Source organism: Lagopus muta, chromosome 12 (genome assembly GCF_023343835.1).
Source record: "Lagopus muta isolate bLagMut1 chromosome 12, bLagMut1 primary, whole genome shotgun sequence".
Classification (NCBI taxonomy): Eukaryota; Metazoa; Chordata; class Aves; order Galliformes; family Phasianidae; genus Lagopus; species Lagopus muta.
Window position 1 is genome coordinate 15968519 of NC_064444.1, and position 62558 is coordinate 16031076.

Below are 62558 nucleotides of genomic sequence, written 5' to 3' on the forward strand. Positions count from 1 at the left end.
AGCTTCTGCTTCAGTGAAATAATAGTGCAGGTCTGATAATAATGGCAAGAAGTACATCAGGTTCATAGGTATCTTATTAATGAGAAACATTAAGCTGAATAAGTGATACACTTTGGCTTTTATCGAACCAACATCCACAAATAAATATACTTGTTCCCACAAAAACGGATTAATTCTTCAGTTGAATGAGTCTATAATTTAATCCATTGTTACATCCTAACCAGAGCCAATATTTAACATCTTTTCTAATCGAGCTATAATTTAATACTTTTTAATTTCCTTTAAATTAGTTGAAATCATTTCATTTTTTCTTTTATGAAGGAAAGTTCTCCTTTTTGCCTATGATTGAGTTTGATCTGGCTTTGTTAGAGCTCTTTTAAGATATACAGTACATATTTTTGTTCTTCTTATCTAAGTTCCCAGGACTTGATCAATAGTGGAGCATATTTTTCTATCCAAGAACTAACCAAATTTATTCAACAGATTATACATTAATTTTACCATTAGAACATAATATGAACAGATAATCCACAAAAATGCTCCAGATTTTTTGAAAGTGAATTTAATTATAACTAGTAATGTGCATTTGAGAATTATAATTATGAAAAGTCATGTTCTATAAATCTGAAATGACAGATTATATTTCAAAGCCTTATTGCAGAGGAATTAGAGTACTGATTTATTAGTTGTAAATGTCTGATTATTGCAGCTTTGCTAAAAAAACATGATCACAGCATATTCTAGCTGGATTTAACATGTTTAATCCTTCCGACAAGAATCATATTTTGAACAGAAAGCAGCACTGTGTTAATTTGTTTATGAGACAGATTTAGACAACTAATCTTTGTCTTATGATCCCCAAACAGTAATAATTTAAAAACATTTTACATACTTGTGTTCTTCCAGCTGCAGACTACAGCTGATTACGAAATTTACATTGCTCTATAAGCACCTCGATCGTCATTTGCCATTAGGAGCGGTGCTTCATGTGATTTGCAGGTTCTCTCTTGCAGAAGGTACACATACAACCTAACTGCCTCTGCTAGGAATGGTCCAGGCAGGTGGAAAAAGCTGTGGAGAGCAGCCACAGTTTAGGATGCATCTCTCCTGCCCCATGGGTGCACACTACAACTTCCCAGCAAATCCAGAAGTGACAACAAACTCTGTGGGCTGGCATGGACCAACAAAAGGCCCGATGTCCAATTAACTAAGCAAAATGGGGTATGGTATAGGACACATTTCCCTCAAATCCACTACTGTTACAGCTTCTAATGAGGTTCCCACAAGGGAAAGTGGTCTGTTTTATGAAGAAAACTGTCAGTTCTGCATCTATCAACTAGGAAGACTTTTAATGAGGAGAGCTACTGATCCAGAATGACTTGCTACTGAAATACATGAAAACCTTCCTACAGGACTTAAGGTTGATATCACACATTGTGGTTAAAATTGGATTTGTTTCACTGCATGTCTGGGGTGGGGGAGCCAACCATTTCTTGAGATGCCCAGTATCTGCATTTTTGTTAGCAATTGTAGTTCACATCAAGAGATCCTTTTTATATATTTTGGGAACACCTCTCTGGCTATTTCCTGGCAGTGTTGACCTCACTTTGGGTATAACCTCCATCCGTGTTGTGAGGAACTCCCTGCCCTAAGGCGACCTTTGACCACTGCACACAGCTGTCCAGGGCCAAAACTTGTGATTTGGTGGCACAGATCTCCTGCAGGCTCCCTGGCTTGGAAAGATTCCCACCTCCACGTAGGTCTCTGTGGCCCAAGTGGATGCAAAACAGGGAACAGAACCATGCTAATGTGGGTTTACAGATTTTCTGCCTTCTCCAGGCTGATTTCAAATCCCCACTCACAATGAATGGTCATAGAAGCACTGTTAAGTCTAGTTATATTCCAAATTCTGCTCCGTTCTGAAATCACAAAGCACATTACTACTGGAACAATTAAATTATCAAAATGTACTGGTGAAATCAGAATTAAAAACAAAATAACAGATAAACAAAACAGAACCACCAGACGTTATTCAGTGGCTATGACACACAGTTGCCTATCAATCTGCTCCACGTGCACACACTCATTTACTCTTACATGGCGTCTACAAATAGATCAGTAAATAAAAAATCTGATCAGACGACAGCCTGAACTTCAAACAAAATCTCACTGTAAGTAAAATCTGGCAGCACTCGGTAATCATTAGTTCTGTGTAGTAAACTGATAGGAGGCCACCAGCAATCCAGCAAGGCTTTTTAGAAAAACCAACATTACAGTATTTCATCAGTTAGCCATTTGCAGTGAAAAGTCAGGAGCAACAGATCATTTGTCCAGAGAGAAAAACCTGCATCCACCTCTCTAACCAGTGTAAACCACTCTTCCCACTCAGAGAAACGTTTTCAGGTTCTCCAGAACAGGATGAATATGAGAGCCAGACCCTTTTTTCCTCTTAATATAAAATTTACTCTACATCCTTTGGCAAAGACAAAGGCTGTACCTCCACACCTCAGCTGGCATAAAACAGCAAAACCAAGCTGAGAAACCAGGCACCCCTGATTTACCACTGAGCCAGTCGAGTCTGTATGAACTACAGCCCTGCACAGCTGTGCAGCCATACCCAGAGGAGCACCCTGTGCTGCCTGGGGTTGCCAGTCCAATTCCTGCTAACAAAATCATGGGTTTCAATAGAAAAAATGTAACAGAAGTTGAGAAAGCGTTATAGGCCCACTTTTTTTGCCAGCTTTAAGGGAAGTGCTCAGCTGCCTTCATTCAGAATCCTACCTATTCTCATGCTGAAAAGTTTTTCAATACTTGGTACACTGTGAAGCTAGTAAAAATGCAGTAAGTTGATGTTAACAAGGATTGTGTATGATTCATATGTTATATTCAGTATCTCAGGGTAGAAAATAGGATGGGAAAGCTGTTACAGTTTTTCTCAATACATGCAATTGGGTTACTCTGCTTCTCTTCAAAGTCCAAATGCATGCATGGTAGGCCAAACTGCTCCCTGGGGTTGTTTTATTTGCTTCAAGGGACAAACTTGGCCAGGAATATCTTAGGACAGTCTCCAAGTATTCTAATTCTGCTTGCATTATGCTCCGTTTGCTTATTTCTGCATTTTCAGTATTCATTTCATCCTTCTCCAGCTTCTTTTTCCGGCTCAGCAGTTCTTACACTGAGCTGCTCAGCGTTTTGCTGTGGTACAAATATCCATCCCTGCCCATCTCTTTCCGCAAGTCAAGAACTGAAAGAAGCAATGATGCTACAGCTTCATCCCCTCCGCAGGGCAATTCAAACAACTAAAGCCAGTTTTGTGTGGGGAAAAGATGGAGCCTAAGGGGGAAGAGATCTTACGAGCGCCTCTTCCAGCCTTTGCGTTTTGCCAAATAAGTGCCAATACGGTGCTAATGCTGGATGCTGCGCTGCCTTTTGTTATTCTGCTCTTACCAGGCACTCACTTCTCCCCGGCAGCAGGCTGCTGAAATATTTTTTTGCAGCACTCTTACAATGGTACTGTCCTCAGCTAGTGAGCAAAATAAATGGGAATATACTTTTGTATTAGCGTTTCATTAAGATGAGGAACTGTCCAAAAGGACCATTCTCTCGGTCCTTTTAGGCAGCTATTCCACTTATGCAAGCCATCACAGTTTGACTACAACTAGAGGCATCATGATATTTTATTCCTAGTGAGGGTCAGGTTAGTTGGTAACCATTTCATGAAAAATGGCATGCAGTTTTCATACAGGGCTTAGATTAGATGATGGTAGACTTTTTATAAATTGTTTTTAATGAATCCAAAGAACAAACTGCAATTCAAATACACCTGAAGGTACACATGAGTCTCAAACGGGTTGGTGCTAGGATATGAGTAAGACCTACTCTACTCTGGGAGCTGGCATGCACGCAGCTTTATTGTAGACTTGGTTTTCAAGATTTCAAAGGAAACCAGCTACCTCCATTGGACTCACTGCAACTAACAAAGGTCTCTGGGTATTTGGGACTGGAGGATCTGATATAAAGAGTAGGAAACAGTCCTTTCTAGAAATTACTTAGGAATAAATAAATATGCTGCAGTATTGGCAATCTATCATGTGTGCCAGGGAATGCCTTCCCTTCCCTCCCCAACACTTCTGAGCAGAAGAAGGCCTGTCAGCATGGCTAAATCCAGTACTGCCTTTCGACACGTTGAGCATCCTGGTTCAAGAGCGGTTTTGATTACTTGATGCATAATAAATTATCCAAAAGCAACCTTTGAAGACATACAACCCCTAACACTTTAAAATTAAGACTAAATTCAATTTAGAAAAATTGTAAAACAGTTTCCCTGAAATTAATCTTAAATGAAGTTTCTTGCTTGGCCTCTCGCTTACTGCAGATAATCAATCTCGACGTGGCTGCATGAGAAACCCAGGCTACTGAAAGGGAGGTGAAATTAAAGAGCTAGGCCAGCAACATGAAAAGAGATATCTAATTATCAGCATTTTATTAGAAACAATTAACTAATATTCAATTAGATGCTGTTCCCGGAGCAAAGCGACAGTTAGGAAAACAAAGAATGAACCTTGACAAGGTGTTCATTTGCTAATAAATGGGAGATGAGGGGAATCACTTACTGGTGGCTTACCCCTGGTTGAGCCTTGGGGCAACTCACCCAGCGAGCAGCAATGGGACTGGCTGTTTGCCAGCATTAACTGTACTTATTACATTCATCCCATGCAGAACACATCCATCTCCTGCTCTGTCTTGACATCCCATTTATTCTGAGATTCATTTGTCATGTCCCCAATCACCAAAATGAATAGAAACTTTCCAGCATGATGGATTGTGGTTCTAATTAGGACTAAAGAAAAGATCCACACTCAAGTACAGCCCTTTTTCTTTTTCTTATTTTCCTAATAAAATAGCACTCCTAGCCAACTTTGTGACTAATGTCCTTTTGTGGTGGTTGTCCACTGTAGGTCACCCAGACAAAAAGAAACAGTAGTCCTTCCAAGAGGGATTTTTTTCTCCCCTAACGACTACACAAATTATTATAGAAAGAAATCAAGATACACTAAGGACCATGCACACAAAGCTCGTTGATGTGCAGCAGATGTTCAGAATACCAAAGTTCAGACAACATTTGTCTCCTGTAGGTCTCTGAGTTCCCTCTAACAAAATGCAGATGAACAGATATCAGGAATAACCATTTTACTCAGGATGAGGAAAAAGCTTTATGTCTGAAAAACATGACTTTGATAAAGAAATCTAATTTTTGTTAAGAGGTAAATTTAATGGCAATGTTTGAAAGTAAAGGCACAAAGTGCCATTATTTCAAACTCTAATCTAAGCGTAACACATACCGTGCTGCATTGCCTCTCACTTGTTATCAACATCTGAGAAGTTATCAATCTGATTGTTATCAATATCTGTTATCATATCTGAGAAGAACACAACCTCATAACAGATTTTTATATACTTATATATATATTTTTTCACAACAGAAAGCAGACTGCAACTTACAAAAGCATTCAGGAATTCACAAACATAAAGAATACCCCAAACTGTTTAAATCACCTCAGAACTACTTAAAATCACCATGAAGGATGGAAAAGAATTCCACGTGCTTGTGTAGAGACACTACAAGATGGACTGTAAGTATTAGGTACCAACAACCTGCCACAAAATTTCTCATATTTTAGAAGTTAATTATTCTGCCCTTTTTAAATTATTATCATTATTATCAGTACTTCTTCATGTAGCAGAACATAGCACTTCCATTTGAAACAACTGAAACACTTCATAAATGATCTATTTTAATATATAGTATTTATATCATATTCGGATAGGGAAAGTAGCAATTTCCTAACTCTCCCAAAGTAAAACATTTCCACTTATCCTGAAATATAATTTAGCATTCTCTGTAAAGCTGAAATAAGCTAGATGCTGAAAGAAATTTCAGTGCAAAAAAGCCTCTTTTGAATTTGAAGAAGACTTGATGGCAAAGACTGAATTTTATTTTGGCAGATTTCATCACAGAAGCATTACAGCCTGTAATATGTCTAATTTCTCATGGTCTTGCCTAGAAGTGCTATTATTCCATGCAAACACACCTGGTCAAATTTACTTGGAGCAATGCAGCAAGCCAAATCATCACTGCAAGAAGAGCTATGCTGCTGTTATTTGTAAAAGAGGTAGCCCTTAGCTCGATGCAAGCAAGATTAACATAATGTGCTGGACACAGTCTGATTTTTCAGCCATAAAAAGCCTACCTGTAGGAATGCACAGTTATCTTCCTCTTCTAAAGCTAGAGGATACACATCAGCAGTGTGCATATGCAAGTCACAGCGACAGAGTTTACTATGGAAAGCAATCACCTGGTCACAAGGAAAATAGGTGATCACACGACTTTTAATTCTGTTTTATAGGAAAGCTACCTATGAACTTGGCTGGGTGTTTAAAAATGTCTGCTTTAAAAGCACACACACACTATTATAAATGCATAGGAAATGACAAGGTTATTGGGCTTTGCTAAAACTTCAGTAATTTAAATGATGCTTCCAGGAACATGTGGATCCTTTCTCCATAGTTGCTTGAACTCGCAATGCACTGAACTGTTTCCCACTGAAGAACCTTCCTGAATTGGGATTTTATTCTTTCAATTTCTTTTCAATTATTCTATGTAATTTTGTGAAAATGCCATAAATTTATGGCAATGACCTGGTATGCTGCTAGTTGCTGTATCGTGCCATGCAACACCAAGATTTTTCCAGAGGCAATAAAGCAGTCTGACTTTACGTGCTTTTCAAATACAAAAATATTAAAGAATTTCATGCTAATAGCATGGAAAATTACCTCTACAGGCCATTGATCTGATGTGTACTATGCTGCAGCTTCAGTAGACCCACAGACACATGGCATACCCTGCTTCAGACCAAGATTAAACAAAGTAAGCCCATATGCAGGCTGTCTGTACCCCTCAAAAGTTTAGGTAGTGAAAAGTGTCTCAGTTGGTAAAGGTGTTGAGGCGTAGAGTATCCTTCACACGTACCAAAATATGTGCCCTTCATATACTGAGCACATAATTCACCCAAAATTTAAATGAGCGCCATAAATTGTCATGAGAATCTGAGATAAGGTTGGTAGAAGATCCAGCAAGAGCCTTCAGCACTCAAATTAACGCAATAGGCAAGAGACAAAAACAGGCCCTTGCCTTTCTTTTTGACTAAAAATCTTCCAGAGAGAAACTCGGAGCTTTTTTGATTTCTGACCTTTCCTTTCAATGAGGAACAAGCAATCTGCAATCTCTTGCTGTAATTGATTGTGGTTAAAATGAACAAATTGTAGATTAATATAATATACTTGGGCTAGAAAAGCAGGATCTCGAAGAGCACTCTTCGAAGCAGATCCCTCGCTTCCACAAAGATGGATAATTTAATCTTTGTCATTGGCCTGTCTCTGTCAAAGAGAACAATGGATGGTCTACTTGCAATTGATGACTATATAGAAATTAATATTAGTAAAAGGTGTCCATTTAGTGTCTCACCTTCTGCGCTAAAGGTGACATCCATGATGGATGCATCCTAAGACAATGGATTTATCTTTAAAATGGAGTAATTACACAGTGGATGCATGGGTGACATAATGACACCGTGGTTTTATATTAATAAAAGAAAGAAATATTCCTTCTAAAGAATGAAAAAAAAATATGACTAACAGGGTCATTTGTGAGATTTTGGCAGCTACTCTGTAACTGCAAGAAGCACTTTGGTTTGGTTACAAATTAAAGTCCTACATGGTTTAAATAACCCAGGATTAACTTTCACACAACAAACTCCAGTTTACAAAATTGGAGGTACTGATGGTCCTGAATGTTCCACCTTTGTCTTCAGGCCTTAAAAAAGAGTGGTCCCAAGATACAGAAGTGAGAGGTGAGAGAGACAAGATTGGAGGCAGGAGAAAAGGGACACAACTTCACTCCCAGCACTATCACCAGCCACCAGCCTCTCAGAGCCACCACTTTTCTCATTAGGCAGCAGACAACCCAGTGCCCCCTCCGCTATCCTGCAGAACCCAGCCTTGTCTCAAAGAAGTGTTTACAGAACAACGGATCGTTGCAGAAACCCTCAGGAGATGAATGTGGGGTGGTCACTCTGGAGCAGGCCTCAGGTGATCAATCCAGCATCCCAACAGCTTTGAGCAGCACCCGCTGGCAGTGCTGGTTGTTCCAGCACCGTGCTAACCCATGGGGTGGCACCTGTTTGAGGGCTGCAAACTAGTGACTCAATGATAATAATGAGTCAAACTAGTCATTTTTTATGCTGCCACCATAAAATATATAGTTTGACCTAAAGAAATCTTGCTCATTTCCCCACCTTTGTCTTCAAGAATAACCAACAAGTTGAAACAAAATGAAAGAAAAAATTACTTATACAGATGAAAGTATCTGTGCATCCCCCAGTAATTTCTGAGATTTCAAGCAGTTCCAAATGTCATTTTGGCAGATGCTTTCACCATTAGAATAATTACGATTTAGGGTTTGCTGGGCAAGTTCTGTTTTACAGTTATTTAAATAAAAAATCCATTTTATTGTTTTAAAATCTTAAATAACCAAAGGCAAACAAAAATGAGCACTCCTGTTAACACTGGTTAAATTTTGTTGTAATTCAGCATTTATTTAAAAGCTAGTAAAATGTCACGTTATATTAGCCAAGAAGCCAAAACTCCCTCTCTGTAACTTCACTAGTTTTCAGTGAGAATTTAGAGCAAAGTTTAGATGCCAAAATCATGCTATTCTGAAGAATGAGAAACAATATAAAGTTTCTTTTCAATAGCAGAGCATGTTTCTAGGGTTAGTTTTCATTTATACACCAAAATGTAATAATAGATACAGACTGGATAGCAGCACGCAAAGAAAGAAATTAATTTTTCACTGTATGGTACCATATGGGAAGAAATATCACATATCTCATGAAAATCTCACATTTTGTGCACGTCAGTCAAACTGACTGATGCTGATTAATCAAGCCATTGCTCAGTTAGGAAGGTTTATTTAAGAAGTCAGTCTTCATGCCGAACTTCTGAAATTGTTTTCTCTGGGGAACTCCCATTTCCAGCTCCTACGTTCTATCAAAAAGGCAGCTACAAACACTAAACACGTTCCAAGTTTCACTTTTCTATTAATCCACAGCTACAGGGATTTTAAGTTACACAGTGAGATGGGAGGGGACCATGAAAGACTGCTTTACAGTGTAGTCCACAGCTTGAAGGTATTTGAAGTCTCAATTTAAGAAAAGAACAAATACCTGCTTTGAGTTTAAAGCAAAGATTCAACGCCGTTTCTCCTTTTAATTTGAATTAATTTGCTGATCCATGCCTCATATACTTTCCTTTCAAGGCCAACTGTTAATTTAGGAAAGGACACGCCTCCATCTGCTCTGATAGGAAACTTTTCCAACACTGGTTAGACATTCAGCCACCTCTTCCCAGGCCACTGGGCTGGAAGTGAATGACTACACCCATCAACTGACTCCGGCCTTATGGCTGGATGAGCTGTAGAATTTTCCTGCAGCACAGCTCAGGAAGCAATACGTAACACAAGGATCAGCAAGAGTGAGGTGCTGCTTTTCCAAACAAGCTTCCATTTTCTTCATGCAAGCAAATTTAAGTAAGATTCTGAAATATTGTTCGTAGACATCTCTTTTACTTTTAATCCATGAATAATCCTATTAATGCCAGTTATTTGAATTCCAAGAAGCAGTTTGAGTCGTTAAAGGAGACATTCAGTGACAGCAACTAGGAAGCAATTTGCAAAGACAATTCTGTTAATATTATGAAGATTATAAACTACAAAATACACCCAAATGAGATGGATTGTACAGCTGTAAGTAATAACTAACAAGACCATAACAAAGGTATACAAGAGGCACTGTGTTATCCGACAGAATACATGAACAGCTCATGAATTCTGGTTCAAATTATGCTGCTGTTACAATGAAAGCGGTGTCTAATGATTCAGCACAAGAAAAACTATGCCATTAAGCAAGAAGAGAGGGACAAAGCTTTACAGTAGGGAGAAATCAACTTATCTGCTGGATCAGCCAACGTCAAACTAATACAACTGCAAGAAAACTAAGAGATGAAATCCAGGGCTGGATTATTAACAGCTTCAGGTATTTCTCCTCCCCAAGTTTCTCCCTCTCCAGAAAATCACAAATTCCACTCCCACACCCTCAAACCACATGTTTTCAGAAGCAAACAGTTCTTTAAGAGGTACCACAGCTTGGAGAAGTACCAGCAGTGCCACCCAGCTGTTTTTTCTATGTGAAGCTTTATATGTTCAGAGTCAGAGGCAAGGTTTTAGCCATTAGAAAGTGGAACCCAGGTCAAGGACAAGATTTGGAGACCTAAGGGACTGAGCTTTGCATTTCTTTGAATCAAATTAAATTTAATGGCAACTGAATAACCTCAAAACCTCTACTGATAGTTAAGACTTTTACCTGAACACTACTTTATCCCATTTTTAAGCACTCTGACCAGAAAACACCACTTCATGCGTCAGTATTTCAGATATTCCTTATTTTTGCACAAAACATTTATGCAAAGATCTAATGCTGCTGCCTCCAATCATGCTTCTGCGCTTAACGTGGTTACTGTTTGTTCCCCCCATTTAAAGTCACTTCAGGAGAATATGGAAACCTCTAGGGGAAAAGATTTAACTGCAATATTCTGGAATTCAGTGTATTAGCTTGCTTATTTACACGTCTTGTTGAAATGATGTGTTTCTGCAGATGTTTCTGGCACAGCTTGCAGGATACAGAAGGCCTAGGAGACTTTGCCCTTTGCATACAGTTGGACTATAAAATGCTACGACTTTTCCACAATCTGAAACAGCTTTGTTTTATTTGCAAAATAAATCTTTCAAAATAGACTGGAATTTAGCTCATCTTTTTACTGGACTATATTCTTGGCCTTTTTTTCCACTGTGGTACTGCAGCACTCATAAAGCTTGGGCTGAAGACTACAGTGTTGAGTCTCCCCTCCGAGTCTTTGGAGCCGGGCAGGATGCAAAAGCCCAGGGAGAGGGCAGCAACTTCATCTCAGCCATCACTCTCCATGGCCACTCACTGCACTCCAAGTGGACCAAAAAGGGCCTACTATTTGAGGAACCTTCCTAGCGCTGACCGTGCACAGATTATGCTCCTGCTGCTGCTGCTGCTTCTTTGGCAAACACCTCGTATGTGGTCAATACGCTCCCATTAAGGATGAAGGCAACAGACTGCAGAAGTCTCCTACACTAAGTTCGCTATTTTAGAGCTTACGCCTGGTACACAGAGAGCCTGGTTGCCCATTCCCCATAATGTAAGGGTCTTGGGCAACTGTGACTGGAAAAGCAGCAACTTGAGTCACACAGCTGGCTTCAGCTGCCTCAGAATGCTCAGAGCGTGTGCACCCACACGGGTTTTATATCACACTCAGATCCCTGTAACAGTACAAAGCACTAAACCAAAACGGTAACATTTACACTCACTTTATCCTAGTGTAATCAATGAAATGAGGTTTAACACTGTGAAAAACCAGTGCCTGACTCTTTTTAAATTCCATTTTCAGCCAAAAAGACAACCACTGGGAAAAACTCAATCACTGATGAAGTTCTGCAGAATCATTTTACTCACTCCCTTCAAAAGTTTTAATAAAGTTGTAGTTATCACAAACATTTGCCCCACAGAGACTTTTCTCCTTTGAAAAAAAGCAGAGTGCTCCCAAGCTGACTCTTATCCTGATATTTCATATAAACATACAAAGTGCAATCTGTGACACAGCACCAAGGGTCATTTAGAGGTCTTGTGCCATGTTGAACTAATTATAAGAAAAACTGGCAAGAAAGTAACGCATGACAGGCTTGTATATTTCAGATACCTTCTGCAGAACACTGAGAAAAAGTCCAAAAAACAAAAACAAAAAAAAAACAAACACCATAAGTCTGTAATAAAAATCTCACTTTTTTCTCAAGTTTTCATAGCAACTGTTTTTCACGGTTAGGAACACAACATACTTCTGGGTACCTTCTGATTTAAGCAGGGTGAGTTTACTGTCATTACCAGAAAGCAGTATCCACTCCACCACCAATTCCAGGCACATTGGGTGTAATTGGAAACAATTTGCACAACTTCACAGAATCACAGAATTGTAGGGGTTGGAAGGGACCTCCAGAGATCATCGAGTCCAACCCCCCTGCCAAAGCAGGTTCCCTACAGCAGGTCGCACAGGTTGGCATCCAGGCAGGTCTTGAACATCTCCAGAGAAGGAGACTCCACCACCTCCCTGGGCAGCCTGTTCCAGTGCTCCGTCACCTCACTGTACAGAAGTTCCTTCGCACATTGGTGCAGAACTTCCTATGCTGCAGTTTCCGGCTGTTTCCCCTTGTCCTGTCTCCACTCACCACTGAAAACAGTCTGGCCTCGCCATTCTGCCCCCCACACCTTAGATATTTGTAGACCTGGATCAGGTCCCTTCTCAGCCTTCTTTTCTCAAGGCTGAACAGACCCAGTTCACTCAGCCTTTCTTCATAGCAGAGATGCTCCAGGCCCTTCACCATCTTTGTGGCCCTCCGCTGGACTCTTTCCAAGAGATCCCTGTCTTTTTTGTACTGGGGAGCCCAGAACTGGATGCAGTACTCCAGATGAGGCCTTACCAGGGCAGAGTAGAGAGGGAGGATCATCCCCTGAAGCCTCCTGTTAGGTAGAGGTGGGCTATGAGATATCGCACTGAACTGTGGCTAAATTACAAGAGCAAAAGATCAACAAATCCAAACCAGAGAGAGTGCTCCTCACTGACTCAGCAAGGGGGCACAACCTATTGCAGCAGTTTCTTTTGACACTGTAAACCCTGACACAAAACTCTTACTGTTGTGGTTTGGTGATTTTTTGTTGTCAGTATTCCACATCAGAACATCCAGATCACAACACGTGGAGCAGGGGGAGTTAAAGAGTTAAAGTTCTGGTCCCATTTACTGCCTCGTATGGGCATTTTGAGTACCCTGAGGAGAGGGGAGGGGCGGCATCCCCGAAGGACCTGGCGGGAAAGGTGAAACTCCGGAGGACGCCAAGCTCCGCCTCTCCTTCTTGCCCCGGCTCAGCCGTCTCAGCTCGCCGCGCAGCACAGCACGTGCTTTGCCTCGCACCGCCGTGGTTTGACTCGCACTTTGCATACTTTCGTCTCTCTCATTTTTTTCGATTTGGTTATATTTGGTAAATTATCGTTCCTCCTCAGATCGCTGCCGTTGTGTTTCCTCTTCGTTAAAACTATCTGCTAGCTCTCTGCCCTTTCCCCTCTCCCGGAGCACACGCGGCCCGGGGCCGGCCGGGTCGCACGGCAAGCCGTTAGTACAGCTTCGTTGTTTTCTCCTTTCCCCGGGGCCTCTGCCCCCGTCAGGGACTTAGATCTAGGGCTAAGCCTGTGACACTTTATGGGGCTAGAGAAGACGGGGCAGTTAGGGCAGTTAGAGACGGGTGGGACGACGCACCTGGTTGCCCCTGGCGACAGCACAGTCATGCCGGCGTCCCGGCCACGGCAACCGGCCCACCGAAACCAACGCACACCTCTTCCCTGCTTGCTCCGGCAAGGCTCTGCAGGTGAAGAGGGGGGACCAAAAGTGACGCTTGGCCCCACATTTGATAATATTTGGCTTCAGGCCAGCAGACCCACCTGCCCAGCAAAGTGCAGTGGACCCCAGCCCGTGCCCAGCCTTTGCAATGAAAGACACCGCTCACGACGCTGGTGGCACAGCTCCAACTTCCAGCACCCTGCTCGATGAAATCAGTGAGCTGTGCGTGCGGATCATGCTGCTCTGCCTTAACACCAAGCAGGTAAATACTAAGTACTGCTAATGGCAAAGGGCAGAAACCCAAGCCGTGTGAACCGGTGAGACGAACTGTGATCTGCTGGTCATGGATGTGATCCATTCAAGCGTGTGACAACTGAGGCACACGCAGATCAGAGTCAGCTCAGCCAGGGGCTGGTAGATAGGGATGGGGAACAGAGTAGGCCCTGCATCGTGCACGGATGTGGTTTTGGACCTGCTCCAAAAGCTGGACACTCCCACGTCCACAGGCCCAGATGGACTGCACCCAAGAGTGCTCAGGGAGTTTGTGGGTGTGCTTGCCAAGCCATCCTTCCACAGTCCTGGCTAACCAGGAATGTCCCGGTGGACTGGAGATTGGCAAATGTGACGGCCAGTCACAAGTGCCGTCCCCCCAGGCTCAGTGCTGGGGACGCTTCTATTTCACATCTTCAGTCATGACCTATAGTTGGGAGGCAGTGTTGATCTGCCAGGTGGGAGAAAGGCACAACAGAGGGACCTAGAGAGACCAGATCGCTGGGCCAGGGTAAACTCCATGAGTTTCAATAGGGGCAAGCATCAGGTCCTGCATTTTGGTCACAACCAACCCAGGCAGCCCTACAGGCTGGGGGAGCAGTGGCTGGAAAGCTTTCTGACAGAAGGGCAACAAGCCTCGTGAAGGGCTTGGAGAATATGCCTTATGGGGTATGACTGAATGAACTGGGCTTTTTTAGCCTGGGGAAGAGGAGGCTTAGGGGAGACCTTACTGCTCTCTTCCAATACCTCAAAGGTGATTGCAGCAAGAGCGAGGCTGGTCTCATTGCTGACAGGAAGAGGGGAAATGGCCTCAAGTTGTCCCAGGGGGGAGTTTTGGTTGAACATCAGGAAAAACTTATTTACAGAAAGGATGGTTAAGCACTGTAATAGGCTCCCCAGGCAGGTAGGAGGTTGAGTCACCATCCATGCATGTGTTTAAAAACCATTTGGATGTGGTGCTCAGGGGACGTGATTGAGAGGAGGGTTGTTAGACTTAGGGGGTAGTATGGTTAGGTTGTGGTTGGACTCGATCATCTTTAAGGTCTTTCCCAACCTGAACAATTCTATGATGCTATGATTCTAGGAGCAGCGGGCAGTGCCGCGTGCAGCGATGCCCTTCTCTGTGCTACCAGTAGCACCAGGACATATCCAACAACATCGCTGTCCACCTCTGGACAAGAAGCGTAAGCACTGCAGTGTGAGACTGCAGAACGGTGGCAACCAAATGGAGAACTGCACAGGTAAACAGCAGGATGAATTCATACCAGCAGCCAAGAAGAGGTGCAGAGACTTACCAGAATTACCAGCCCCTCTGCACACAAAAAGCCTTTTATCCAGCAACCCAAATGGGAATGAGAAAAAACAAGCTCGGCCGAGCTGTCCTCAAGCCCTAAGTTTGGCTGCCCAGCAGCACAATACTCAAGAAAGCTGCAAGACAGCCCAAACAAACAGAAGTTCCAACCTGAACCGGTGCAGCAAAAACAGGCTGAGGGCCAGAAACCATCAGGCAAACGTACATGTAAAACAAAACATCTCAATGTGCAGGGAAGAAAGAGATCATTCTTTGCTATGGATGACCCGTTTGACATCAAAGATACGCAAGATATGGTCGCACCACCAAAAAAAGTGATGAAGCAAGCAGAGCCTGCTCTGCACCGTGGCTCCTTGCCCACCAAATCCTAACAGCAGAACCTGCACAAGCAGCTGCAGCAGCCCCCCTCGCTGCCGACCATCCAGCCTGCCGTGCTGCAGTGGACAGCCCTGCCAGAACATGCCACCTGAGGCCCACTCTGTCCATGTGACAACAATGTGGGACCTCAGGCCTCTCAGTTGCTCTCATATTAGCAAGGACTCCCGTTTGAGAACTTTCCAGGAACTGTTACATTCTGTTTAAGCCTTTTAGATATTAACGTTAATAGTTTTATGTTGTTTCTTTATTGTAGTGTTTGTTCTAGAGTTACTTCATTAGGTATATTTTCCAATGCAATTGTTTCTGCAAATAAAAGACACTGTTACATATGAAAATGTCCTTCCTTTAGATAAGAAAGCTGAATTCTGGTTGGATGGATTCTCTTTTTTACAAAATTGTTCTGTTTCATTACATGCACACAGGCACTAGTATAAGTCTGTTATTACTTGCAATTTCTTTCCTGCTTTAGGGAACACATCTGCACACGGGCTTTGTTTCATGCAAAGCACAGGTTACACAGAACGTACTTCTTGCGGGTGATGGAAACAAAGTCACGTGGTTTGCTTGGCAGAGAGAGAGGATTCGGTGAGGTACTTGGTGATATTACTGTTGTTGTTCTCAATACAATAATTAAAAATAAGATTGCTGAATCAGACGATTTCAGTGATCTTTGCCTACCTTAAGAATTCCATAATTCTTAAGGATTATACAACCAGCAAGAAGTGGCTGGAGAAACCTCACCAATGTGGGAGATGATGCTTCTAGGAAATGTGAAGCACACCTGCAGGTTCAGGGTCCTGGCAGACAAAGGGAGCCTGACCATCACTGAAGACTGGGGCAACAACACACTGACTGAGCATCTCGGCTTCTTCCATGTCTGGGGAAGCCAGTTCTCCATCCTCATTCATCAGAGGCAGAACGCTCTCTCTGGCCTGCCTCCTGCCCACATGCCTGTAGAACCACTTCATGTTCTTTTTCACATCCCTTGCCAAGTTCAGCTCCATCTGGGCCTCCAATCTTAACCTCTCTAATGCTCTCCTCTGCTGCTCAACAGTGACTAGTAAAGCCGAATCCTGCTGGTAGTCATTCATGAATTCATGCATACATATCAATATCTCAGTGACTTTGAGCTGTGAGAATTTTATTTTACAGATACAGTCAAATAAAATTCATCTAGGCAAGACAAAGTGCATAGCAGTAACTATAAGCCTTGATAAATATAATTTTTAAAACGAGCCCAAAAGCAATAAAGCAGGTTACAATATCAAAGAGCAGAATCCTAAATTCAGCCTCATGGTTTCCCTAGCTAAAGCCTGCATACTCTGACAGAATCAGAAGTCCTTACATCTTGATAGCAAACCACAACAAAGCTCCAGGTAGTAAGAAAAGCACTGGACTTTGCTTATTCCATGTCTGCCATCACTCCATCTCTCAACCCACTACTAGAAAATTTAGACAAAGTTTTTCAGCCTGGCTTCATTTAATGAGAAGCTCCATACTGTTATTTTTGCTTACTGCCAAGAAAAACAACCTTTTCAGAAGTCACATCTTTGCAAGGCAAATTCTGTTTGTCAAAATACAGGGTTTTGCCTACTTTCTTTGTCTTACTCTTATTTTAAAACTCCTTCTTCAAAGCAAGCATCACACAAAAATCTACAGCTTTAACCAGGCATCCCATCTCACATGTAAAATGCACCCAGCTGTATATCTCCCATACTGTCAAAAGAACTGAGGGGCCCTGGTGTCAGGTTTTGATGTTAACATCTTCCTAGACAGATGACCTCTGGGTTAGGTACTGCACAGCTCTGGTCTGCAGGGCTCCAGTGCCTGATACAAAGCACCTGTCCATTGAAGGAAGCCTCCCCGTACCGGAGGAACGCTCCAAAACTTTGGCTGCTGCTCATCATTCAGTATGTCACTGCAGAAGAAATGAGTATTTGGATAATAGGCGTGGACAGATGCAATTGCAAACAGATTTGTTTAACGGTCTCCAACCTTCTGATTTGCAAACATCAGTGTATTTTTCAATAGAGATCCAGATCCTAGAAGAATTACGCTCTGAATTTGTAACTTCAGTTATCTTTTGTGAGTGCCCTCAAGGGGACCCACACTGTTCTGAAAGCTGCCAACTAGATCATATTTACTACTGAACGCTTTCAGATAATGAACTTCAAATGAGAACTGCCCAACCAGCCCGTCTCAAAAACAAAAATAGCTGTAATGAGCGTGGCCTAGACATCAGCACTCAAGATTTTAATTCCTAAGAATAGAAATAGAAACTTAATCTCTCACACCCATTTCAGTAAAAAGCAGCTTGGTTCAAAAGTTAAAGCACTAGTTAGCTGGAAACATAGATCTCTTAAAAATGTCTGAGCTTTTCAACACAAATATTCATGGAACTGTAAATGCCTTACCAGCTTTGCAGTTATACAGTTTGAAACCAGAAAGTGAACACCGTCTGATGGAAGAAAAAATAAGGTATTTTATCCAAGACAGATGTTAAGACATTGCTTTTTTGGCAGCCTTTCCTCTTGTGATCACGTTTGCTTTCATACCGACAGCGAGGCGAGCCAGCCTTTCTCAACACTGCTCAAAGCCCCTCCTAGCCCTACTGCTACATCTGCCATCCAGAACAGTCAGCACCTCTGCAACTATCCATCCTAATCATAAAAATTCACATATTTCACATTTTCAGATCTACCAGAACGTACAAGTTACATACAGATGGTTGGAGGAACCCAACAAATGAGACACTTGGGTCAATAAAACAAAAAGCAAACAAACCCCCTGAGAAGAACATTTCTTTTCACCACTTTCATAGCAGTTTCCCCATTCTCTGTATACTGAATGGATGTGATTATAACGTGAAGCCATACATTGATAAGTGAAGTAATGCTCATAGAAAGATGATACTGGGATGGCTGATAGGGATTAAGAAAATGGATAGCTTTTTGGATATCCATTAATCTCCTCAGGTTTTGTATCTCTGACATTGAAATACAACACTCTAGATACACAGGTAAAGAGCATGTTGAACTCAGGGTGAAATGCTTATGGCAAGAACTCAGTGCTGATCAGAGCAGCAAAGAACCACAACTGCCCTTCTCAGCCTTGTTCAATATTTGGACTCAGATCAGTGTTTGGATACAGAGCCTAAAGAAGGTTTACTCAGAACTCAAACACAAATGTGATTTGCAGAAAGATCAACGTCATGTATGTATCAAGTCTCCTGACAAATAACGTCAGCAATAGCAATCCAAAACAAATGAATGCATATGCCTTACAACTGCACTCCATCTAAAGAAATATTAGCTGAACTACTCTGCACTGTGGCATGACCAAGAGGAGCAGAAGCTGCTGTGACACAGAGCCCAAACTGAGGTCAGTTTCCTGCTCTGAAGCTGAAAGGCCATGTGTTTCTTGGGTCCTTGCTCAAACTACACCTCAGTTGCTGGGTTTTGCTTATAATAAAGCAGTAACTGGACAGCCTTTAATCCTTACATTTTTGTGTCAATTTTAATTATGAAAGATGTGATAATTGAGATTGTCCTTACATAAATCCAATTTGCTATTAGCTAGAAAACCTTTTGGTTAACTCGATGGGATTTCTTGATACAGTGTTTGCACAGCACTGAGGGATCACGCTGAATGGTAATTTTATGAAATTAGTGAAAATCTCCTAACATGGAAGAGAGAGCAAGCACTCAGTTCAGTTAGAGCCTTCAGCTTCCAGCCAATTTCATTTTTTCTTATTGTTTTAGTGTGTGAAATGGGAGATTGCAGGCTGCAAGGAAAGAAAAAAGCCTAGATCTTGTGTGGAAATGAAAGAAGTGCAGATAGACTGAAGAAAACATTAAGACACAGAGCATTCAGGAACAGTACCGTTTCACCTTACTGATTCTTTCCAACTAGCCTGCCTGTACAGACACTGAGCAAGGGAACCTTGGGAAGGGAGACAGCCCTGACCATCAACGTGCAGAGGCAACTCAGCTGAAAGGGAGAGCTTCGTGCAAATATTCAAAGCTGGGATGAGGAAACGAGGTTTGTTTACAGATGATCCCATAAAAAAACAAAAGGTTTTCCTCTGAGGACTGGATGTCCATCTTTAAGTTTTACTCGCTAATAAAAAGTACTGAAGGCTTTGCATTACTATCAGTTGTAAGCAAACTGACACAGCTAACATTCAACTGTACGTATGAGACATGACCTGAATGCTATCAGTCATGTCACCTGAATGTTATCACAGTCAACACTTCTATGTTTCCATTTTCATTCAACTTTGACGCAGAATAAAAGATGTGATCATGCAAATACATATTACGCTCACTTTTTGCTGGGTAACATCATGTGCAAAGCTACAGAAATTGAATTAAGACAAATTTGAAATGCTCTTTGTTTTCCTGTTGTTTTAATTTCCATTTTTCGTGTTTTTTCCAGAGGCTGGTTTTAGCCTATTACATACAGTACCTGTCAGTTTCTTGCCTTGTCAATCACTTGGCCAGACATTTTACTGTTCATTGATTCTTGCAGATCTTCAGGCTTTGTATTCTGAAGCGAGCAATATGAAATAGATGTGTTGATCTTACAAAATAAGTCTTTCATAGACATGTGCTCTAGTTAAATCAGAGATATAGTATTAAAATTTCTGCTAGCTTTGTGCAGCAGGGTACAGCATGGGAGTTTTTCAGACACTAATGGGAAGCCGGTGGCAAACCCTGCAACCATTATCCTCAGCAGATCAAGATTTTTAAACACATCGCTTCTTCCTCAGTCATTAGTGTCTTCTTAAAACAACATCATGCTTTGTTTTCTTGATCAAAGCCCTCAACTTAGGAGTTTGGAAATAAATTTCACTTTGGTGTTTTCCTTTTCAAAACACATCAGTCTCAAAAGCAGGCTGATCTTTGGTGATGTACTGCGATGGATTGCACTTAGTAGACAGTTTGCCACTCATGGAAAGGGATTGTTCTCCCCTGCACAGCAGCACCACGTGTGTGCTCACACCCGAGACAAAGCTGGACAGACAGAAGTGCTCAAAGATGAAACTGGAGGGAACGATGCTCTCTGGCTGCTTTGTTGGCAGCCACTGTTTGGAGGGTGCCTTACAGCATGCTTCCATCCTACAGATGTCACACACCAGGGACAACTCTGATGGCCCCAGTGTGGAACTTCTGAATGATGGCAGTGGCAAATCCGAGACTTCAGGGACAATCTCTGCAACCCTTTGCTGTATCCACATAATAACTCTCCTACCTCAGTAGCTGCTTAATAACATCTGTACAAACAGATTATTATCCACTAGCTTACTACATCATTTCTTGTCACTTCTAGGGCCTGAAGAATTGCTTCCGGACTTCGGTGGGAGGTTTGCATGAGCCAAGACAAAAAGAAGTAATAAGGCTTAACCTACCCATGTATTCATATAATTTAAATTTCTTTGTTTCATTTATTCCCTGTTTGCTTCCTCTCTTCTATGATACACACACAGAAAAAACCTGTTATCTAAATTAGGGCAGAGTTTGATTTTCTAGGAAAAGATGGAATCCTTCAGCTGGAGAAGGAAAAAACCTATCAATGAAATTACTAAACATTGCTGATCTCCTGTTAAATCCCTATGCAGCCCTACTAGAACAAATAGATTAATTATATTCCTGTGCACCGAGATCCAGAATACTTCATTTATTGCCTTAAACTACATCTACTGCCAGTCATCTAATGAGCAGTAGCTTTTCCTGGTAATACAGATAATCTCTTTGGAGAGAATTAGTTCTTGGAAAGTAGAAGTGCACCTTTCCTTAAATTCCATTTTATGCTTTCAATTCCTGAGGGAATGCGGGGAGGATCATAAGGAAGGAAGGGAAGAAGGAAAGGCAGATTAAGGATGTTACAGTAATATTCTTTTGTTCAACATCTGCATGCTAGAGAGATTACACAATCTTCAGCAGATCAGCAAAAGAAGATTTGAAGCGTCTAGCGTTAAAGCTTCAAAGCTGCAACACTCCTCTCCACCCACCCAACATCTCCAGGTCCACAGCTGTAGGAAACATTCCAAATCTCACCCAACTTCTAGACTTTTCTTTCAAACCTTAAAAAAAAAAAAAGCAAAATGCAAAAAAATTGCTCCACATCCATAACCTTGGGATAAAAGCAGTGGCTGCAGTACAGAATCTCAAGAGAACCCACACGTGCTCTCTCCCTGCAAGATCTCAGGTCAACTCTAGGAGGAACGTTGAGCGCTACAAAGCACAACTAGCTTCTTTTATGGTGTTAAGGGGGAAAAAAAAAAAAAAAAAAAGCAGAATAGCCAACAAAGAAACCAGCACAGAAATACAAGTTTCAGTACTTCTAATCAGGCTGCTTAGGTGATGCATTACAGACAGCAAGGCTTGCAGACTGCAACTCAGTGGTACTGTCCATCCAAGGCATGAAAAATGGCTCAGCTGGAAATCCCTGGCTGTAGGTGAAAGGTGATCACCCACTTAACTTCAGCACTTTAGTGAAGTACAGACACATATTCTGAATGTCCAGATGAAGAAAAATGAGGGAAAAATTACTGTATGATCAGCAGTAAATCCTTTCTCTTGCTTGCAATGACTTTAAGAGCCTCTAACAAAACAGTTTTCAGTTGAGCTGCGCACAGAGAGAGCTCACCTCCGTGCTGAGGTTATAAAAACATCAGTGAAGAAAATTGTGTGTTTTAGGAGAAAATTGAGGTTCTGAGAATGATGCTCTTCCTGCCTAACTCAGGACAGAAACCTCTTGCAACACAGACCCTACAGGATGCTGCCCCAGGGATCGCTTTCATTATCACAGAATGGCCTCTCTCTCCTTCTCACCCTGTGAATGCTGCAGCCCCAGCAGCAGGAATGCTGTGCTGAGATCTCCATGGATCCAGCTGTGTGGGATGATCCCCAGGTGGGATGACACTGCTGGAGGAGGACAGGGCATAAGGTATCAGTGCAGTGCCACCACTATCCTTAACGTAAAAAATCCCCAAGCCTTCTAAAAATGCTGCCAGCCTTGCCCTAAAGGTGTGCAAGACTGATTTTACTTCTAGTCTCAGAATCCACTGATTATATTCTTAAAGGATATCAATAAATTATTACTCTACCAGGAAGTATTTCCTGAAGATCTACCTTGGAAATAGCTTTTTGAGTAAATTTCTTGCAATTTCAATATTTGCCACCTAACACTTTGCATCTGATCAGAAAAAAAATTGTGTAACTTTGACCTGATGCAAAGTAAAAGTGTGAAGCAACAAGAGTCAATTTGCTGGGCAACGCTAAGACATAATGTGGTGGAGTACAATGCCGATTTGCAGAGCGAGTCAAAATGCCTGAGCTCTCTCTTTTGTGATATCTGCAAATCACTGAATAATGTGGTTCACTGACCAAGTGAATTATTTTTGAGGAGTTTGGCACATCTTTAATTACAAGATATGTAAAGACGTAATGGAAACATGCTGTGCATATTTCTTTATGGCTGCTGAACTTTTCTTATGGAAAAGCACCTGTTTTTATTAAATTGTCTCTAGACAGAATAGAATGTACAGGGTATAGGTTGACAGCATGTTTCTCAACGCGTATTACTCAGCAGCTAAGCAACCTTAGCAACAATATAGATCGCCCATGTATACAGATTGCACCTATACACAAAGCTACAGATAGATAAAAACAGATGTGCAGGAAATAGATTTACTCTTACTATGAGTATGTTTAAATTGCAGCAGCATATCGATAATATCATAATGTTTCTTTTGCTGAGGGAGACAAAAAAAAATGCACATCAGGATCCCCATCACTAAACACTGATGTGCCCTTTATGCTTAAAAAAAATAAATAAATAAAATCAGGAATTTGCATGCTGACAATGATTATGTAAATGCCTTGTTTTGAGAACCAAGTCCCAGAAGATTCCCCAGCAGAAAGCAATTCTCCTTTAAAGGTTTCATCATGGTCCAAATCAGTGGTTTTTAAAACACCATTTTTAGTAATACAATAAATAGCCTCTTTGATGATTGCCATTTGCTTTCCTTCCAAACTGTGGGCCTTCTTGCTTTGCAGCAGCAGCAGCCCCAGTAGCTTCTCTTTTTCTGTCAATTTTGAGGGGCTGTGGCAGATGGCAGTCATGCTTTAAAGCTTGCAATCTTTACTCAACTGACCAAAATTCAGAGCTGACCTGCTTGGAGCACACGGGGAGTCCAGATGATCTCCCAAGGTCCCTTTTAACCTGAATTATCCTGTGATCCTTCGGCTCTCCATAACTGAGTTTCCAGGCTCAGAAAGGCACAGCACAGAGATAGAGCAGGGCTACATCTAGCTTTAGAGCAGAGCAGCCATTCTCAGTGTGCAGCCCAGCATGCTCATCCCAGGACACAAACAAGACTGCACTAGCTCCTAGTGCATTATGATTTTTCTTCAAAAGCAACCGATGCACACAGAGGCAGGAAACCACTCCTGGCAGTGCTGCAGAGAGGATGAGCAGAGCACCAAGACTGCAGGGCTTAGCTGGGAGCCGCTGCTCCCCCAGCATAGGCACCGGCACATGGATGTGGTGCTATTGCAAGGAATCCTTTTATTCCACCAGCTGCTACTGCTGAGATCTGAAACTGAGACCCAGTATGTGATCTCATGGATGAGTGCAAAGCTCACAAGCTCTCGTGTCTTAACTGAGGAGAAAGGCTCTGTTTAGTTGTGCCAGAATAAATGAACAATGAAGGTAGCTTGGATGTCTTGAAGCTGTTTAGGGCTGGCAGTCGATTTGAATCACTCTGAAGCAGAGCTTAAGTATTTTCCCAAAGAAATCTATGCCTCAATGACTTTAAACTCTCCTTGTGCTTCTATGACCCTGGGCTGCTCTGTATTATGGCAGCAGGGATGGCTGTGCATTTCCTCTTGAGTGCTTCCTGCACACCTCAGCTAGAAAACCTTTCCCTGAAAATGCCTGCAGGGCATTCAAGCTCTGCTTTTTCTAGAGCCCATGAGCAGCCAGCAAAGGCAGGAGCAGCGCTGAGAGGCTCACCTAAGTTACTTTATGGCAGATTTTCAAAAGGATGGTCTGGAAACATCACTCACACCATGCTGCAGCTGTGTTCTCTCTCAGACGAAGAGAAAAGCCCAGCAGCACCGTAGGACACTGACCGGGTGTCCACACTAATTAAGCAGTTAGGGATTTTTATTTTATTTTATTTTTTTCCAAAGTTGTTGCAACATTCACATGCTGGGAAATAAAAAGAAGCTGTTTGGAGGATGCAGTTGTCCTACAATTCAAATTTAGAGTTACAACAACTGACAAAGATCCATTAGAATACAAGCTTGCAGTTCCTCACTTAAGAAATTAATCCACATACACGTAAAACTCACCTGCACAAAATCTCTGCCTTTGGGACCTGCCAGCTACATGCTAAACTCAATGAGACCGCTGTGAAATAGTATCAGCGCACTAAAATAAGTAACCCTCTCTCCCTCAGCCTCTCTCAGTCCACACACACTACAGAATTTCCTTAGGAGACGATGCAAAAGCAACTCACATAGGAGAACGCTACAAAATCCTACATCTCGCCTTCCAAGGTGAGCAATGATAACAATAAAAGCACGTCCTCCCCTCCTCACAAACCAGTAGAGGAATGGGAAAAATAAATTCCAGGTGGAGTTTTTGGGGAAAAAAATTTCCTTCACAAATAGAATCCATCATCCACGCTTCCCTTTCTGTATTTATTTGTAAAATTAACAGCAACACATATGTAATCTTCTAGAGAAATAATTGATCCCACTGCCCTGGATAGGAGCTACTGGCAATGATTACAGTGTCACACAGATCACTTCTGCGTGCAGAAGGCTGACACCAGGGCACACACGCAGGCTTATGTGAGAAGTTCCAGTGGAGAAAAAAGGAAGGAAACAAAACCAGGAAAGTTATCATACGATGTAAGGCCTGTTGGTTTCCTTGCCACCTTCTGTGCTAAAGAAAATAAACCATTTACTCAGACAACACGTGCTATCAATTATTGGTCTAATTAATGACAGACTGCTACGAAACCAAGAAGTTTAAGGAAGAAGCACAAGTTGGCTCCTGATGTTTACAGTTTCTAGTAGGATGCTACCATGCCAGGCCAGGCAGAGCTGCAAACTCTGCGTGCCTTTCAGAAACAGGAAAAAGTAGGTGACAGTAGCTTCACCTCACCCCACGCCAGGACACACGAGCAGCTATGATAAGAGCATTTGCATGCAAGCAGCATGACACCCCCACTTCTCTGAAACAGGTTTCCTCCCCAGCAGTGACAGCTAATAGGAAAAAGAATAACCCAAAATTAAAATAATAAAACTAAAAAAGAGTTAGTCCAAAGGATTAAGTAGGAAATCAAAAATCTCCTAATTTTATATAAACAGGTATTTCCTGTAGAGATTTGAAGCATTCTGCCAATCGTCATTCCAAACTTCACTTTTGCGGATCACAGAATCACAGAATCACCTGGGTTGGAAGGGACCCCAAGGATCATGTAGTTCCAACCCTCCTGCCTAGCAGGGCCACCAAACATATACATTTAGACCAGGTTGCCCAGGACCCCGTCCAACCTGGCCTTAAACACGTCCAAGGACGGGGCATCCACAACCTCCCTGGGCAGCCCGTTCCAGGGCCTAACCACTCTCCTTGTAAAGAACTTCCCCCTAACATCCAACCTAAATCTTCCCTCCTTCAACTTAAAACCATTTCCCCTAGTCCTGCTATTGTCAGCCCTTTTGAAGAGTTTACTCCCCTCCTGGGTGTAGGTTCCCTTCAGGTATTGATAGGCTGCAATGAGGTCACCCTGCAGCCTTCTCTTCTCCAGGCTGAACAAGCCCAACTCCCTCAGCCTGTCCTCATAGGGGAGGTGCTCCAGCCCCCTGATCATCTTAGCTGCCCTCCTCTGGACCCTTTCCAAAATCTCAATGTCTTTCTTGTACTGAGGGCTCCACACCTGGACACAGTACTCCAGATGGGGCCTCACAAGAGCCGAGTAGAGAGGGACAATCACCTCCCTGTCCCTGCTGACCACCCCTCTCCTGATGGAGCCCAGGATCCCATTTGCCTTTCGAGCTGCCAGAGCGCACTGCTGGCTCATGTTCAGTCTCTCGTCCATCAGGACCCCCAGATGAGTCACAGCAACGAATGGCATGTGGTACGATGCTGATCTGTCATTTGCAGGCATTGTACAGGCAGGGTAATCCTGTCCTTACGAGCTATGCAAACCCCTTGCAAAAAAGTACAAGAAGTCATTTAATTAAAATGATTGTGTTCTATCTTCCAGAATCTGAAGTTTATAAAGAAAGATTAAAAACAAACTAACGGAGTCTTGGTTTGTGCTTGCATTGTTTGTCAGTGCTGCTATTAGACATCTCTCCCTTCAAGAAAACATTTTTTCCCAGCTTCCACATCTAAATCCTTGAACACCATGTTATCAGCAATGCATGTGTCCCTGCTGAAAACAGTCACTTCCACACCAAGTGTTGCAGACATTGGAGAACTTGTCTGGGACACTTTTTAATTTTATTTTTTGAGGAGGGAGAACTGCAAGAATTTCAGAAAAAAAGTCTCCATCAACTTTTGAAGGCCACTCTTTCTTCCATCTTTCAGTGGAAATAAAGTACTAATTCCTCAGTTTTGCCTTTATCTGCTAAAATAGTCACACCAACAAAACTGGAACTGTCATTCTGGAGTGCAAGGAAGTGAAGCAGTATTAAAATCAGCTTTCTCTACACAAGGAAACGCAACTGACTTCTTTCAGGGGAGGATTAACTTCTTCATGCTCAAAGAAAACTAGGGCGAGCAGAAATGCAAGCATCAAAACCTAAAAACTTCCTCTTAGTTCATAGAAAAATAATTCTATACAGAACCCTGGAGATGAGAATTAGAAACACCTCCAAAAGGAACTTTCACACATCAGACACAAGGGAAGAAGCATTCCTTTAACACTGAAGCATGACTTGAAAGCCACAGCTACATTACTTTAAAATATATATATTGTTTTGACTCAGTAAAATACTATGTTGAAGGATACTAGATAGCATTCCACACATACATTGATGCTATCAGGGAAAGCATCAAATGCTGAGCTGAAGCATGCAGATATTTTAAGCCCAAAATGGAAGGAAGAGCTGGTGAGCACATTTTTCCAGAGGCTGAATGAAAAGAAGGGTATAAAATGACAGGAGACTTATTTAAAACTGAATTTTCAGTGGAGATGAGGAGACAAAGTTCATAACGTTCAAGGGCTCAAACACAGATCATTCTAGACAATGACTAGAAAAAGAAATGAGTTATAGATTTCTATCTTCGCAGCTGACATACTGGGGAAAACAAACTACATGGGAAAGAGCAGCGACCGAACTTCTCACTAGAACCAACACCTCACCCTGGTAATAACCAGCTTCACACCACATGTACGCTCCTGTGGGCAGACAGTGTGATGGAGAGAGAAGTGAGACGGGAGGGATGGTTCTCACCATCACCAGCTCTGACTAACTTGGAGCGTTACGCAACTCAAGACTGAGTTCTGTCACAGAGGAAAACGGTGGTCTGGTTTTAATATCTGTCTAATTTCTACTTCAATAGTTTTCCCCTTGAGATAACTTTTCAGTAGATTCCTGGAGCAGGTGTTACCGTCCCTCCATAAACCTTGAGATAATGTAACTTTAATGATTTTCCAAATAAAAAGTGAAAGGCTATCAGGACAAATACCTCCATTTTTATTCCACTGAGATATTATTATGGTGATGGTAATAATTCCACAGGGGAATTACTTAGAATACACACTCAGCTCTGACCTGACCCGACTATAACTCAGATGATACCTTTCCTAAGTTGGAAGAATTTATTTTCATTTTCAACTGAGCTCATCTAATCAAAATGCTTCAACGTGACAAAGAGTTCATTGTTCCTGTGCAAACTGCAGTTACCAATAAAACCTTGCTATTACGAACCAGGCACTGCTACAGCAAATTCAGCCAATGCAAAGCTTAGGTTGGGAAGAGAATCCTCAAATGAATTAAAAAAATAGCACATTATACTTTGTTAGTAACAACACACACATTTAACACCATCTTTTGGTAACTGCAGCTGCAGACATAAAATTTTAAAGTAGGTCAGCATTTGCTCCTAAATTCAGCCTGTCGGACTACTGTAGTCCAGGTACCGAAGGGACACAAGGCAAAGCTAAGAGCAGACGTGGAGCCTTGAGGTCATTTTCAGGAACATTCAGGAAATCTTTCAATGTTAGGACTTCAGCTTTATTTATTTATTTAGTCTGAAGCTTCGTCTGTATTCTGCAACTATACACCAGCTGATTTAACACGGCATTACCCTTTCCTATAAGCACCATCTTGTTTCGGTTGCTACCTTCAGGTGCCCAGGAAGTAAGCACTGTTCTCATCACTGCCTTGTGTCACTTGGGCCAAGGTATTTCATACTGCTTGGACACCAGCAGCCTGTCCACACAGGACAACGTTTCAGAAAACGGCATTTAGTAAGTGAGCAGCTATCATGCTAATTAGTCTTATGGAGAAAATCTGCCAATGACAAAAGAAATTCAAGCAACATGTGAGACTAGGAAAATAACAACTGTTTAAGAGCAAAAAAAAGAAAAAAAAGAAAAATTATATACTTTCTTAATTTTTTCTGCTCAACTGGTCAGAACTGACTTATTTGATTGCATGCAAGCAAACACAGTCATGCTTACCTCTCTAAGACAATACATACACAGGAGCTCACAGACAAGCCAGCAGAGGTATGGTGCACACATACAGCAAGAAGTAAGGCTATAACACACAAAGCATTTTTCTCTGGTCAGTGTATGACCAGTATCTGAGCCATATTCTTGTACTGCAGAAATACATGCACAAAGTTTTGCAGTGCTGAACTTGTCATTTGAGCAAAACCTTTTGCTCACCCATATAACCACACAGCTATTAGCAAACAGTGTCATGCAGTTACATATTTAGAACTTGATTTCTATCCCTCTGGAGGACGAGGTTGTTAGCTACTAAACAATCATCAATAACTACAGAAAGTAAAAAAGGTAAAGTTTCACATTTTGAACGTAAAACAAGTGAGCAGTACAGAATGTGTTCTGCATTCTCTGCTTATTCAATTTTTGGTACGTAATTGCTTGCTGAGTAGGTCAGAGCTGCCTTGTCCTCATTCCAGAGGAGACAGGACTCTCAATGGACTGATATAGCTCTGACAAGCTGAACTCACTCCTTCAGATCTGATCAGTCCAAAGGGACTCATTTAGACAATCAGTTTTCAAATATAAGTCCTCATCACGTCCTCTCCAAACAAAGTCCAAGCCAAACAAGGCATGAATAGTTTTCAGCTTTACAGTTCTTCATTATTTTTAAACAAAATAATGGGAAATACTCATTTTTAGATCTCCCTTGGTACAAGAAAGTGAGTGAGAGATGTCCATTCTTCTGTCCTGTTGGCCTGCATTAGTTAGTACAGGCCACTGGCATTATGGCAGCCCTGAGTGCAGCTCCCCAAGCTGCAGCTTTCCCTTGTGATTCCCCTGCACAGCCCTCACCATAGATAGAGTTACAAAAGACTCATAGACAAGCTAGATCAGAGTCTAGGGGAACAGCAGTCAGATTCTCCATGATCTGTGTTTCTGTAATTACTACTAATGGATGCTCCGATGAACTGCTGGAGCCTAAAGCTCCTGGTGTCACCTCCTTGGTTCCTGCCAGATGGGGTTTTTCACTCATCTGCCACCTGCCTCTTCTGAGCTCTGTGCTGAGCCTGCAACCCATCCCAGCTCCTGGGTGGTGATCCCAGGAGCACAGAATACTCTCCAGCCCCAAATCGAGCTCATTCTCTACCCTCTGCTCCAGCAGATACACTTCTAAATGAATACTGCTGAATACTGCTGTGTTTGCTGATTGTTTTACAGTTTGTTTATTTCTCAAGTATGTAATATCATTGGGGAAGTGTTTTTAATTAGTTTGAAGATCTATTGTTTCAAAAGACTGAATGCATTTGCCAGCAAGGGGTCTTCATAAGCACAATGAATGTTACTGGTTATGCCTCTGTAGATGGATACTGACAGCTGCCAGCAGGCTCTGTTCATGCTTGGGCTGCCCAGGCCCCACACCAGCTCCAGCTCAGGTGTCACAGGAGGTGCATGAGCACAGCATGTGGCCGCAGAGCCTCTTGGAAATATCTACTGAAGAAAGGAAGAATTTCATTTCTTCCAAATCTCATTTGTTGCAAGTTATCCAACAACTGTGACCAAATTTTCATCATTGATCCACTGTACAAAATGGCAGAACTCAGAAAATAGCCATGAAATAAAGGAAGAACCAAATAATCAAAATGTTAACTCAGCACTATCTACTAATGAACTGTAATGCTGTAAGTGGATGACATGAATAGCCCTACTGGAGCCCCTTTCATACAGCAATGAACCAACCCTTTAGATTCAGGGATGGATCACCTGGGAAAAATACAGGGCTGCTGTCCAGATGTGCTGGGATGGAATCAAGAAAGCTAAGGCCAAGATGGAACTGAACTTGACAAGGGATGTGAAAAACAGCAAGAAGGGTTTCCTTAGATATACTGGGCAGAAGACACAGGCAAAGGAGAGCAGACACCCTCCCCCCCCGATAAATTTAAAGGGAGAGCTGACCTACTATGACCTCAGCACAGAGAAGGCTGAGGTATTTAACAAGCTCTTTACCTCAATCTTGCAATCCCAGGTAAGAGTTCAGACTGCAAAAATAACTCATTGAAAGCAACCCTGCAGAGAAGGACCTGGGGGTCCTGATGGATGAAAAGCTGGACATGAGATAGCAGTGTGCTTTTGCAGCATGGAAGGCCAAGAGTTATCCTGGGGTGCATCAAAAGTGAAGTGGTCAACAGGGCAAGGGAGATGATTGTCCTCTTGTATGCAGCCCTTGTGAGGCCCCACCTGGAGTACTGCAACCAGGCCTGGAGCTCCTGGCACAAGAAAGATGGTGAGCTGCTGAAGCAGATCCAGAGGAGGGCTACAAAGATGATTTAGAGGGCTGGAGCACCTCTTATGTAAAGAAAGGTTGAGGGAGCTGGGCTCATTCAGCCTGGAGAAGAGAAGGCTCCAGGGAAACCTCATTGAAGCCTTCCAGCACTTGAAGAGAACTTTCAAGCAGGAGGGGGACTGACTTTTTTTTTTATGCACAGTCTACTAGCAGTCAGATTTGGGGGACTGGCTTTAAACTAATAGAAGGGATATTTAGGTTAGATGTTAGGAAGAAATTTTTTACTTAGTGTGGTGAGGTGCTGGAATGGCTTGCCCAGAGAGGTTGTGGATGCCTATCTCTGGAAGTATTCAAGGCCAGATTGGATGGGATCCTGGACAGTCTAATTCAGTGGCTGGCAACCCTGCCAATAGCAGCAATGTTGAAACTAGATGATCTTTAAGGTCACCTCCAACCTAAGCCACTCTATGATTCTATGACCCGGACGGAGGGCCCATCACCAGCCAGGACAGCCTTCAGCATCCTGCACCTCCAGCAGATCCATGGGGTCATATAAAGTCTGTGAGAAGGACAAGGCAACCCTGAGAGCACCACAGGCTACATCCCCTGGGTGCACCGTGCTGCCCTTCTCCTGCAGGTAGAGCAAGGAAATGTGATGCAATCAATATTTCCTTCCTCCTGGGTTCATGTTGCAGGCTTGCCTATAAATACTGCTTTGATCTGGCTCTTGGAGCAGTTGAGCTGAATCTCAGTGCCTGGTATCATTTTCAATAAGAAACTAGGCAGCAGGAGACAGAAGCAACATGTTTTCTTCAGCTCCAAGAGCTGTAACCTCTACTTGTTCTGCCCTAGTGTATTTTATATCTAGGGAAGTGTAGATTATTATGAATAAATACAGACTGGGATAAACTGTCCCATGCATGTGTCTGCTCAATTCTCTCTCAGTAGGGAAATAACCCACTGCTGGAGTCCAGACTTTCCTGGCAGCTTGGAAGCCATGATAACGCAAATTCTGTCTAAAGGCAAACATCTGGTATTTTCATTATAGAGGGCTTACACTTTTCTACAAAGAACAGAGATAGAAATACATCTCCATGAGGGAAAGGAACTATGACTGTGCAGCAGCTGACTCTTTGCAGGTCACAGTACAGAACTCCATGCCAGGACTAGTTCTCAGAGAACATGTGTTCAGTCAGCAAGAAAGAGCATAGACATCGTAAGAAGAAACTACTGGAGAAAACTAAGGAAGTGGGTGGAATTCCATTCATGAAAACACACAGAGTATCCATAACAGCATTCACATAGGATCCTCAGATCTTCTCCCCCCCCCCCCTTTTCCCCCCATCATTTTCTGTGCAAGTATAAATAAAAAGGATACATGGTATTTTTCAAGGAGTCAGCATTATAAGCACTCTGTTCACGGCATTTACGTAATACTCGCTGCCCCGGAAGCATTACATTACTATGGGCAGTTGCCCAGTACACACTTCCCCTTTCCTGCCCCCCTCCCCCCCAATGTCTTTGTTAGAATGCTAGTGCAGCTATTAAATTCTTGGCATAGTATTTCCCAAATCAGAAATGTAAGAGGAGATAACACAAAGGCGAGTTTCACGAGCGCATTCTTTAAGAAGAGCAGTATCCTACAAATCCCCCAGCAAGCACTTATTGGCACTTCTACTAATGTAAAGAAAATCTACTGGGTTCCCAGAAAAACAATCACTTCAGTCTTGTTATCAGAGGACAGAATCTGGGTCAACAGACGCATTTTGGATACGTACCAATTCTTAAATGATTTAGCATTCTGATCTGTGGAGACAAAAAGCAATTTCCTACATCAGCAGCACCCTTTGCACAACGTGCAATTTCATCCTACCACCTACACTGTTGTAATCATTAAATGTTATGAAACATCTCTGATAAAACAAAAGAAAGATTCTGATATATGACTGTAATGTAAATCTGTGCTTTGGATTATGGTGTGATACTAGTTCAGTTATTTATGTGTGTTTCAACTAAAAACATCCTACTGGATTTCAACTATCACAAGATTAATCTCACTAATACTTTATATATACAGATGGTCAGACAAGAAAAATTAGACAAATATGAAAAATTAATATATTCTTCTTGTATAATATAAAATATGATTTGTCTCCTAGAAGATTATAGCTGGAGCTTCTAGTACCAAGAATAACCGGACTGACTAACATGGGCTCCCTGCTTTGTGGGAAGTTTTTTTGTTCTGTCCCACCTCAAAACTTACTGTAAGACACTGCAGAGCTACAAAGCATGCAAACAAAACACAAAATATGACTTATGATGATATATCTTAGCAACTACTCAGAGTTGGTTACAGCTGGACACTTATCCACATTCACCCACCTACCCCCAGAGAAGCAGCAGGACAGTTCCATGAATTACATATTTCAGCACTGTAAGCTGATACCTGAAAACACTGTGTCAGCATACCCCAGTCACTGCATTTAATTAACATTACACATCCAGAAATACAGTGCCAAGTGGAGTGTCACTGCTGAGCAAAGGCAGAGGACCTGCATTTGGGTTCTACATGGACCACCTACTGTTGTGCTTTACAAATTGATTTACATGTGTAAAAACACAGGGAGGTCTCTGCAGAAACAGGTGTCTAAGAGATGTACTCTCTAAAGTTCATCAAATGTAAGACTTTGATTCTCACAACTTGTGGATAAATAGCTGATCTGCTAGGAAAAAAAGAACACGGCCAGAGCAAACATTTCTGGCAGCAGGAGAATCAAAGGGGTCTCAGATAGCCAGAAAAAACAAAGGATGCTGACATCAAAATATTGGCAGCTTTCACTGCTGCCTTTCTTTCCAAATAAAATGGGCAAAGAAACAGACTAGCTTTCCCATCCAAGCTCAATTCTCCAGTGAGCAGCATTCTGTAGCAGTAATTATAATCCTGTATTTGTGTGCACACTAACTAATTTCCCGGGCAAGTTACATTTCAGCTGGAACATGTTGGCATATAGAGACCAACCTCAACAACAAAAATAGCTGCTGAGTTCAGCAACCCACAGCTTTTATAGTTGACCTTGCAGTTCTGCACTACAGTGGCTCTGGGCCACTTTGCTATTTCAAAGGAGAAAGCGTGGCTCTGGGAGTCTCAAGGGGACCAACGAGACCCAAAAGATAAGCGGTTTCCTGGACCAGTTTTTACTGTTTAACTTGGTCGTTCTCATTTTAAAAGTATTCCGGTCCTCTTAATATCCTGCATTCTGCCTCTGATTGGTGGAGCTAATCTCGCTTGTGCAGTTTAATGCACTCCTTGGACTTTTCCTTAGTTTATGCAGTTTATGTATTTGAACTCTCTTTCTTTCCACACTCCAGCCACAGCAAGCAACTATCAGTGCAATTAATCACAACTCAATACCCCAGTTGACTACAGAAATAAAATTACATACACTAAGAACAATGAATAAATGCTAAGCACTTTCAAGCCAGTCTGATGCTCTAAGTCTGCTTATCTGCTCAACTGTGCGATTCTGGCTATTAGTGCACCCAGCTGGCTGTAAACGTGCAATGGCAAAGGAGCACAAATGCTTTGGAACAGTTACTTCTCATTTTGAGTAAGAAGAAGTTTCAAGACCACTTTCCACTTAAAGACCAACTGCAGCCAGAGCTGGGGCTACTCACTATTACATTACTCCTCTCCATCAGCAGAAACTGTGGCAAGCTTTAGGATGCTCACACACTTGCACACAGTCATTTAACCATTTCCACCCCATTTCTTCTGCATTGTTTAAAAATCCCTTCAAAACTACTTTAAAAAAAATGCTTTACAGGTTTTGATGATATAAGAAACCACATTCCCAGCCACGTAAATACAGAATTTGTCACTCTCATAAAACACTCACACAACAGCATACTCATGTTTATAGAAATCCTCACTTAGTTTGGCCACACCAGCCACAGCACAAGGAAAGAGAAAGGAGCAACATCTTCACCACTTTTTGCAAATACAGTAATTACAAACCACTGCTGCCACTACCTCCAGACCTTCTCACAAAAGATTAATTACAGACATACCACACAACACATGCAGAGGGCTAACTAATTGGAAAATAACATATCTGCATGTTCTCTTCAAAGATTACCATTATGGGAGTCCCAGCTTGGACTAATGCTTATCCAGTGTGCTCTCTGCCTCCAGAAGAGGGGCTGCCCAGCAAGCAGGGATGTGGAAAAGCATATTGCCATTGTCCAAGCTCACAGTGTTTCATTTGTGTAACACTGAATCCCAACTTAATTAAAAAGCTCCAGAGACCAAGCAAATCTCAATATACATGGGCAAGTGGTCGAACAGCCCCATTTACATGTGTCACAGCTCACCGGTATTGCTGCAAAAGGCATCTGCTCCAACAGTCTCATCTGATTCTTACAAACAAGCTACACTTTGCATTTCTGAATTTAACAAAGATCACACAGCTGCCAACATACTATCAAAGCCTAAATAAATGTTTGGCTTCCCTCCAACCATCCTTGCTGTGGTTTTATTACTGACAATAGAGCCAGAGCAGCAAAAGCAATGAGATGGCAAATTTACACATGTGCCATGTTTTTATACATTGCCTACATTTGCTGCTACAAGACTATAAGCAGAACACTGGTGAGCATCTTCTCGTTGCAAAACATGACCTATTTCAGGGCTTTATGAAAGCTGTATAGCGTTAGCATTAAAAAAAAAGTGCAGATGGGGAAATTACCTAAGAAAAACAAAGTTGTTTTGTTTATTTTCCCATGTGGGCATTAGAAATAGATCACAGCTATTTTCCTAGGGCTGCATTTTGCCCTTTTTGAAGAAACAGTGCAACACCCATATAAACTGGAGACATGACAGCTGATGCTTCCCTTGGCACCTGCCCATTCCACTTTAATGCATGCATTTCCTGGCTGCCACAACAGCAGCAGCATAAGTACATCCAAGGGTAGAATCTGTATTTGACCTGGGCAGAAGAGCTCTGCCACATTTAATAGCACCATTAATATCCTGGCTACCCTCTCACCAAAAGCCAACTGCATCTGCAGATAAGGAGACCTCCCCATGGGACAGTAATATAAGTTTTTTATCTGCATCAGATAAAGACAGTGAAGGAAGACAACTTCTCTTTTAGTTCCTCTCCCATTTGGTGCATTCCCACTGTACACAGGTCCACAAGGAGCAAACAGTAAGAAAACCAGAGCTTGGATGGAACTCATGACACTGCTTACAATGGAGTCCAGATGTTGTCTTAGAAAATACACCCCTGAACTGGAGGAATGTGGAGCATATAGCGCCTTGCTACTCTGCCCTATTTTATCACAAATGGCTGTCCTGTCTCCTTCCTTTCCTCTGAATTCAGTCTACATGCAGTGAGAGGGTGAAGGCAAGATGCAGAAGCAGCCTGAGAAGGGAACAAGATTGGCATTCCCACTTGCCTTCTCCTGCTACCAAAGCAAAATCAAGCAAAGAATTACACTTGCAATTGCTAGACTCCTATGGCACAGGGCAAGCCTTTGGAGCTGCTCCTGCATCATAGCCACCCCAAGGCATGCCAGAGCCTTCCACCGACTTTAGCCTTTCACGAGGCCACAGCAAGCACCCAGCCTCCAGCTCTGGGATGAGGTGGGCTTCTGATCACCCCTGCTCTGATTTCCAGACTTGTCCAACCTTCCTCAACTCTTCTCACTTGCACATCCCCCACTGGCATAAAGGACACTTGCCTTAGACTTGCAAGACTGTAAGGACATTCTCACTTCAGAAAGAAAAAGCAGGAACAGTGCTCATGCTCAAGAAACAGCATTACTCCACACTTCAGTTTGGTTTCATTACATTTTAGGAGAGGCAGTCCTTAAAAAGAAAGACAAACGGAGCAAAAACTGAGACCTGGATGTTGCTGGAAATGTCTGCTTCCAGCATCCCATTGTCCCTCAACATTTTCACCTGTGGATTTATTTTAATTTCCTTCAAGGGTTCTCTTAATGTATTCTTCCTTCAGTGTTTGAGGTATCTGTATAATTTTCGAATTGAGGATTAGAGAGGATTAAGCCTTTGCTAGGCTGTGCTCCCAGGGAGCACTGCCTTCACATGCATTCCTCACTCATGCTGCCAGTGCAAGCGCTCGCACTCATTGCAGTAGAGATGAATAGCAGTTTATGTTATATGCTATAGGAAAAAGTCGGCACCTGCACCATTACATATTTAGCTCCTTCCTGGTCTGTCCTTCACGTCCTTTACCTTTCTTGTATTGTTTTACATTAAGAGTACTTCACAAAGTATCTGCCTTCCTTCTAGTTACCTCATACACAAGGGTGATTTCCCTACAACACTGAACCCCAGTTGCTACAAGCTCTCCCTGCCCACCACATAACTATGCCTGAAAGAAGCTGCCCATCTCTTCCAGGTTTGTGGATGCGGCCAGTGTACTTGCTCCTGTTTGGCTCAGGTCATTCTCCTCCTCACATGCACATTTGCAAAGAACAACAATAGAAAGCTATTTTGTTCTACCTCTGTTTGCTCTATTAGATTTGTGGAAATTTGATTCTGTTCTCAAGCAATATGGAAATAAAGAGCAAAGAATATTTACCTGGATAAATTCAACTTCACTTGCATCAGGCCACACTTCCAGCTAAGTACGCAGCTCTGCTAGCTATGTTCACACTAACTTCAGCCAGCCAAAATAACTAACAGTATTAGTGACAAGGCAGTCAAAACATCTGATCCAAGCCCACCAAAGTTGCTAGAGATATCCTCTAGCTGCAAGTCTGCATGGACATCTGTCCTGATATTCCTGCATTGTTATGGCTAGCCATGATGTCTAGATTAAACCTCATGAATCCGTATATGCAAATATACCCATGTTCTCCATTTCCCTGTGTCTATTCTAGATTTCATATCTACCATAGCCATACTTGGCAGGAAAATGTTCATTAGGTGCAAATAAAACTGCATTTGCTAATTATTGCCTGTCCTGACTGGATGAACACGTATCATTCCTGGACAGCTCAGGTTTACTTCACATGAAAAAAAACCACAACAACAAATATTTACAGTCATTTCCAGTAAATATTAGAATTGCCAAAATTAATCCCACCCATCTGTGAGAATATTTGTATTCACTCATCTATAAAGAAATAGTGCTGATATGACTGAAGAAGACTAACTTCCTGAAAAACAAAAGTGTATGAACAGTAACAGTGCTAGGAATTGATGGTTGTGTAACTCTTCAAAACTTCTCTATAAGTTAACATAAATATTAATTCAAGAACATGATGTTTTTAATAGTGCAGGAAAAAAAATAGTAGTTTAGATCATGAATGAGGGGGGTAAGTTGCTCTGGTTATGTTGCCCAGACTTGAATTCCTTTATCATTTGAGATCCTTATTAAGTCACTTGCATGGTATAGATTACAGTTCAATCCTAAAATTCCTCTACATTTATGTTTCTTATGTTTTTTACTTTGATATCCTGCCTGTTTTAATGAAGAACAGGATGTGCAATAGCTTGTTACTTACGGCAGTACTTTGACAAGGAACCTGGATCTTAATAAAAAACAGGAAATAAAATCCTTCATATTAAATCAATTCTTTAAAAAATAAGCATGTGAATGTCATATTTAAGATTAAAGGTATTTCTCTTTCCAGGAAAGGATCATAATAAGGTGGGCATGTGGCTATTTCAGAAACTGCACACATTTGGTAAAGAGCTTATAGAAAACAGTGTCAAATCCCATATTGAACCCAGCTGCTGGTACTTACTTTTTGATGTAAGGCTTACTTCCTGCAGATATACATCAAATTAAATTCTTTACTAAGCTCACAATGGTGTTTTCCCTTTAAGCAGAAAGGCAATACTTACCTGAATGAAATATTATCTCTCTTTAATGGGTTTCTACAGTGAAGCCACATTTTACATTTAAAAAGGTGCACTGACAGTAAGAACGGAGAAGGAAACTTGCTGCCTATTAAATCAGTTTATTTTCTCAAAAATAGCTTTAATGAAGCAAATTGGTTGCTATTACACTGATGATACACTGATGTCCTAACAGGAATTTTGATAAGACTATAGTATAACTTGGCCAACATCTCATAATTAGTGCCACTGAAGATTTTTAAGATGCTTCTCTAAACAGAAGTATGCAATGTTCTAACAGCAGATGCACCTCAAAAATAAGGGTAATGGATAGCAAGATCGAGGCAAAAGAAATGGATAGACTTACACCATTACGTAGGTTTCCAGGTTTTGTTTTGAACATTTGAAATACTCAGCATTTTTGGCCATAAGAAATAACTTGCACTAGGTATAGAACAGCAAGATTTAGCTTCTAATTTTGATTCAGTGACATCTGAAGAAGTCTGTTTGGAGTGATAATACAGTGTCTCCTATCAAGAAAACAAATGAGCGATGCATAATGGAGCAGAGTCAACAAAGAGATGCAATATGTTCTATATTAAGCTCCCTTATATTCTGTCAGCCTCCTTGCCTTTTAGATATATTTAATTGGATTCAGGGCTCTTAGTAGACATAAAAAAAATTCTAAAACTATTCAAGTGCAAGTTAAAATACTGAACAGCAGCTCTCGATCGCTGCTTTACTCAGTACACTCTTCCTGTGGTCCTTATTTCAGGTGACAGTCCATTTAGGGCTGCAGATACTCAGCTAAAATGCCCTACTGGTGGTGTGGGAGGAAGCATACAAGCCATACAACAAGGCATAGCTATGAGCTCAGCCCCCATAAGCTCATTTTCCAGAATTTCCAGTTCAGCCTTACAGATGTGCAGAAGGCACTGGACAGAGGTCCCAGCAACTCCATTTCACAATAATCTTTGCCTGAACTTTTTCCAGATGTGGTAATTCAGAAAGAAGATGGCTGGCTGGTGCTGAGAGCCTTCAATTCTACTGCATAGCTATTAGGGGGAAAAAAGGAAAAAGCAAGCAAGAAGGACAGCGCTTCCACCAGATCTCCTTCATGTTGAAAGATTTTAAAAGTTAGAAAGCATATTCACTCTTAACATAGGATTGGATCTGCTATGAAAAGCAAAATAAAGTCAATCGGGAGATTTCTGCTTAGTAGCTGCTTGTCATTCCTATTTCCAACAGGCAGGTCTCTATCCAACACTATTGAGTGGGCCCTTTCTAAATTGAAACCTGACTTGGAAACTCTCATGAAGGACCATTTTTTGGTTCCAAGCTAATCACTTTAGAACAAAATTACCTCATTGTGAAAATGCTTACTTTTGACATTAAGCATTCACAGCTGGATATTTTATCAACACGTTATCTCTATGTATCGGTGAACATTCACTTGTTAGCGATGTTAACCTTCTGCTAATCCTACCCTTTGGGATTGTTCCTACTCAAGGCCAGCTGATAGGACCATGCTGCATTTGATGAACCCCACAGGATCTTGCCTGGTTTCACACCTAACTCTGCTTTTAGCCTTTTGAATTGCTTACTTCAGAAGTGACCTTCCTGAAGCATTCAGGCCAACTTTTAAAAGAAGGCATCAGTAGGTATAAGTATTTTTTATCTAGCATTGATAAAAAGTCTGTAAGATCAGACCAAAATGGAAATGAACATTCTGTAAAGCTCTTGTTGCTAATACCACTGAAAACCCAGAGCAAAACACAGCAAAGATGATAACTATCAGCAATGATTTCAAGCAAAGAAGCTTTGCTAGAGAAATGGCATGGGAATCTCACATAACTAGGATTTTTTACTGTGATTTTTCCTATTTTGACCCTCAAGTATCATCATGCTATTTGAATCCCAGAATTTGACTTGAATTTTTCAGATCTCAAACAAATAGAGCCCTCCCAGTAGTTTTGAGGATGGACTTAAGCCTGTTCTCCTTTGGAGACCATTTACATGGACAGTCTGCACCAGAGTATGAAGCACAACCAAGGCCTTCCCCATCACATCCTCAGTAGTTTCGACAACTGAAGCACTAACTTCCCTGTAGTGCAGGCTACCAGCCGCAGAGATGAATGCTAGCTTGGTATAAGCCTGCATATGGAGCCAGGTGGTTTTAGAAGGGCCTAGGGGCTTTTTGTGGATGAGCAGTTCTTACTGTAAGCCAGCATCTCTCCCTCCTTTCTCTGCACAAATTGCTTTGCCCAAGCTGCTAGGTTCAGTTGCATTACTGTACAGTAAACAGCTGGGAAGGAGGCCGAGATCTGGCAAAACTGAACATTGGCTTCACTGCACAATTTTCTTGGGTTAGTTTGACGGGGATGAGCTGCCTTCTCTTAGCCCTAGGGGTGCTCGACTGCTTTGCCTAGAGGATTTCTGATAAGACGTTTCCAGCCACTACTTATCTGCTGCAACCAGCCATTTTTCACCCTCACAGCTTCTTTCTCTTATCTATTTTCTTTCAACAGATTGACATCTTCTACATTGTCAAAGATGCCTGAGCATTTTTTAAACACGTGTGTATACACATACATATAAACTACTACACATGCATATATGGGCTACCGTTAAAACTGCAGCCATGCCTTCTCAAGGTGGCATACGTCCAGTTCCCCATCTTCACCCTAACTTGTAGCACTCCCATTAAAGCAAGACTCAGTCGCTTGAGCTAATCTCATTTCATGTCCTCCAGACAGGCTGCTTGCCATGCACGTGTCTGGGCAACAGTGAAACTTAAAGCTTCATTCTGCTCGCAGGAGCACAGGGAAAACCCTAAGCCAGAGCCCCAAAGGGCAGTATTAGGCATCATTTCATAGGAGAAGCCCGATTAATTCAGTGTTGCCAAGAAAAAAAACAAAAAAACAAAAAAAAAACCACAAAACCCTGGGGAGGATCCACTGTGAAATTCACCTACTGCTTCCCACTGCTGCCCCCTCTCCAGAAAACCAGAAGGAAAAAGCATCATCTAGAAGAGAATGGAGCAGAACAGTGCAAACACAAGTGCAAGTACCTCAAAACTACTAACACTTCAGAATACTGAAGGAGATAAATTTTTTAGAAGCTTGACTTGATCAAAGTGATATCAACCAGCTCTGGCAATTTTTACTTGTGTCGCCCTTCAAAAATCACCGGTTTTAGACATGCACTTGCAGTTTTTGTGCCTAAGAATGTTTTCCAAGCAAGAGAGGCTTTGAACACACCATAAAAGCCCTCAGCACAACAGGACCAGCAGAGCACTCAGGAACCAGTGGTTGACAGTAAAAATCTTCGAGCATGAGCCCCAACACATCTACAGCATCTTGCTGGGATAACCAAACCCCTGCACGAGAGGTTGCCCAGCAGTGACAGAGCAGCTGCAAGCTCCTCAGATCATTTTTTTACCGCAGTCAAGGAGGTAGACTGAGAAACTGCATAACCCAATCAGAAATCCCTTAGAGCGGGTACTGCAATATGGACGATGCAGTTATCCATTTCAACTGATTTCAGACACGGCAGAAAAGAGAAGAGAATTTCACCGGGCAGAAGCAAAAAAAAAAACCAAACCAACAAAACAGCCCTTGATACAGCAGCACACACTGCTTGGTGCCTCCCCTCCCAGCAGCACAGCTGCCTTCACCCACACACCAAGGGCTGCCTGTCAGGCACCACATGTGAGGCTGCAAGGCTCTGGAGTAGAACCGCATGTGAAGCTGCTTCTGCAACGCAAGGCTTTGCAGAAATGTTTTTCTTCGGTTCCAATGCATTCAATATGGGCTTGACATCTTGACATTTCATGCTGAAATGAATCTAGACACCCAAAGCTGAGCCTTTGAGAGAAGAGCTCAGCTCAGAGTCACGCAAAGCAGGAACAATGATGTAGCTCATGTAAAATGTAATGTTTTCTCTTAGACAACGAGGTACGCCCAACAGGTATCACTACCTCACTGTTCAGACAGCATGCTGCACGTGGTTCTCAGAGAACTCTGAACTCAGTTGGCCAGATTCAGTAGACTCGGAGCCACAGCAAAAACGAAGAGCTGAACACACAGCTTGATCACCAAATACCCTCCTCAATGCTATTACCATCTAATTGCTCAACAGCCACTACAGAAACTAAAAATAAAGAGAGTGCTTCAGGAACATTTCTGAAAGGGCCATTTGTGTTTGAAACAAAACCACTGCTATCATGGAAAATTTGAAGAAACAAGAGATTTTGTTCTTACCAGCCCACGACAAAGCCAGCCTGAGGACACCACCCATCCACTGCCTCCTGTGAGCACTGGGCACCTCCAGACTCTTACAGCCCCAGGACAGTGTAGAGAGCCTGCTACTGACACAACATATGCAGCAATAGCTTTGATCAGACCTGCCCCATTCCCTCTTCCCACAAACCCATATAAAACTAGATCAGCAGCAATAATCAGCCCCTGTCCTTGCAGAGCATGTGAAAAGACAAAGATCTTCATAAAACCATGAACAACAAAAAATGTAGGCCAGATAGACTGAACTTTTTTTTTTTCCATGAAATTTTGTTTCAACACTTTCTTACTAATCTGAATTTCCAACTCAAAAGTTACTGTAAACCCAGAAAAAAAACAGGGAAATGCTGGGTGTAGGTAGAAGGTTGGACTAGGTGATCTTGGAGGCCTTCTCCAACCTCGATGATTCTATTCTACAATTCTATCCATTCATTCCAATTTTATTTTTTCTCCAGAAACTACTAAGGTGAAGCACCCTGCATTATGAGGTCTGAGATTCCTTCTGTTCCCAGAATCTTTATTAAAAAGACAACAAAACTGTGCTGAGCCAGAGTTCTCTGTCCCACTGCACCACGTGTGATGTGTTGTCAAAACAAAGGCCATCTTCTCAGTCTGCTTGTCCCTCTTTCTGCACAAGGCCAGGTACGCTACACTGCGCCAGCTTCTGATTGAAAGATCTTTTCAGGTGAGGTAGAACAGAGATTGAGCTTACAAAGATGTAAGCAGTATTCACTTGATGAAGCTTTTCCTTTTCTCAGGATAAATCTTATGATATCTACATTTCCTCAGCTATATCTTTCAAAGGAAAGTGCTGGAAAGAGTAGTGCACAGTGTGTGGGACAAGAAGTAGCATGCTGGCTAAACTTTGGTCCTTGCTTTTCCTGAAGAGGAATAAAATCCTTTATACAATCAAGTTTCAACCACAACATTTGACTCGTTACCCAGACTGGCTCTAAGATACTCTCCACTGCGGTAACAGAAATACTTTACATTGTTTGTCATTTTAGTAGCAGGCACAGAAACTTTGTTCGAGCTTCTTTCAAACTGAATTCAAGACAAAAATTTACTCTGATATTAAACCAATTACTTCTGTTTGTTTTTTTGGCTTTTTTTAAACTAAAAGATACACTGAATGTTCAATGCTACTTCTCTAGGAAAGATGCAGACATCACAATTAAGAGAAGGCAGCATAATTTCAGAAATTACAGTAATCGCTTCATTTGAAAAGCATCTGATAATCCCTAGAAGACAGACACCATTTTATATTACAACAAATCATAGAGAGGAACAATGGTTATAGAGCCTTATTAAATGTAAATTAAGCCTAGCTTTTGTTTAAGGAAGAAAAAAAAAAAAAGCCTGATTTTCTTCCATAATTTCTACTTTTATATGCTAAAATAGGTCAGTATTGGTATCTGTATTTCAACAGGTTCACTAACCTAAGTGAAATACACGACTGCATTACCTTCATTCTTATCTGTCTGCATATCAACAATAGCAAATCACCACAGCACATCAGGAAGCCCAGCTATCATCATAAATAGGCTGATATATAAAGATGTTTTTCTACCACTGTCTCATACAAAATCCCATTCCAAAGGGAGAATCTGTTCACCATACTGGTAAACAGGATACCATACAGGTATACAGGATGCTGGTGTCTGAGATCTCACCATTCCCACAGTCAACATTTGGAGGAAACAATTTATGAATTTCTATTGATCTATTTGAATTCCCTCAGGTTCCCTCAGGTTCCTGGCAAGCAAGCAGTGATATGTCAGTCAGTGCAGGTGATTTGCACTTCCAATATGTGAGTGCATTCGGCCACTAGATGGTGCAATGAAATAAAAATAAGGGCTTAAAACTCCACTGCTCAGTGTTTCATGGCATGGAAAAGCTGTGTACTAATTTCAGCTGATAAACATCATAAATATTGCATAATTATGCATTTCCATACTGTAATTACTGAGTTATTTTCAAAATCCTGCAGCTGAAATAAGCGCAATTCTAATACTCCTTCAGCATGGATACTACAAAGGCTTCTTTTGCCTGCACTGAGGATCCCACACAGTGAGCATTTGTGGCCCAAGTTTTCTGTATGAAAAGGCAGTTCTCTAACAGCAGACATACCAGAAGTTCTTAAGGCACTGTGTTACCACGATGAGCAGCACACCAGAGTGTTTCCATCGCTGAAGCCTGGCACGCGTACTGCCTGCCCCTCTCATGTATGACAACATTCAAGCATGGCTCAAGGTAGAACACCAGCAATGAGAGAAACATCAATAGCTCTGTTATCGGCACATAGTTCATGCTGCACAACATTTCTTTATCTGCCTCTCTGAACAGAAAATCAGCCACCGTACACAATAATATATCTGGATGTGTCTTTGGCTTTGTAAAGTATCCCAGCCATCATCAGTTTTTACCGTGCTAACAACTAGTAAGCGAGAAAACCAGGCTCTTCAATGAAAAGTGAGAATACACTTTATTTTACTGCTCAGAATGTTTTCCTTATCTGTCCACTCATCAGTTAGAAGCACGGGACCCACATAAGCAACCACCTGAACGCCACACCTCGGAGAAGTTATTTAAAAGGCAGTACAAACTTGAGAAGGGATAACTGGAGGCCTTTTCTAGCAATATTGTCCACAGTGAGAAATCCAACTCTTCCCACATGATCCATTCAATGTACTGGTGGCATTTCTTGACAAAATACCTTTACTATATTGCCCTACGACCCATAAAAATATGCTCTGGTTTTATGCTTTCCAGGGGCACGACTCCCAACAGCAGCGTGTGGCTTTACAAGAGGCTGGGAGCCATTCTCCTCTAAGCATAGTGCCACACTGCAGTACCTGCCCCACTCTGACACCAAAGTTCTTATGCAGAACGATGTGCTATCTTTCTAAACCACACCAGCTGAGCAAGTGACAGATGCAACTCTCACTTCCAAACTCCTCCCTTGATTCAGAATACATGCATGAGAAGTGAAGCTTTAGCACCTCTAGTTGCTAAGTTTTGCTTTGGATTGGATCTAATCATACAAATTACTTTAGCTGCACCTTTTCAGATTATTTCCTTATATTCTCAAAATTCACTGGAAAAATACCCAGTAAATATCCTGACATATCCGTGCTACAATGCAGCAGGGCAAGAGACCTCAGTCATTCTCAGAGAGCAAACAAGCTCTGCGGCCGATTTTAAGATATTTCAACCAAAATGCCGTGTGTCACTAGAGGGCACTCAAACCAAGCTGTCCTTCCAAATTAATACATTTATAAATACAGAGGGTTATACCAGGCCTAGAAAAAAGTTGCTTTGGTACCCAGTAAACATGTACTGCATATCTAATATAATTTTTCTCTCATAGGACAAATGACAGTTTTTACTTAAAAGTTTTGTATATTTGGAGATTCAGTCTGTGTCCATACTATTTTCTTGCAAGTCTAGAAGAGGCTGAGGTAGTAGTAAACAATTTAAGATAATTTTCAGGAAAGCCTGAAATCACTGTTACCTTTCTAATCACTGTTACCTAACAGACATGGTCTCACCTACCGTAGATGGGCAATGCTTTGCCCTACCCAGGGGCTGTCACAGTCAAAAGCTAAAACATGGGGAAAGCAAAGATTCCTTTCAAAGTCTGGTTGACATTCGACTTTTTAATACACAAACAAGCAGTTTATTAGTAAGATGGTGGAGTAGACAGATTACCTGCCAGTCCTGTAGAAGTGGGAGTGACCTGCTCCCTGTGGTTTAGTAACATAAACAGCAGTAGTTGCCCAGTGGGCTGAAAATATTAAGTAGGCTGGCTCTTACTTCTTAAGGAGAATTTTAAAAAAAGGAAGAAAATGTTTTTTTCCTGAAACTTATTTTCAGAAAGTAGCTTTGGAATTTCAACTTGAGTAAAATGGAGAACACTGCATGATACACTTACATAAAACTCTAGTACAAGCACAGTTGAGAAGCTAGCAAACAGTACTGTTATCTAACGGCTTTCTCTTTATATTGTAGGAGAAACCACCACATTTTCTAAGATCTATACACAGAACTGGGAAGTGGTCAGTTACTGCTGCTTCTCAATACTGCAAATTTTGACATGACACCTTCACAAAAACACGGGGCTGAAAAGGAAACCACTGAAATTGCAGTGACAATTTTTCTGAAGTGAATTACGGTGCCCTCGGGTGCCTCTGAAGTGGGTTACTTTGAAGAGGTGCCTTACCTTGGAGAAGCAGATTTGTTTCTCAACAGCAGATCTCTCAAATGCCGGTGCTGATCCAAATGTAGGTGTACAGCAAAACTTGCATGTGACCTGGGAACACGCTGCGTCTTTTCAGGCCTTATCCAGAGAATCCTGTTCCCTGGAAAGAAGAACACAAAGCTTTTAGATATAAGAAAATAGGCGAAGCACATATGGCAGTTTTATCTATAGAAATATTTTATATGCACTTCTAAATGGTTATTAACATTTACTAAATCAGTTTAATTTTAAAAAGCTCAATCAACACAAGTACAACTACAAAGCATATGGCAAAGCACAAACTGTATTTCAAGAAGTTATTTGCATTTTAACAATCTGGAACGATAGGAATTTTATCGTGTTGTACTGTTTTACCTCAATGAATTCCAAAATTTGACTGGGGGCCAGTCAGTAAAGCTGACCAACACCAGCAAAACTGAGCTGAGCAAATGAATTATCTGAAAAAGAATAGTTAATTGAAACTGAAAATTCAAATATTCATGGCTCAGGTTATTTGGCTTGCCATTTTGAAGGAAACCTGCTCATTTAATTGCCAACGTAAAATTTGATTATCACTATCAAAACACTATCAGAATATTTTTTCTAAACTACGTGAGGCTCTTTTTTCAGCTGGTGTTGTTTTCAAGGCAATTAAAGGTTAATATTTCCAAAATGCATGAAAAACGCATTGTGAATGCTTACACCTGGAAACAAGTTACAAGATGTAAACCTTTACTGCTCTCAAAACCCTGTAATTTTAGATGGCCATTTGTGAATCTTGTTTACCAGCAAGGGCATCATAACATACCACACTTTTTCTATTTCAGCTACAGCGGAGGCAAGTGCTCTCACATCACCAAGCAATGAACTTGTGGTATGAAGCAAGCTAAGGGAGGCGGCTTGCCAGGACTAACATGGACACAAAGGGCATTGCTTCAGCTTCATCACATGCAGATTTTACCACAGACACCATAACAACAGCACTGTGCAACCTTAAAGAGATTGGGATAGCCTTGCAGAAATCTTTACAACAGTAGAAGACACTTGGGGCTGGAAAAAAAAAATCACTGCACACACCAGTTTCTTGGCCAAAGGCCACAAACAAGACAGTTGTTAAGCATGGAGGAAATTATAGTTCTAGGAAAGACCCAAGCCCATCTCTGCTCAGTTTAGGTCTGTCCAGCTCTGAAACATGAGTAACAAATAGCAGGAATTAGAACACTTCTATCATCTTTATGGGCACAGCATTTTACAAAGGTTTCCTGGGCAGCACCAGTTCTCTTCCTTTATTCTCTTTGCTTCTGCAATTACATACCCATGCAATGTCTTATTCTATCCTGCAACCCAAAACAGCGTGATAATAGCTAACTGCAGCATGTTTACAGACCCTAATTAAGACAATTGCAATGCAATTGCAATGTGTCATCCTAGAGTTGTTGACTACCACAAGATGGAAGGTACTCACAAGGACTGAGTCCAACTCCCAGCTTCACAAAGCACCACTCAAAAATGAAACTATTTTTGAGAGCACTGTCCTAACACATCTTGAACTTTGGCAGCCCAGAGCCATGACCACTGCCCTGGGGAGCCTTTCCATGCCCACCACCCCCCGGTGCAGAATCATTTCCCACTCAGCTCTACTAATCGGTTCTACTGTGCCCAAGTTTTTTCTTATTTTCCTAAATTTAGAAGAACATTGTATCAGATACTATATAAAACTATGTGATCAGTTTACCAGACAGACCTCACTCTGTGCAAAGCACTGCCTTTAAGCTTAAAAATAGCACTTCAAAGGGGGAAATTAAGATCAGGAAGAAACTTCCATCCTGCAGTTCAGTGGAACGCAGCGTGTGAATTCTGAAGCAAGCTGGACACCCACCTAGGTCTCCTGTACTACCAGATCCCTTTACAAGCCTGCTATGGAACACGTTTTCTATGCACATACAGATGGCAACGCTCCATCAGGATGAATTTCTGGATAGAAAATTCCCCACAGCCCATTGAGAGCAGCATTCAGGCCAAACAACTTCCTCTGTCTCGGGTTATTTTGATTTCTACCTATTTCAGCATTTTCTGCATAAAGATCTTATGCCTTCTGTTCCCCCAACTCCATTTAAGAGCCAAATTCCAATTTATTTCAACAAGATCTCTCAAAAGAAAATGCAATTTACCTAAATTAGAAGCAGCAGAAACAATCCTAAAAATATCCCTTAAAGATCCCCAAATATTTTCTTCTCTTCTGAAGGTCATACAATAAAACTAGAGCAATAGCTTATAAATTACTCTCTAAAGGCTGACTGTAACTGTCAGTTTGAGACCGTGTATTCTGGGGTTTGTGAACTCCTACAGCACATGCAAAGAAGGAAATGGATTAATTAACAAGAAGTGAAACTTGTGCAATTAACCTTTGATGAAATGCTGAAGAAGCTCAATTTCGTGATGCTGTCTGAGGAATTGCTGCACTTGACACGTGCACACATCAAATTTTATTCCTTAAGTTGAATGATATTAATATTGAGTTTTACAAATGTCGGAAAGATAAAGCTGTGCCATGCTTTGATGTATCTCTTTGTTATAATAAATTCCCCGGATTCATTTAGATGACCTTGATTTCTTTCATCTATTAAAAGGGCAAAACATCATCCCCAGTTCCATCCCCCACAGCACATCACAGTGTTACATGATGTCATTTTGGTTGAGAATCCTCAGAAAGCCAAAAATTTTAGTAAAAAAAAAAAATAAATCAGAATGCCCTGCCCAATTGACCTGCTCCTTTGTGGGAGGATTTAATCAGACAACGCTCCTCCAGAAGAGGAACTCAGTAAGTATTTTAGAGAAGAGTTTTCTCCCTTTTCTTTGTAATGTCTGGACAAGTGTACTTGAGAATGGATAGGAACCCACATCCTGCTTCCTTTATTTCATTCAGGATAAAGCAGATGTTGTCAAATTGCAATGAAGCTTTCAACACAGCTCAGTTAATTAAGGCTAAAGCACAAACCTAAGAAAGAGGAAGGTAAGACCAGTCCTAACATTCTCCTTGTGTTTATAAGCAGCTTTTGGACTTTTTGCCACAGTACCCAGTAACTTAATGGGAGCCCTCCAACAGCTCTTTGAGGGGTGACAAGTGCCAGCCAGCACCAACCCATGACACAGCAAAATGTCTCAACACGTCTGCCATGAGTGCTCTTTGGGCACAAGGTCTGCCCCATGCTAGCAGAGCCACATGGAGTTACTGACTACCACAGTAAGCATACGGGAAGAAAAGATTTGCTGCTACCTGACCTCACTGATATCTCACATAGAGGTGATGTGAAGAATGTGAAACACTCAAACCCTAATTCTGTTAAGAGGTGAAATATCACAGACATTTTTGAGACAGGCAAATGTTTATACACTCTTACACCAAAATACATTGGATCACATTCATACTTGAGATCAAAAGTTCTCTTAGAACTCTGCTGGTCTTCTAGTCAAGCTGTTCTCTTTTTGCATGTGCTTATTGGTGAAGTCTAAAGAATGGCCAAGGAAGAACAGCCATCCACAGGGAAGCTTCCCTGTCATTCTGGGACTGCTCCATCCTGCTGCCACCCAGCCATACACAGGAGTATCCAACTCAGTGAGCCCACTCATTACAGCCACCTGCTAATTGCAGAAGTGATCAAACACCACTTCAAATGCAACATCCAAACCAGGACATATGTAAGATTCATGGACACCTCCATCAGCTGTAGCCAACCGGCAGCCTGAAAGCCATGAGAGCTGCTCATACTGAGCTAATACAGTCCCAGTGCAGGACCACATCACCATCACTGGGAGTGGGGATGAACTGGGGTTACCAAGCTCTCTCAAAACCAGCCTTTGTTTTCCATGCTCGTTCTGTGTCAGAGCGTTTGTGAAATGTCACCGCAGAATTTACTGCAGGTATCTGACCTTGGAAAGGGCATTTTGAAGTGTTTATGATGTGTTAAATAACACCGTACAGACCTCACAAGCCATAGTTTTGCTGTGCTATGCTAGAAGGGAACTCCAAGTCAAATAGCAAAGCAAAGGAAGCAAAAGCTTCTTCCCCTCCCACCTGCCTGCAATTCTTATCAAGAGGCTTGTGAAGCAGAAAGCAACCATCATGACAAGAGCAAGGGAGAAACTGCAGCATTTCAACTTTTCAAATATGGTGGGGGTTATTTTTTTGCTTTTAAACTGAGACCAAATATGCACTGAGGCTCTTTGCTTTTAAAAGCAAAATAAACACACACAAAGGCTCTTTGAAGGTCTCAGGAAAAGACCCAAACAGCAAACAACTCAGAATCATAAATATTTACTGAAACAACCCTGTGGCTCTATAATATCCTTAAGCCTGGAATTTGAAAGCACTGGTTCCAGTAGCAAGCATATCTACTGGGCTTTTTCTTGCCTAACAGCATCCTGTTTTGAGGTTCCCAGCTTGCACCAAAAAGTACCTTCAGTTTAAAATTACCTCATACCTGCTTTTACAGTTAGGCTTTTTCATTGTTTGGTTTTGTTTTGTTGTTGTTGTTTTTTTAAATAGAAGCATGGAAGTTACCACAACTGCCCCAAGTAGCAAGGGAACACTCAGGTACACATCCCCTTACATTTTTATTTTCATTGCAACTTTTTGACATTATCATGCCAAAGCTTTTCCTCTGCACCGTAATAAAATATTTAAGGATGGCCGGTGTTTCAAGTCAAGGAAGAGAAGTGCGTACAATAATCCTGGAGATGAACTAAATGCCTGTAACCCACGATAGCTTTACAGCAGAAAAAGCTGCATCTGACTTGAGTTGTCTGAAAGACTAAAACAACACAACTCCAGAAGCCTAAAGACAGGCCTAAATCACACAGTTCGGACCAATGCTAAACAGAGGCAAGGTTTCCGTGTCTGTTATGGGACCCTGAACTGCCAGGCACTGACCTACAGCTCAGAGAGAAAAGAGCTGTGGTTGTACTGGCCAATTACTGAAAATATACAAGTATCCTGAGACAACTCAATTTCTCTGTCTCTTTCATGTGTGAACAGTCAAGAAAAAGTGCCATTTAATTTCCTTCACACTTTCTTTTGTTGCTCTTGATAATACTAATTTTTAAACGCTTTCTCAGCTTTGATGAGGTGCATTATATTGCATTCCAATTTTGGTAAGCGTGCCACAATCTACTGAGCTAGACATCTGTCACACAGCACTTGAAGCAGATCACAACAGGACATTCCTTCCCAATGAAATGCAGTCTTATGCCTCACACCCCAAAAGGCAGAGTGTGACGGCAGCTGGGTAGCACCCAGAGCTGCTCAGCACGCAGAGCTGCTCCACAGGCTTTGCCACAGCTGCCACTCACACTGACCCAACACCAGGTGACATCCCCATGGCCTGAACTCACCAGGGTTTACATTTCTGCTGAACTGTTTGGGTCAAATAAACACAGTTCCTCCATTCTCATTGCGTATGTGAGCAACCATATAACCTAGATATAACTGTGAGGAAATATTCACACATTCCTAATAGATATGGCTGCTTGTCAAATTAGTATTTTTTCACCTTTTGTTTTGAATACAGATTTGCCTTTTAAAAAATAAATTTACAAGACTTGTCACTGCACATCATGGCTACAAACTCACCTAACGTCAAATCAATAGTAAGGTACTCTGTAATGTGCAGGTCAGTGTGGCCTCACACAGAAAAAAGACTAACAAAAAATGGTAAGGCACAATACACACCACAGAAGTCTCACAGTGTAATAGCCAGAACAACAACTGTCATTCACTTCAGCAACAGCAATATAAGATGATAAAGAAAATCACAATGGGCTTGTATCAAATGCATTAATGGCCTAAGTGCTTAACTTCCCAAACTGTACTGACACTCATCTATAGCCCAAAAAGCTACAGAATTGCTTAAAACAAATACAAAAGTATTGAAGAAGAGCTGAGATTTGTTTTCTTTCTTTTTTTTCTTCCCCCCCCCCCCCCCCGGTGAAAGATGAGTTACAGCATTATTAAATTGTCTTGTTTAGCTTGGAGAAGGCTCTAGGGAGACCTCATTATGGTTTTTCCAATACTTGAATGGAGGGGGAACGGCTGTTTATGAGGGTGGATGGTGATAGGACAAGGGGGAATGGTTTTAAACTGAGACAGGGGAGGTTTAGGTTGGATATTAGGAGGAAGTTTTTCACCCAGAGGTGGTGAGGCACTGGCACAGGTTGCCCAAGGAGGCTGTGGATGCCCCATCCCTGGAGGCATTCAAGGCCAGGCTGGATGTGGCTCTGGGCAGCCTGGGCTGCTGGTTGGTGACCTGCACACAGCAGGGGGTTGGAACCAGATGAGCATTGTGGGCCTTTTCAACCCAGGCTGTTCTATGATTCTCATGTGGTTCCACTGGATTTCTGATGAACACTTACAGGAAATTAATGCAGGGTTTTGATATATTTATGCTTCTGAGCACAACCACTGTGTTCAAAGAATTGCATCATAACCTATTTCTAGCATGCAAGAGTACTGGTGTATGCTAGAGAATGTATGCTTTGCTAATTGAAATCAAATGTCCACACAACAAAGCAACAAATAACAGATAGTAGGAAAGGTAATCATCAGCAGTTAGTGAATTTGACATTAAGGTATAATTCCTCTCTCTATGCTGGAATGTATCAGATTTGTTAGGTGTAAGACACAGGTGACCACACGCACATAGTTCCTATTCAGACCTGAGTGATCGCATAGCGCCAAATAAATCAAGTAAAAACAACAATGAAACCTATCTATTGATTGACTCCATTGCTATAATGCTGGATCACTTACTGCCTTGAAAGAACCCCCCCCTCCCCCCTACAAAAATTTCTTCAGGCTCAGTAAACTCGGTTCGCAGCTATCAGCTTTCATTGCTCGGAAAACTCCAATTGCCAAATTCTCTCCCTCTCCATCAACCTACTTTCATAACTTCTAATTTAAGGGAAAGCCATTTTAAATGGTAGATGAGCTGTGCATCACCTTCCAGTGCACCTAATGCATTTTGCATCCACTATAAAGCCACACACAAAATACTCTTCAATTCATTCAGTTAAACGAGGCAATGTTCTATCCTCACATAGAAGTCTGCTCCCCAAATTGAGCAAGATTATCACTTATACACTGTAAGCAGCAAGGGTAGAAGTAACACAACTTCCAAGAAAGTTCCCAAGGCCAGAAGTACTCAAAGAACTTTGTTTTACAAACAAAGCCAACACCAAAACATTTTTTTCAGCTCTATAAGGTAGATGTACATTTACCGACAGTGGAGTAGGTGAAGCCACCTTCATGCATGTCTCCCATTACAAGGTTATAAAAAAAAAGAAGAAAAAAAAAAAACAACACGTGAAAATACAGTCAGAAATTCTCTCAGCTTTGCTCACCCAGCAACATCCGTTTCACTTTGAGAATTTATGCACTTCATACCATTAAGAAACCCACATTAAATTTATGCTTCTCAAAATCCTGAAGTAATTTATTACAGATTTCTCTCAACAGAAATGCAATCCCAGAAAGCAAAGCAGGTTCCTAAAGACCCAATGGGCTGAAGGCAAAGGATAAACTAAGGCTGGTAACAGTAAGGAAAAACGTTAATCACACTTCAGTGGCACTTATGTTGCCCACGTAACCAACCTAATTAAAGGTAACCCAAATGAACTCATGAAAAGGCAACAGGACCAGTCTCAGATGTGTGCAATAAGAAGGTGTTACAAAAAAGGATGTTCACCTGTAGCTGAAGATCTAGGCTCACAGGAAGACTCCACAAAGAAGGAATCTCCAGCAGGAGATCCTTCCCCAGTGGCAGTCAGCCATTAAATGAGGTCTAAGAGAGGTCTAAGAGCCAGGCTCCACCCCTTCAAGTCACACAGCTGAATTGCCTTCACCTGTGCTCCCAGGGCTGACTGGGTCCTTTCCCCAGGTGCTCCATCAGTGGTTCAGGCCGTGACTCAACAGTTCCTATACAACTCCATTGAAGAAACGAATGATAATTGCTATTCAAAACACATGGGTTTAGAATCAGCTGCTTTGACTAAAGTCTGAACTTAGCACTAAGACTGATTACACCAATCCTTGATGGAAGATACAATTTTTAAATAGTAAAAAAAACCCAACACTTGAGACATAATATTTTGTTGGGAAACATTCCATTCCACACATTTGTTTTCTTTTCAGATACTGAGAAGCCCAGCTAGTGTCTGCAGAACCTCCAGGGTCTCCTGGCAGAAGTGCAGTCTGTGATAATCATCAGCCCACACTCAACTGTATTTACAAAAAGAAAAAAGAAAGATTGCAAGATTTCAATTTTCAAGATTACCATATCAGAATTTTTTCTTATTTCCTGAGGTTTGTTTCAGGTCGCCCAATGATCTGCTACCTGCCTCTTGTCTCACAGTTTTGTGTGAGACCTGCTAGGTAAAAGAAAGATGCAAGATACCTACAAACCCAGCAACCCACAAACAAGTGCTTCTTTTTGAAAGAGTGACAATTGCTACCAGTTCCCTAAAGTCACTAACATGGCTTAAGAGTCAATAGCCCTAAATTAGTTACTGTATGCATTACTTTATGTCCTTTATCCATAAGATGTATTCCATCTCGTTTAAAGAAATATACATTTATTTCATTTCTGTATCTGTGGCACTTGTTTGAAACTGGAATTTTAACTGGTATAAACTAGGCACTGCCATTAATGAAGGCATGCTAGATGGCTTCAATTTCATAATGGTTTTAATTAAACAATCCCAAATATAAAGAAAGCACTTTGCCAAAAGATTTTCTAACTGAAGAATTAGTTTCTATTTAAAACCAGAGATGAAGATTACTTCTGGTTAAAATGAAAGTTTACTTTAGAGATGTACAGAAGTTTTTTGTTCCCTAATGGGAGAAACTTAGAGGAAAACCACTCTGAAAAGTTCTACATTAATCATGTCTTTGAAATACATAGGAAAAGTCACACTAAAAATAGCTATTATTCAGTTAAACTCCATAGCAGGCTTTTTTTTTTTTTTTTCCAACAAAGGCTCCAAGGCACCACTACAGCATTCATAAGAACGAGCTCTACCCAAGAGAAAGCAATCTTTCTGGAGCAAAGGAAAAGAAATCTTAGCTCTGCTAAGCTTATTACTTATCTGCTAAAACTACCCCTTAGATTTTCGGCTGCTTCAAATGTAGGTAGCTCAAGTCATTTCAATCTCCTTTCGCTTTAACGGAGCTCATTTTGAGCTATGTCAAATGAGGCCATCGCTGTATATGTCCTTACTCATGAAGACATAGTGCGACAGATCATTTAGGGAACGATGCTCTTGTCTCATCAGTTTTGAGTCAGCACTGCACCGCTGCAAGTCAGAACCTATCAGCTGCCGTAGGGATGCTCAGGATCTGAAATCATTTGTGCAGTTCAGTTCTTGGTCGTGTTTGGTTTATGAGCTGTCTTAGGCTTTCTATGATAGACGTGACTCCAAAAGTGTTTGGGCTGCTTTATCAAACAGCTCTGCTGTCCTTTCTGTGGAAAACAGATCTAATGTTTCCTTAAGATACTTGAATAATATCTAAAACATCTAGATGGACTTAACAACTATTTGAAAACTATAGTAATAAAGCTATCAGAGAAGGCATTTTGTTACATTTTGATGAATAAGAGTCATCCAAGGCTCAGCAATAAATTCTGCCTACAATTACCCTGATGTAAATGAAGGAGTGAGGATGATTGTATGATATGACTAAAAGCTAGCCTTGATCTCAGCAGATGTAACTGAGAATGTAATTTAGCCTAAAGCTACAAAATGTCCAAGTTAAAAAAAATAACTTTAGCCTCAGAAGCAGTCTGCACTGCACAGACAAATGCAATAACATGTAGATTTGGCAAACAGTGTACTATTAGAGAGGGAAATGTCCCAGAGCAGCCCACAACAACAAACTGTCACTGTTCAGGCTAATAAGAACAAGCACTTAGCAAAGTTGATGTGGAGTACTGGAGTGATCTTTACATGGTAGCAAGTGACTGCAGCGACAGAGGCGTTTATGAAATTTGGAACAGCACACAGAACAAGGGGACCGCCGTCCTCCCACTGTGAGTGCCTTAGGCTGTACACAGAAGCATCAGGCTTTAATCTCCTCTGCGTTGCTCAGAACTGAGACCATCAACAGTATTAGATAAAGAGGCATTTTCATATTTACGTACGTTCTGGATGGCATAGAAATGTATGTCATTATTTGAAGCCTTAGAAATCAGATGTACTGGGGGTTTTGTGCATGTGTCACCAAGCATTAAAGAAAAGGGTTGCACCTAGTTTACTAAAAGCTACGCGAGGCAGTTATAAAACAATTCATCATCATCTGTTTCTGGTGACTGCTTTTTTTCCTTTTGATGTTGCAGCCCAGACGGTACCCGACAGCTGAATACCTACTGGGATCGTTCTGCTCCTTACCAGAGCTTGTTTGCTTGCTTTACTCCTGCAGTTATTTATAAGCTGCAAGGCAAGCCTTTGTTTCATTCATTTCTTGCCCGGTTGATGCAAAATGCCCCTCTCCTTCTAATGTATTATTAGATCTAACCTCTCATGCCTGCTTCCAATTTACTGACTGATAGAACAGAAAATGATCTCAATCTGAAAAGATGAGAGTGGTGGATTTCTGCTAAGTTTGAGAAACTGAATCTCCCTCCAAAGCAATGTCACTCCCAATGAATTCACCAGGATATATGCAAAAATGTTCCTAAGCTCATGCCAAGAGACATTTCCAGTTTCCCAATCCTTGTATTCACACCCCTTCTTGGGCCTAAAGTTAAGTTTAGTGGGTGCCTTTAGCTTAACAATATAAGAAAGGCTATGATAGTTCAAAGAAAAAAAGCCCATTTATTGTGATTCTCTCTTGTGGTCAAAAATACATGTTTAGAAAATAATAGATGACATGAGAAATGTATAGACTGATTTTTCCTTGTATAAAACGTACAAGCTTCTTAAAGTCAGAGCTTCAGGGGCTGCCTAAAGAATAAATGCCTATAGAATGCATTTAGACTACTTTGATAGCAACTGATTGATCTGTTTTATATGAATTCAATAAGTTCAGTACTGGAGTTATGATCATATCTGGCATTATTCATCTTGGCTTTATGTATACTAATTAACATAAACATTCCTTACCTTATCTGTGGGCTGTGAACACCAACCACAGAGGTTGTATTTCACTGCTCAGCGCAATTGAATGATATACATTTAGCCAGCTCACCTTGACAGCCTGATTTAACCATAATCTTGCTCATAAGGGCTAGTGTATAAGAACTGTAGTATGAGAGCTTTCATCATCACATACACTCCTAATGAGTGACTCTAGCACCTGACAAAACAGCCTACTTGGTAGTCCTCTACAGGCATCACTTTTGCATTTTTTTCCCATAGTTCAGTGAAGCATTATTTGCATACTCACCACAATACAATCAAAGGAAACAGAATTTTCAATGCAGTATTTGGGTCACAAGAGAGCTTGCAAAGCTGAGGGGCTGTACTAAGCCACTAGCTACTCTCTAAATGTGTTCCCTTTGCCATGCACAGCCTACATACGAGACTGTCGTAAGTACTTTTGCTGCCAGTGTAAGTGGAGTACAGGTCTTGTTTGTTTTGGACTCAATGGGAGTTTTTAACAAGGAGAAAAAGTTGCAATTTCCTTCTTTTACCCCACTCAGTTGTGTCACCATCTAATGTACGTTTGTTTACCCAGTCTGATAGCACTACCATGGTTCCTTTCTCCTGACACTTCAGCAAAGAACCTTTTCAGAAGAAAACCAGACTCAGATACCTCCTAAGAGTGAAAGCATTCATGTTTTTCCCTTAGAGTTCCAGCTGATATGCGGTACACAAGAGTTGGCAGAAGAGGTGGTGGATGCCTGAAAGTGACCCGGATTGGGCTGTAACAAACTGTGCGAGATGGTAGCATCTGTCACTTCAGACATTTGTGACTCCTTGGTTAATTGCTGTCTGCAGAGTAACAACTGAGTTGCACTGCTCAATATAGAGGACACAAAGTAGATCACAACGCCAAATCTTTAGAATGTCTTTTTCTTTTCTTTTTTTTTTTCTTTTTTTTTTCTTTTTTTTTTTTTTTTAATAAATGATCCTTGAATAAATAAATACAAAATTCAAAATATATATTAACAGTAACTTCAGCAAATTCTGGTAAGAGAATGAAGAAATTCGCTTTTACCATTTTTACTTGCCAACTAACTTCACCCATGTGTTGGAAGTATTTAGATGAATTTAACATTCTTGAATTATTTGGGCTCCATATTCTTATAAATATTTATACTCAGTATGAGTCCAAGACAGCGTCTCCATCTAAAAATAGTGCTCTGATTTGTGGTTTTGCAAACATGAGATGAGAAGTCAGAGCATTACAAACTACATACAGTAAGTGTATGTAGTTGTTATGCTCATTAAAAAACTTTAAGTGGAAAACTTTTCATTACCCTGGGATACAAGAGAAGCAGGACAGACACCCCCCTGGATACTAGTAGCAAGCAATCTTTGCCAAGATCATGTAATCCCTGTTTGCTTGGACTGTCAGGGACCTGCTTCAAGCCCTGAAGCTAGAGCCTGGCTACACAAAGCTGGGGCAGATGCAATGCCATTTCCTGACTAAATCCCTGTAAAATTATTCAGTGGGTTTGAGGAAAGCTGATGGGGGAGTTTTGGTCTGAACTTGTAAGAGTTAGAGTTTGAAAAATGCTATGGAAAAAGCTCTAAGCAGGACATTCTGAGTCCCATTCTTTCAAGTCTTCATTATTTGCAAAGCAATTTGCTTGGCTGTAGATGGAGGATTAGTGTCTGAGCTTTCAGTGTCGCCGCTCCAGATATTCTATCTACAAGAGCTTCTAGAAGCAGAAGTATAAACAAAAACTTCATCGTTTGATAACTGCTATCTGTCTGATATTCTACAACTGTCTTCATTAGAACAGACATTTTGTTTTCATTCTACTGATGCCTGGTTTAGTTTTAAAGCACATCATTTCAATATACATCTCCTCTCCCATGCATCTAGACTTTCTCTTTTGCTCCTCCAAACACCTTCATGATCACCCAGTGATCCCAGTATGATTCTGCTCTACAGAACAAGGGGCACCATGAGCCTTTATATTTCTCTAAAGCGTAGCAGGAAGAACTCCTGCAGTAGTGTTTACTCAGCTGTGAAACAGGCTTCCAAAGGAAGTAGCAGAATTGCTAACACCTGAGTCACTTTTATCACAGGGTGATTCAAAGTATTGCAGAATGCATGTTCTCTACTAGCAGGGGCAGAGCTGATCTTGTACAGTCAAAAACACTTTGTGAAACCTGTAACCCCACGCTCACTTACCTGGAGAATGCAAAATAAGGTACAAATCAATTAAAAAAAAGGTTGTGCATCAATTTTTCTTAGTGGGTAACAAATATTTTGTCAAGCTTTTGAGTCTTGCTCTTTTCCAACTTGCATTGCATGGAAATGCATTCAGTTTAATGTTTTCTCTCTTGATAGGTGACTGTGCATAGCTAGCAGAAAGTGACACTCTGTAGAACACATACTTACAGAATGTCTTAGAATAATGAAGTGATTGGAATTTAACACTAAATTTAATCCCCCAACTTACACTCCCTTTAAGTGCTTAGTTAAAAGCTTATTACTCATGGTAAACTATTCTCTCCCATTTCTCATTTTCAATATCTACTCATTGCATAGGCACAGGCATGCATCTAGAGCAAACTTGACATCTACAATGAAAGTACTCATAGTCCTAGTGCACATGTTAACTATAGTGCTTCTGCTGTATCAAAAGTATAAGTATAAAAGTATTCTTTGGCCTGGAGCAGAAGCAGAGAGAAAAGATGGCAAATAAGGAACCAGATGGCTCCGTAAGGCCCCTTGGCAATACATTTCCCAAGGTCTCACTCTTTGCTGCACATGCGTGACAGAGCAGTGTGCATTTACTGACTGGTCAACCCATAGAATATGATCCGATTTGCATTACTGGATTGCATTACCATACAATATTTTAATGACCAAAATCTTTTTTTTTTTTTTTTAAATGCATTTCATAAGTGCAAAAACTTTAGATGATGCCTGATTTTTCCAGTCTGAATCTTCAGAGTGAGAAACATCACCCACACTTGCAGAACCAATTCAGGCTCCAAATAGTTAACCTCTTCCAATAGGGGAAAAAAAAAAGAAAAAGAAAAAAAACCCACAAAAAAAGAAAAACAAAAAACAACCCTTTGGGCTTCCTCACTACAGCAGAAACTGAAAACAGAAGTGCCAGAGTACCACAATAAAGGCTGATCTTACTGTATTTTTTAACTGACTAAAGGAGACGGGGAAAAAAAAATAATCAAGGAACCCTGTGAAAGATAATGAAAGACAAGTACTTGAAAACTGAATTGTGATGTGGCCACCAGAAATACCACTCTCAGAAGCAAAATTACTTGAAAGTGCATCCCCAGAGAATAGACTGGCAAGCCCTGGCTCAGCGGCTCTGCTCTTTTTTTGAGCTAGATTATGCAAGAATCTTCTGCGAGAGCCAGGAAGGAGAAAAGCAGCAGTGGCTTTTGTCAAGCAGCAAGCTATCATGAAAATCTAGGAATTACCAT

The 62558-nt window shown here is 41.4% G+C and overlaps 1 long non-coding RNA gene across 1 annotated transcript; it reads right to left on the reverse strand.

Annotated features, from left to right (window-relative positions):
• Nucleotides 1–16712: 16712 nt before the first annotated feature.
• LOC125699411 (uncharacterized) lies at nucleotides 16713–55746 on the reverse strand. Its single transcript, XR_007379549.1, has 3 exons — nucleotides 55679–55746; nucleotides 47922–48060; nucleotides 16713–17463 (listed from the first exon to the last, which is right to left on the reverse strand). It is a non-coding gene; the product is annotated as an uncharacterized LOC125699411 (long non-coding RNA).
• Nucleotides 55747–62558: the final 6812 nt, after the last annotated feature.